Below are 72,089 nucleotides of genomic sequence, written 5' to 3'. Positions count from 1 at the left end.
ATGAAAAAAACTAGAAAGTGAACAAATTAAAAATCCTCAGATGAAGACTAAATTAGAGAACCTAAAAATCAAAGGAGAAATTAATAAAATTGAAAGTCAAAGAACTATTGATTTAATACATAAGACTAGAAGCTGGTACTTTGAAAAAAAACAAATAAAATAAACAAAGTACTGGTCAATCTAATTTAAAAAAGGAAAGAAGAAAACCAAATTGATAGTATCCAAGATGAAAAGGGAGACCTCCTCTAATGAAGAGGAAATTAAAGCAATCATTAAAAATTATTTTCCCCAATTATATGGCAATAAATATGGCAATCTAGGTGGTATGGATGAATATTTTTAAAAATATAAATTGCCTAGACTAACAGAGGAAGAAATTGACTATCTAAAAAACCCCATATCAGAAAGAGAAATTGAACAAGCCATCAAAGAACTCCCTAAAAAAAAATCCCCAGGGCCTGATGGATTCACAAATGACTTCTATCAAACATTCAAAGAACAACTAATCCCAATATTATACAAACTATTTGACAGAATAAGCCAAGAAGGAATTGTATCAAATTCCTTTTACAACACAAATATGGTACTGATTCCAAAGGCAGCCAGGTCAAAAACAGAGAAAGAAAATTACAGACCAATCTCCTTGATGAATATAGATGCAAAAATCCAGCAAGTGATCAGGAGGGTTATTCACTATGATCAGGTAGGATTCATAACAGGAATGCAAGGACGGTTCAATATTAGGAAAACCATCCACATAATTGACCAGATTAACAAGCAAACCAGCAAAAATCACATGATTATCTCAAAAGACAATGAAAAAGCCTTTGACAAAATACAATGCTCATTCCTATTGAAAACACTAGAAAGCATAGGAATAGAACAGCCTTTCCTAAAAAGAATAAACAGCATATATCTAAAACCATCAGAAAATATCATCTGCAATGGGAACAAACTAGAAGCCTTCCCAATAAGATCAGGAGTGAAACAAGGATGCCCACTATCCTCTATTATTTAACATTGTACTAGAAACACTAGCAGTAGTAATTAGAGAAGAAAAAAAAAATTAAAGGTATTAAAATTGACAATGAAGAGACCAAGCTATCACTCTTTGTGGATGATATGATGGTCGGCTTAAAGAATCCTAGAGAATCAACCAAAAAGCTAGTCAAAATAATCAACAATTTTAACAAAGTAGCAGGATACAAAATGAACCCACATAGGTCATAAGCATTTCTATATATCTCCAACACATCTCAGCAACAAGAATTACAAAGAGAAATTCCATTAAAAATCACCCTAGACAATATAAAATACTTAGGAATCTATCTGCCAAGACAAACACAGGAGCTATATGAACACAACTACAAAACACTCTCCACACAATTAAAACTGGATCTAAACAATTGGAAAAACATCAACTGCTCATGGGTAGGATGAGCTAACATGATAAAAATGACAATCCTACCCAAATCGATTTACTTAATTAGGGCCATACCCATTGAACTACCAAAAATTTTTTTTACTGAATTAGAAAAAAGCTGTAACAAAGTTCATTTGAAGAACAAAAGATCAAGGATATCCAGGGAAATCATGAAAAAAAATGTGAAGGAAGGTGGCCTTGCAGTCCCAGATCTCAAACTATACTCTAAAGCAGTGGTCATCAAAACAATTTGGTACTGGCTAGGAGACAGAAAGGAGGATCAGTGGAATAGACTTAGGGTAAGTGACCTCAGCAAGAAAGTATATCATAAGCCCAAAGATCCCAGCTTTTGGGATCAAAACTCACTATCTGATGAAAATTGCTGGGAAAATTGGAAGACAGTATGGGAGAGATTAGGTTTGGATCAACATCTCATATCCTACACCAAGATAAACTCAGAATGGGTGAATGACTTGAATATAAAGAAGGAAACTATAAGCAAATTAGGTGAACACAGAATAGTATACATGTCAGATCTTTGGGAAAGAAATGATTTAAAATCAAGCAAAAGCTAGGAAAAAATCACAAAATATAAAATAAATTATTTTGATTACATCAAATTAAAAAGATTTTGTACAAACTAAACCAATGCAACCAAAATTAGAAGAGAAGCAACAAATTGGAAAACAATCTTCATAACAAAAACCTGTAACAAAGGTCTAATTACTCAAATTTATAAAGAGCTAAATCAATTGTACAAAAAATCAAGCCATTCTCCAATTGATGGGCAAGGGACATGAATAGGCAATTTTCAGTCAAAGAAATCAAAGCTATTAATAAGGACATGAAAAAGTGCTCTAAATCTTTTATAATCAGAGAGATGCAAATCAAAACAACTCTGAAGTATCACCTCTCACCTAGCAGATTGTCTAACATGACAGCAAAGGAAAGCAATGAATGCTGGATGGGATGTGGCAAAATTGGAACATTACCTCATTGCTGGTGGAGTTGTGAATTTATCCAACCATTCTGGAGGGCAATTTGGAACTACGCCCAAAGGGCGATAAAAGACTGTCTGCCCCAGGATCCAGCCATAACGCTGTTGGGCTTGTACCCCAAAGAGATAATAAGGAAAAAGACATGTACAAGAATATTCATAGCTGTGCTCTTTGTGGTGGCCAAAAATTGGAAAATGAGGGGATGCCCTTCAATTGGGGAATGGCTGAACAAAGTGTGGTATATGTTGGTGATGGACTACTATTGTGCTAAAAGAAATAATAAAGTAGAGGAATTCCATGGGGACTGGAACAACCTCCAGGAAGTGATGCAGAGTGAGAGGAGCAGAACCAGGAGAACATTGTACACAGAGACTGATACACTGTGGTACAATCAAATATAATGGACTTCTCCATTAGTGGCAATGCAGTGATCCTGAACATCCTGGAGGGATCTGCAAGAAAAAACACTATCCACATTCAGAGGAAAAACTGTGGTAACAGAAACACAGAAGAAAAACAGCTGCTTGATTACGTGGGTCAAGGGGATATCATTGAGGATGGAGACTCTAAAATTAACATCCTAGTGCAAACATCAACAACATGGAAATAGGTTCTGATCAAGGACACAAGTAATACCCAATGAAATTGTTTGTTGGCTATGGGAGGGGAAGGAGGAGGGCAGGGAGGGAAATAATATGATTCTTGTAACCAAGGAATAATGTTCTAAATTGACTAAATAAATTCATTCAAAAATAAATCTGCATTGCCCTTTTTCAATCATAAACTTTCATATAAATTAGATCTTTTTTAGATCTCCATGTTATTAGCAGAATTTAAATAGATTTGCTATATATTTTTTAAATCAGAAAGTCTCTCAACTAACAGCAAAAATAGGAATTTTGATGAGGACAGTGATCGTTATTAATAGATGATAAGTATAATTTAAGAAGACAGTGAAACAATTTCAATATGAATTAAAAATAAGAATTACATAAGAAATCAATACAGATAATTGTGGATGAATTTTTAGAAAGATATGCCCAGAAGATAGAATGAGTGCAGATGGCAGAGGATCAATTCCTCAATCAGTAAATATTAATTAAGAGCCTCCAACTTTTAGGTTCTAGAGATTCAAAAACCAAAAGTGGGGGTGGGGCAAATCCTTACCTCAAGGAGCTTAATATTCTTTGTTGGGGAATGATATGTCTACATAGAAATAGAGAGAGAAGGGAGAACATTATTAATAGTTGGCATCAAGAAAGTCTTTGTAGAAAGGGTAGTGCTTAAGCTGAGGCTTAAAGAAATCATTTTATGAAGCCAAGGTAAGGTGGAAATAAATGCATTCTGGATTTAAGAGTCTTTTTGGCGAAGCTTGGACTGGCCAGAGGGTGCACAGGGGTCTTTAAAGGTGCCCCAAGTCCATGAGATCGAGAACTCCTCATGAGTTGCATTTCTTCCCACACCCAGTCTTCTGAGACTTTAGCTCACAGTGTAATACCAGAGGCCTGAGTTCAAATGTCTCTAACTAAAGACGAGAGAAGTGAAGTTGAAAGAGATAGGGAGACAGAGACGAAGACTTCCTGGAGCCCCTGTAATCACTGGAACCTTTCCTTGACCTTGGCTTTCAGTCTGACAAGAAGAACCCAGCCTAGAGCAGCTGAATTCTGGCTCCCTGAGACTACAAAAGCCATGGTGAATCCACTCTCCTCTCTAGTTTTGATGTTTGGGGGGCGCAGTGTTCATGATCTAGAATCTGCTATTCGTTTCACCTTGATTATTTGTATTTTTAACAATGATTTGCTCAAGATAAGAATTTAAGTGTGCTCTGAGTTTGTGATGGGGTTGGGGGGGGGGTGTGGAAGATGAACTACATTACAATCGCTTGGACACACCCCACTGATTGGCAGTCAGCAGACTGTCTGGGGTCTCAGCCTTTCATGAATCATCTTTGCAGTTTGTATTTTTCAGCTTTTTTTGGCTCTATAGAGAAAGGAATCTGCCTGAAACCTTCATCCTAGATGCAAATTCTGATGAGCGGATCTCATTATCTTCAAGCTGACAGGTCGTTCCAGAGGCCTTTGGCGCTTCCTCCACCCTCTACAGAGAGAAAGAAGAGGGGTTAGTAGAGACCTCAAGACTATGCCAAGCCCAGCGGCTTTGCCAGCAAGTGGAGAAAGGTGTTGTCAATCCTTCCATTTTCCCTTTCCAGAATGGGTTGGGAAGTTCTTGTCCAGCCATACTGCTCTCCAGTGACCTCTGCTGGGCAATACAGGAATAGGCAATAGCCCGGGAAAATAAAGGCTAGCAGAGATTGAGTACCAAACGTGAAGAACAGAAAAGGAATGAAGGAAGGAGAGCAATACATGATGAAACTTACGAGAGTGTGGAGCCAGGGTGGGAAGGACCTTCCAATCCAAACCAAAGGATTCATTTTCACCCTGGCAGCAAGGAACCACTGGAATTTACTGAGCAGGGGAGTGAGAGGGTCAAATTGGTACTTGAAGAAGAATATGTTCGGCAACTATTGCAATCGTCTCAGTTAGAAGTGATGAGAGTTTATAAGACTTGAAGGATGTGGATAAAATTGTGACAGAATACTATAAAAATAGTTCTGGGAGACCCAAAGCTTAGAATGATTAAGACTGAATAAGAAATTTCATTTTCAACTCTATTAGGAGAATGAAAAAGCTGAAAGAAGGTATAGGAGTGCTGTTTGGGGTAGATATGATCATGATCGTTGACAATAGAGAAAAAAGCAGTCATTGTCAATCGTGTGTGTGTGTGTGTGTGTGTGTGTGTGTGTGTGTGTGTGTGTGTTTTCTTTGCCAAGGAGAATGACTTTTGCACTAGAAATGACAGAACAACAATGGCAACAATGGTTGATAAGGAACTGACATCCAAGGAAAGTGAAGAGACCATTGTCCTTGATGAATTCAAGTCATTCAGTCCAGAGTCCTGCATCCTTAGTTACAGAAAGAATTGGCATAAGTGACTGCTAAACTGATCTCATGATCTTAGTTTGAAAGATCAGTGAAAATGGAAGATGTATCAAAGGACTGGAGAAGGGCATATGTGGGCTTAATTGAGAAAGAGAGAGACAGAGGAGACAGAGACAGAAAGACAGAGAGAGAGAAGGAGAGAGCAGAGACTGGCTGCAACATCTGACCTGGAATCCTAGCTCCATGACTTGAACTCCCAGGTCTGATGGGGGATCACCACTGGCACCCAAAACTGAAGACAAAAGAAACAAAACAAGATAAAGACTTCTATCTTGTTTCCTGGAGCTAGGGTAAAAGAAAGGGAAGGTCAGAGAATGTCCCCACTCATTCATGGAGCTCACTCTGTGAGTAAATTGTGATCTTCATCCTCTCGATGCATCAGGACCAGGCATGCAGGAAGGAACACTACCCAGAAAAGAGACTATTTCAGTCTCACCAGTTTTAAGACAACTAGTTAAATGATACTACCTCCACCCATGAGGTAGGCGACTCAGAGTTCTTACATGTTAGGTAATCTGGGAATGCTCCAAAGGCTTCTTAAGGTGTCACTATGACAGGTGATCTTACTACACTCCAAAGGCCTTGTTACATTAGCAAATATTTAGAAAATGAAATTGTGAGCTAAGATGACTGTATATATCCTATACATATTTCTATATGTTCTTTTTTTCTCTTTTGAAATAATGTAAGCTCTTTGAGGACAAGGACTCATTCATTTTGCTTTGTAACCCAGTTCCTAGCACTGACACATAGTAGGTGCTTAATAAGTGCTTCTCAATGTGTTAAGATTACTAAGGAAAATTCTATAAATATGATTTATTCCTATTTAGCAAATCACCTGATAAATCTCCATAATATTTTTGTAGAAAAAATGGAGGCATTTGGACTAGATGGCTATTCATTTGTAAGGATTCAAAACTGGTTCAATAGTCAGAATAGTAATATTTAAATATTACCTAAGCAGGAGTTCTCTGTTATTTAATTTTTTCCAGTAATTTCTTGAATAAAGGAATAGATAAATGTGAATCTTAAAACTTCTCAGACTCTACCTTGAAACATTTGGTTAAGGCTATTCCCCATTTAAACAATGAAGGTACTTGGTCAGGAATGTATTGAGAACTTTACATTACTCCACCCATACTTAGGCATACTTTAGGGGACGATAAAGTTGTAAACTCCTTACTGAACAATGAAAAAGTACTTAACTCATACTTATAGTGAAGCAAAAGCCCTTAAGCTGGGTCTATTTTTAGATCTAATACAAAAGGGTGCTAAGTACCTATAAAGGTAAAATTAATCACTAAAAGGGCAACCTTAGCAAGGAGATGTGAACTACTCAGAAGTTTTAGTCTACCCAGAGAAGGTGATAACAAGATGTGAATTAAGAATGGTCAGTCCTTTGGAAAACATCTTCTGTGATTGGTAGATGTGAAAATTTAGGGGAGGTGACATAGGAGAAAGTTCTCTTTAAAAGGAGGTCAGAGGCCTCTGGACTTAGGAAGCTGAAGTCTCTCGGTGGCTGAACTTAGTTGAGCCCAGGCACTGAACTGCTGGGTCTCTGAACACTAGAGTTTTGCTTGGGACAATTTTGTGGTGAGTGGTTAAAGACTGACTTAGTTTTCTCTCTTAAAGAGAAAGGCCTAGGCCATTGGCCTAGGCCCTAGCCTTTCCTACTATTTCCTCTGCCTCTCTCTCTCTCTCTCTCTCCCTTTCTTTAAATTCCTTCATTTGTATTAATTAAAATCTCCATAAAACCCAGCTGACTTGGGTATTTCATATTTGGGAATTTTCCCCAAATTTTATTTCCCAAATTCCCACTTTATTTTTTATTTAAATCAAGACACTAAAAATTATCTTTATGTTTTTGGCAATTCAAAGTCTTGAACCCATATTTTTGCGGTCACAGTTTATGGCAACCACTCTTTTGTCTGTAACATAAAATGCTTATAATACATGCATATAATACAGAGCAAGGACATGGTGGGGAAGGATATGGAATGATTCAGTTGAAAAAGTACTGAACTAGGGAATGTTGAACTTGTAGTTAACAAGACCTGAGATTGAATGCTGGATCTGTCTGTGTAACCTTGGACAAGTTATTTAACCTTTCTGGGCCTATTTCTTCCTATTCAAAATGAGGGGGTTGTACCAGATGACTGCTAATGTCCCTTCCAACCCTATCCTAAGGTCCTACAAATAAAAGAGTCAGGTTTTGAAAGGTTACAGCATTTGTATTAATCTAATAATAGCAAATTCAGTAGGGACCAAAAAAATAGGATAACATATGCATTAAAAAATAAATTTCAGTGACACAAAATGGTAGAAGTATGGTAAGGCAGAAGATGTTATGAAAAAGGTGTGGAGGATTTAGTGGAGAGCAAGCTTAATATGGATCGACACCATGATAGAGCAGCCAAAAGCGGTAATGTGATCTTCACCTGTACTGAGAGACACACTCTGACAGTCTGCTTTGTCTTTCTATCAAGCTCTAGGAAGACTCTCAATAGGAAGTCTTCCTCTTCTTCAGGACCAGTCAGAGGTAGGGCTGCTCCCAGATATCGGAAAATCACTTCTGAAGACCCGTTAAAATCAATTTAAGATTATTAGATAATTAAACTCTCCAAAGGTTACTGATACACGTTGTAACCAGTTTGATGGAGTCCATCCATCTCTGTGTGACAACAAAGGCAAAAAAGAAAAAGAACAAAAGGTTGTCTATGGGCTTGTACAATGATACAATCATAGGGGAGGTAAAAATAAAGACAATATAACAGACTATTTCAATTTTTATAACTTATGAAGAGGTTAACAGTAAATTACATACATCTTGTATTTAGAATAGTGTTACAGAGACTTCATTCTAGGGAGGGGAATAAATTGAAACAGTAACATCAATAAGGTGGTCTAAAAAGGCTTAAAATTCACCTTCAGACTCTTTGAGGTTTGTTCCCCTCCCAAGTATCATTACTCATCCAAATTTCTTTGTCTACACCTCTGGGATCCCCCATACTGAGGGGGGTTCCCACACTGAGTACAGATGTTTGGGTGTGAGTTATGATTTGCCTCATTTGAATTACTATTCCTCCTACCATTATCAGTATTCCTGAAGCTTCTGTTCCTACATTTCTCTTCTTACAATTCATAATTACAAGGCTCACTTTTCCACAAATATAACATATTAGTAGTTCTTTTGTGGAATCTTGTAAGGGAGCTATGATCTCTCCTTGCTTTGCCTTTCCAAATATTTTCATTAATTCTTTTATTTCCTTCCTCAATGTCTCCACTAAAGTAGTGTTCTTTTCATTCTTCTCTCCCTGTTCAGCAGTTAATTCCTTTATTTCCTTCCTTAATGTTTCTATTAAATCAGTGTTCTCCTCCTTTTCCTTATGTCCCTCAAAAGCATAAGCTACCACTCTTTTCAATTCTTTGAGGTCCATATTGGGCCAATTTGGACAGCTAGTCATAAAATAATTCTTAACTACCTTACAGCTTTTTTTCAAATTGTATCCTGATTTGTCTAATATCCCTTTCTCCATCAAGATGTATTTTCCTCTATGTACCTTCCTCCCAGCTCAATAAGCTCAATAAACTGAGAGGGATTTTCATTATCTTCTTATTTTAGATTTTCAAATTTAGTCCACGTGCTAGGCCTATTAGAACAGGCTCTCATTAATTCTAGTAATACATTTCTAGCCTGGCATAGTTTTAAGTAATCTTGCTCTGAATTTGGGTTCCATTTGGGATCTTCAGTTGGCCAACAAGGTGTTCCCTCTCCCTGGGCCTGATTAACAAGAGAAAGAATCTTATTTCTTTCCCTTTCCATTAGCAGGGTCTGGAGCAAATCTTCCACATCAATCCATGTGGGATTATGTGTGGAAAATGCTTTCAACCTTATTTATGAGCAGTATAGGCTCAGTTTCAAAAGAGGGAAATTTTTCTTTGAGTCTCTCAATGTCCTATGGAGAGAAAGGTGTATGATGTCTAAAGTTTACTAAATCTCCACGTCTATTATAAATAGGAACATCTCTGAGAGGAAAAAGGCCTTTATTCAAATCATCTGTGATAACGGCTGCTTGGCCTGTTTTCTGAATTTCAATGAAGTGGGTTGCAGTGAGGCTAGTAGGAGAAGGGGGGTAGTGGGTGAATGGAGAGGGAAGGGCTGGTCAGGGGGTGGGGAGGCAGGGCAAAAAGATTGTGGGTGGGGTTAAGGGTGGGGAGGAGTGGAATGTGGTGGGGTTAGGGGAGATGTGGGGTTAGGGGAGATGGGGTTAGGGGAGATGAGCGGGCACTGGGTTATGAGAAGGAGGAAACTCTTGAGGGTATGAGTAGTGGGGTGGTAATTGAGGGTAAGGAGGTAGATTGGGAGGAAAGGGGATGGGAGGAGTAGGGGATGAGTGAGGTCTGACAGGGAGAGGTGCCAAATGGTCCAAGTCTTGGTTTGGGTTAGAAGAAGGAGAAACCTTTTCACAGTCCAGGTGGAGTGATAGAGTGTGTTTCTTGCTAGATCTAATCAAGGGTTCAGAAGGAGGAACTGAAGGAATTAAGCCAGAATGATCTGGTTCCAAACAAAGAATGGTTTCCTCACTGGAGGGAATGGTTAATTTATCAACATGAGATTACCACAAGAGCCAGTACCTATAATCTTTGGAATATTTATTTTTAATGACTAACTTCAAATTGTTTAAGATCTTGAAGTCAAAGGATCCATACACTGGCCAGGTAAAAGGTTTTTCCATCCAGGGTTTACAAAGGTTTTTAGCTTCCTTTTTTTTCCCATCATCTAATTCTCCTTAGGAAGATTAGGATCACCCCCAAGAAGTAAGAAGTTTGTGCAGGAGTGAATCTGGAGGAATATTTCCTGATTTCCCTTGATTTGTTGCAGTATTTCCCATAGTGTCTATTCAGTCTGTCTTAATCTGCCTATTTAAGCTAATCTGAATGTTGCTAAATGGTCAGTTTATACAATGAAAAGTTCCTAAAACATAAAAAAATGGAGATACAAATTTCTTCAATGTTATTGTGGAAGGCAATGTGTAAAAATTAAATTTAGTCTCTACTGATAAAAATATTAAATTTTATGAAGGTTTATTAAAGATTATTAGAAATCAAGGATACAAAATAATAAACCATGTGTCTAGGGATGATTAGCCCATTCACATTTTATTCACTACATCTTGCCATCTTTGAGTAGAGGAAAAGAGAGGTCGTGTGTGAGCATAGAAGAGGAAGAGAGAGGCCAAACTAGGCCTTACAGCCAGTTTAAATACAAATTGTGATCTCGCCCAGGTGGGGACTCAGGTGAGATTATAAGGAATTCTGGGAAGTACAAAGGACTTCTGGGGATTGAAGTCTTGGGTTCAAATCTCCATTTTACAAATGAGAGTGGGGTTAAATAAGAAGCTAATATAAGGAACTAAGTAATTGTTGCACAGCAATAGTACCAATAATGAATATGTATTTATTAGAATTATTGCTCTTGTTATTAATAGTAATTAATAGTAGTCAATAATCATAAACAAGTATCAATTAGCAAAAATGATTAATAATTAATAATTGTTGTTAGTTACTTATTGGTTTATTGAAATTTTATTATTGTTATTGATAATATTATTAATACTATTATGTTCTAAAACTATTCCTTAATACTGAATTTAATTAATTTGATCTAATTTTGACTTTGTTCAATATTAGACATATTGTTTCAATTCAATATTATTAATATTTAACTATTAATAATTCTTTTATTTTAATGTATTCAGTTTAATGTTATTAGATCACTTGGAGCAGCAGGGAAGGTATTTTCTTTTAAATTTCCTGCAGTTTTACTTCACAACAGTAGGTGGCACTACAACTGTGTAGAGTGCAAGACGCTTGAGAGTAGGCCTGACCTAAACAGACATGAGAGAGATAAAGAGAAAAACAAAACAAAAACACAAACCAAAGAAACTGTGGCTTTTGATGAGCTTGGAGGAAGCAGTCAGTCTAAAAGAATGTTTAAGGGGAGAAGGGAGAGAGAAAAGATAAACAAAAGAAACGCTTCCTTGGAGTTCAGTCCTTTCCCCTCCCCCAGAGGTCAGCCAGTGGCCAGGTGTTTTCAAAGGTGTGAATGCTGAGGAGGGAGCTCCTCTCTGCCAGTAGGATTTTCAAGCCAGGATCTCCGGTCTTCTGAGCTAGGGAATTCCCGAACCACCCCCTAGTGGAATCAGGATGTAAAAGCATGAGACTGTAATCCCCAAATCCTCAGCCTCTGCTCAGCCCCTCACCATCCACGCTGTGCTGAGTTGAATGCAACACGAACTGGGATCCTGCGTCAGTTTCCGCAGGTTTTGTGGGCTGGGTAATGTCAGTTTCTGGGCTGGGTCCCATCTGCTGCAGAAAGCCTCCTCCATCCCTATCCAAGCCAAAAGAAATGGGGGTAAGGGGGGACACCACGGAGGAAGGAAGTTCTCTCACCAATCCAATCCAGAGTGGCCGGCTTGGAAAAAACCAAACAGGCGCTTCAGTGTCTGGCTGAGGTGTGTTCTGTATATGAAAGCAGATGAGCTAAAACTCTCTACACTATCCTAAGCACTAAGTCTCAGAAGGAAATTAAGGATCCATTTTAAACCAAAGTGGTTTGCCAACTGTTATAATTAAAATTAATGTATCTACCAGTTATTATTTTTCATAAAGTTTATTAATAGAAAAGGTAGATAAGCATAGAGTTAAATCTCATCCTTACTCTAAGTTCTCAGACCACGTGTCTCTATTCTATCGGCATCTTTTCTCTCTCCCTCACCTGTCTACTCTCTCCCAGAGTCAGTCTCAAAAGCCCCAAAAGGACCCAGGTGGGCCCTGCCTCCTTTCTTTTATTGATAACTGTGGTATGTCAGGAATGTTGATCAACCAGTTGGCCCTCCAGGAGGGGGAGGGAATAAAATCCACTCATCACAGTTATTATCCCCACAAAATTGTTTAGAAATTTCCTAAAGTGTTCTAAATTTTCAAAAATTTCCAAAATTACCATTTTATTAAATTTCAAAGTTAGAAAATGATGACACATCCTACACAAAAAATTTGGTTCAATTTAAGTGGTTATCTTTATTTTTAAAAAATTACAAAAAGCAAAAATTAACATCTATTATGGCAGCTTAAAACTAAACTTTAAGATACTAAATCTTAGTCAAATAATGCCTACAGTGTTGATGGTCTGACCATGCCTAAAAGGCAATTTGAGTAAACTGGAATTGACAGCAAAATGTAAAAATTGAAGAGTATGTTATGTAAAAAAGAAGGGGAAGCTTTCTCCTTCTTTTTTATAATGAAAGGTGTTGGATGGTTTGTCTCCCTGGTAGGATATAACACCAGTGAAGAAGTTGAGTGGACCAAAGTGGGGAGGGAATATGAGGGTTGAGGTAAAGCCTGTTGATGGAGGGAAGATGGCAAGATCTCTCCCTCCCTAGGGTGAACTGGAGCAGGGGGTTGAGGTAACCTCCAAAGAGAGAAGGATGACCTTCTCTCTCTCCTTTCTCAAGGGATATCAGACAGACTAGTTATATATAAGAGCAAAAGCTGAGGGAAAAGATGTCAGTTTCTCCTGTCAGCAACTTTTGAGGAAGGTTGTTTTTTTTTTAATTAAAACCCTTACTTTCCATCTTGTATTGGCTCCAAGGCAGAAGAGTGGTAAGGACTAGGCAATGGGGGTCAAGGGACTTGCCCAGGGTCACACAGCTGGGAAGTGTCTGAGGCCAGATTTGAACCTAGGACGTCCCATCTCTAGGGCTGGTTCTCAATCCACTGAGCCACCCAGCTGCCCGAGGAAGGTTTTTAATCTACCTTCGTCAATGGAGAAAGTGTGGCAGATCTGGTCTGATCTCTCCCCAGACAGGGAATGGACTCAAGCTTTGAGCCCTGTTCCCAATTACCCGGCATCCTTCCCATTGAAGTGACGAGCCAAACCCAAATCTGCCATAACTAGATGTTTATTGGAAGGGAAGAGGTGGAAACAAGGTTAAAGGACAATGGGAGGAGGTTGCCCTGTCAAACTAACCCACGGCAGCTGGAATCAAGGGGCCGGACGGAGCCCAAACCCACAAATGCCTCAGCCCTTCCCCAACGGACTGCTCTCTTAATGATCACTAAGCTATTACATCTGAAACCTAAAACGAAATCAGTTCAGTGAAGATTAGGTGAGACCAAGAAGAAGCCAGAGGGCTGGGCTCAGGTTTGGGGTGAGTCCTTTCCAGCTCCCCCTCAGGAACAGAGACCTTGATGGCAGGTGGAGGAAACAGTCAAATGGATTTCTTGGGGGAGCATACAGCTTCAGGGGCTAAAGGCAGGAAATCTGGGTCCTCTCATGGCTTTGGGGGATCCCTCAGTCGCTCAGAACTGAACTTCACAGCTCTCAGTCCTGAATCAGAAGACCTCCAGCTCTCCAGAATCTCCTTCAGCCAACGGTGCTCTTCCCACAATCCTTTGCTGTCCAAACTGTCCCCCCAGCTCCTGTCCATCAACTATAGAATTCCGAAGGTCTCCCTTTCCAATCTCTACAGTTAAGAAAAAAAGAAGTTCAAATATGATTAATCTGTTATTATGAAATGCCATTGAAGATTCACATGCATTAAAATGCAATTTGTCAAAGGGTAATCATATGTAAAAAGGAAGTATATATGCAGCTACACTGTAAAGAAATTTATTTTTCACCTGAATTGGATAAGACTAGATGTCAAATGCGATATGCAAACAGAGTAATGCATTTGATTAGAAAACTTTGAACAGCCCAGAAATCAAATAGGATTGTTGATGATGGACAGGTAAGTGTAATTACCTCTCCTCTGTTTGTTATAGGGGTGAAGAGGAGACAAGGAGTGAAAAATCCAGTGCAAAATACACCCAACAAATGTTGTATCAGAAAATAATGGGTGAAATTTAATCAATTGCGTAAAAATATTTTGAGGTACCATTTGGAAGTTCTGAAGTTTTAAATCAATATCCATCGACAATAATTCAAATCAAAGTTAAAACGTGCAAATTTCACAGGTACAATAATCTGAACAGCCAAAGAGGATTAGAAAAATAAGGTTGCTAGTAAGAAAAAGATGTTTTTCCTTATTTCCAAAGCAATCGTCACCTACTAGGATGTGAAGCCAAAATAAATCACTTTTTAAATAGTACTGCAAAAGGCTTAAAACTTCCTCTAAACCTCCTGACCCCTTCCTCACAGTCAGTTTAAAGCCTACAGTATTAATTAGCAGCTTCATTGGATTCTCGACAAAATTGTTATATACTGAGTGTTACCAAAACATGAACTTTATTTTATAAAAACTGAAAATATAAATAAAATAAAAAAGCAACTTGTTAGAGTTTGATCATGTTTACCTGCAATGATATACGATTTGTAGTGTAAGTGAAAAGTTTAAGGAAAATTGCTTATGACAATGTACCAAAAATATTCTGTTATGTATTAGGACAATGTTGACTCTCTTCCAAATTGCTGACCAGCCCCTGGAACAGCCATCATTAATCAAGATAACGTTAGTGGAACTTTGCTCCCAGAAAAATTGTTTACCCTTTTTCTGTATAATTGGGCCCGGCTGGTTGGGTGGACTGGGAGAATTAAAAAGCCTTGCCAGGGCAGGGTCAACGTCCTGGAGGGCCCACTCCCCTCGTGGTCCGATGATTTCCCCATCATGGATGCAGAAGCAGAGAGGAGGAGAGCTTTATCTGAATTAGCAACTAGACATTGTGTTCTTTTTCTCTAAGGACTAGAATAGATGCAGACCCAAAAGTTTCATCTGGTATTTGAGCATTACAATTTTCTTTCAGATAATCATTGTTTCTACGGTTATCTTTATTTATTTCATTTATCTTTAACCCACTCATAACTAGATCTTCATAAGGGCTCGATTTGGGTCAGTGTATTTTCTTTCTTCTTCCTCAACTAATTTTTATTGCGTTATAGTCTATAAATCTTTACTATTGATGGCTTTTTAAATATCTCTGTGCCCTAATATATGGTCAATTTTTATAATGTTCTCTGCAGTGCTAAGATATTCCTTAACTGTGCCTTAGACAATGTCTTTTTATTATGTTTTCACATTATTTTTAGAATATTTTTCCATGGTTACATGATTCATGTTCTCTCCCTCCCCTCATTCCTCCCCCTCCGAGCTGACAAGCAATTCCACTGGTTAATATTAATTATATCCTGAATTGAAAGCCAGTCCTAGAGATGGGAGGTCCTAGGTTCAAATCTGGCCTCAGACACTTCCCAGCTGTGTGACCCTGGGCAAGTCACTTAACCCCCATTGCCTAGCCCTTACCACTCTTCTGCCTTGGAGCCAATACACAGTATTGACTCCAAGACAGAAAGTAAGGGTTAAAAAAAATATATTAATTATATCCTTTAAAAGACTTTTAAGTCAAGAAACTTGGACTGAAATCCCAGCTTTGCAATTTGATAACTGAAACTTTGAGCCAATAATTTAATTATCTGAATTGTTGAGTTCTCATGTGTAAAATGGGAAAAATTAGTTTGACCTCCTTTACGGAGTTGTAGCTAGTGTTTCTGCAAACTACTTTGTAATCTTCAAACACAAACGCCAGCTACTTCATTATGATGATGATGACGAATTCGCTAAGAAGTGATTAGATGGGGTGTCGGCTACTTAGATCATCCTGGAGAGCTACTTTCAAATTCTATTCTTTTTTTCATTAAATAATTAAGAATATTTTTCCATGGTTACGTGATTCATGTTCTTTCCCTCCCCACTCTCTTAGCTGATGAGCAATTCCACTGGGTTATACATATGTCATTGTTCAAACCCCACTTCCATATTAATATTTGCAATAGAATGATCATTGAAAGCCCAAAATCCCCAATTATATATTCATCAAACCATGTGATCAATCATGTTTTTCTTCTACATCAAACTCTATTTTTTTTAAAGCCCTCATCTTCCAGCTTGGAGACAATACTATGTATTGGCTTCAAGGCAGAAGAGTGGTAAAGGCTAGGCAATAGGGGTGAAGGGACTTGCCCAGGGTCACACAGCTGGGAAGTGTCTGAGGCCAGATTTGAACCCAGGACCTCTAGGCCTGGCTCTCCATCCACTGAGCTACCCAGCTGCCCCTATCAAACTCTATTCTTAAAAAACATGCTCAAGAGCATGAGATTTCACAGCCTACCTTTGTAATTTGTTCTAATGACTCATAATTCTTAGAACCTGCAAGTTCCTAATCATTCCTATTGATTTTGCCTATTCTGTATTTCTCTTCTCTCCTATTCCTTTATCCCTGTATATTATCATTTCATTTCTTTATTCCCCATCATTACTTTTTAAAATAATATCCCTTATTAGCCATATTTTAAAAAATCCAAATAGGTATTTCCTGTGTGCTGATTAAAATTTACAATGATTGATACTTTATCAGTCACAAAAATAGAGAGCATAATTCCTTCATGTCTTTTGTATTCTCTGTATTTTTTCCATAATACCTATAAATCCTCTATAGAAGATTCACCCAATGAACAGAAGGCCTTCCTCTCCTTTGTGTTTTTTTCATTTCAGAATACCAGAGTGTCTTTGGAGCCGTCCATCTCTGCTCAGACTCAGTCAGATGAGTGGCCCATCTCCTTCTTCAGTCATACATTCCTCAATAATAGATTTGGCATCACTTGTTGAATACTATTGCTACTGGTAAATATGCGGCAGTCTACTTACACTTACTATACATCCATTTATGGATCTTTTCATTACCTTTTAGATTATTTTTCATTTTAATTCTCTTTAAATATGATGTTTCTTAAGAAAACTATATGAGGATTGTCCTACTGCTACGCCATGGTTTGATAACTGATTGACCCACCTATGTAACAGGAAGTCCCCATATTCTAGTCAACTAATGAGTGCAGTGCATAGAACACAAAGCACAATCAGAAAGACTTGAGTTCAAATCTGACCTCAGACACTAGCTGTGTGACCCTAGTCAAGTCACTTCATGTCTGTTTACATCAGCTTCCTCAACCAAAAAATTGAGATAGTACTTACCTCCCTATGCTGAAGAGAAGGATTTCCATAACTGACAAGGCTGACTTTGCATTTGAACGTGGTTCTGATAGTATGAGTTAGGAGGGGAGACATCAAGGTGGACTGGAGAGGTCAGAAAAGACTTGTTATTTTTACACAAGACCCAGAGGTATGACAAAATCACTCAGTTAATTGGAATAGCCATGTGACATCATTCCACTTCACCCAATGGCTTTCCATGACTTTTAACATGGAGTCAAAAGCCTGTGGTTGAGATTGAATGATTAAATATGTTGCTTACTTTAAATAAGAAAGTGACTTGATTAAGTAACTCTCAACCACACTCCTACATTCTCCCCCCTTTTCCTCCTTTTCTCTCCCCTCAGTTTTGACCTTTGCTGTCCTTAGCCAATGCACAAGCCCATACCTGGGATAGCTCCCCATTTTGTTCCTTAAGGAACATTTCATTTCTTTTTTGAATGCCTTCCCCAGTTATTTATAGCAAAGAGTCTCTGGAAAAGTTTCAAATCTGATCATCACATTCATCCTTACTTCCAAATCTATAGGATTCGACAAACCAATGCCATGTTCTACTGCCTGTCTTGTTGATTAAATAAATGGCTTTCACCAACACAAAAACAATAAAGAGAACATCTGGAAATGGGATAGTTCATAAATGTACAAGTTTTTATTTGTACTTTGTTTTTTAAGACCCTTATTTTCCATCTCAAAATAAATACTACGTATTGGTTCTGAGCAAAAGAGTAGTAAGGGCTAGGCAATGGGAGTTAAATGACTTGCCTAAGGTCACACAGCTAAGAAGTGTCTGAGGCCAGATTTGAACCTATGACTTCCCATTTCTGGAGCTGACTCTCAATCCACTGAGCCACCCAGCTTCCCCTTTTATTTGTACTTTTAAGCATTCCTAGACAGCTTGCCTTATTTGAGACATAACCCCAGACAGTTTGTCGGAGATTGTTTTTGTATTGCAGGTCCATGGGATAAATTTTTTCTGATAAGTTGGAAATGCCAAGGAATCAACCGCTCAGTGCTTAGTCCCTTTACTTGACAGTCTCACCCTTGTGAAAGGCTTATTTGATCTTGTTTTCTTGTCATTGAGTCTATTTGTCCTATTGTTGGGTAAGTTTGGAATTTCAGCATGAATGTCCTTGAAATGGTAGGGAGAAATTTTATGTGTTCTTTGGAAGAAAGTCAGAAGAAATTTGGCTGGATTTCAAAGAAGATTGCATATAGAAAAAGCACACCAAGAAAATTTGGGGGGCACCTTGTATAGAATGGAAACTAAAGCAATTTTCCAGACCTTATTTGGAAAGCCTTGTGTATTGTGGGTTGAGGGATCATGGAATGACTGTTTGATTCCTCATCTGAAGATGAGGGAGTGATCTAGTCAACTATATGTCTAATTCCTTTAAGAAGAAGAACAAATGATTTGGAAATCTCTGTAGGGATTAGGCTTTCTTTTTGAAATGAGGGAATTGTTCCTTTTTTCCTTTTTTGAGTTATTCAATGATTAAATCTCACTTTGTTGGGGTACAGGGAAAAGAGGGAGAAGTTAAATTTCCCAGCTCCTTTGGGATCTAGAGCCATTTATAATCAAGTCAATCTGTTTTCTCACTTGGTGGTAAGGGTGGGGTGACTGCCCATCTATCCCAGGTTCCTTTGGGGAAAGTTCACATAGAAGTTCTGTGGTTAGGAAGTGTAATGAAATGAGAGAGAGGAGAAAAGTGGAGACTTCCCTTCTCAAAGTGGGGTTCAGGGGAGAAAGCAGATGTAATGGAGAAAAGGTTTAGGAATGATAAAGGGAACAGGATCTAGGAAAGGACAGCTGATATTTAGGGTTGGTTCAGAGAGAGGAGAGGGGGTGTGAAGATTTTCCCCCTTCTGTCTTCCCTCCTTAGCTATGGATGCTCTCCCACATTTGCTCTTGTCCTCTTGTTCCCCCTCCACTACAAGAGACCAAAGGGTCTCCCCTGGTTCTGTTCACTCACACTTGATTCACAGCTTGGGGAAAAGATAACTATTTTAATGTCAACTCAATCAGGATAATACAAAAGAATAACTGGCAGGGAAAGAATGGGAAAGGATGGTAGAGAAAAGGGGGTCCCTGTCTCTAAATCTATCTAAAACCCTTTCCCTCCCTCCTCGAGTTTGGGGGGAACTCAGGCTTTGGCAGCCAAAACCCCCTGAGAGATAGTCAGATTGACTGACCCTGGGTTGGACCCTTTGGCCACAGTTCAGACCCAGGACAACAGGAGCTGAGGTAAAGTCTGACAGAGATTAGAAATGGCTTTTCTCAGGTTTTTCTTCTCTGAGTCTCTTCAATTGGAAAGTGTTGAGGGGAAGGATTTCCAGTCACAAGCAGGAAAAAGGGGGTAACCCTCAGGAGAAAGTCTTTTTCAACCTTCTCTCTTTGGCTTCTCCAGACTCAGAGAGCAACTGCTCTTCCAGCCAGAATCTTCTGCTCCTCAAGATATCCCTCCTCCTGGGGCCCCTCCCCTCTTGAGGTGATCAGATCCACACACTCTTCAGCCTGGCACTCTTCTTATGTGCCAGCCTCTGTCACAGAAGGTGACCTTTTTTCTTTTCATTATTGATTTTGGTTTGGGGAAAGCCATTTTTAATACCCAAGCAGGCCTATGCTGAGTACTAAACAAGCAATGATCTTTGGTAAACTTTGTGAAATATTTTTTACTGTTGAATCTGTATAATTTAGTATATGGAAACTATTCTCACCTGTTAGGGAGGATAATTTTTTATATTGTATCACAATGACTATTTTGAAACTCTTATATTGCACTGAGGTAGGAAATGAAAAGACAATAAACCTAGAGTTTCTGGGAATCTAAAGAATTATTCTGAATTAGGGAAATGGTCAATGTATTCAAAATACATTCGAAATGATTTGGCAAGGACAGGGAAAAAAAGTTAATCAGGAAGACGGCAATAAGAAGTTGGTGAAGGGGTGCAATATACTTAGTTGATATGGTTCCAGTGCGGAAGAGGCTGGGAAACTTTCTTTCAGAAAGTTATGAAGACATATAATGAAAGGCTAACTCCCAACTTGGGGCATGTGCAGACATTCTGTAATTGGTTCTGATCTGCTAACCATAAGATGAAGAGAATCTTTTTAAAAATAATTACGGAACTGGAACTGGGAAACATTCAAGAAACACTCAATCATCCAAAGCAAGTCTCTTGGTCTGGCACTTTTGGGACTATCTGTAATAAGATAAGGTGAATGAGTTGCTGTCATCTTTGGGCAACAGAAAACCCTTTGGCTCTCACCCAGAACCAGTATGAAGCTAAGAATTCATAGCTATGAGCTACTTCAGTCTCTTTTGTGTTTAGTCTTTCCTACCTTTCAGTAAAGGAGAATTAGAGATGGCTACAATATTGGGAACTTCAAAAGATCAGGAAAGCAAGCTACCAGAAATCTAAGCACTGGAACCAATTCTATGAATTTGTAAAAATCCAGAGAGTGAAGAGCAAAGTCCTGAGAGATCTGTTCAACCCAATCTAGCAGTAGGAGAGATGCAGATTCATTCATCCATCAACTATGTGGCATATAAAAGTGAATCTGGTGAGGGCAAATGCCATGTAAAAACTGTATTAAGTCTGAGCTCACTCTCCTCAGGGATTAAGGTGGTATAATAGAGGGTATGACCCAAAGTTTTGGGGGAAATGTAATTTGTTTTTGTTATATCTTCATAGAATCCTTTTGTAAAAGCCAATTGACGCTAATTGGTTAAATGAAACTGGGGTGTTAATTACTGATGGTGAGTAATGGGTAGAGCACAGAAGAATGGAGGGATCCACGTTCCCATTCATGGCTCCCTCTATCGGATCAATTTCTCATCCCTGTGGACCCCTCCTCTCCCTTTTCGCCCTTCTCCCAGGGAGTTAGTCTCTGGAAAGAACTAGCTTGTATCAAGAAACTTTGCTTCTATTCATGAAGGTAAATGGAATTTGCCTGTTTGTTTCTCTAACTTATTAAGGCTGTGGCTTTTACAAGTATCCATTTGGAGCTCATCTTGATATAATAATATAAAACTGACCTAAACCGTATTTCTTCCAGGTTGCTTTCCAGTTTTGCCAACAGTTTTTACCTGTTAGTAGCTAGGGTCTCTGGTTTTTCAAATGATAGGCTATTAGGTTTATGTGTTCCTACATGTTGTATACCTAATCTGTTCTACTAATTGACTTCTCTGTTTTTTAACCAGTATCAATTTGTTATGATAATTACTACTTTGTCATATAGGAGATCTGATATCTCTAGGTCCCCTTCCTTCTCTCTTTTTCCTATCATTTCTCTTAAGATTTTTGACCTTGTAATAATGAAAATAAATGTAATATGTAATCATTAAAATGCTACATGTAATATTTAGAATTCCCTTCACATAACTTCAAGATTAATTTTAGTCTTCCAGATGAATTGGATTTTTTTGTTCGAGATCTATAAACCAGTGGTAGTTGATGGGTACAGCACTAAAAAAGTAAATTAATTTAGGTAGTCCTCTTGTTTCCTTTTATTGGCTTGGCCTATCCATGAACAATCAAGAATTCTCAATTTATTTAGGTCTGTCTTTTCTGTAAAGAACATTTTGTAGTTGTATTCGGATAGTTCCATATTTATAGGCTGCAGTCATTTTGAGAGGAATATTTATTCATATCTGGTGGTTTTATTGGTAATATACAGAAATTCAAATGATTTATGTGGATTTATTTCATATCTTGTTGTTTTGCTGAAGTAATTATTTGAATCAAACTTGTAGTTTGTAGAGTTAAGTAAACCATCATATCATCTGCATCACTTCCTCTTTAGTTCAATTTCTCATTTCTCATCTTATTGCCAGATCTAGCATTTATAGCACTATATTAAATAGTAGTGGTGTTATAGGTGGATTTGGGGGAAGGGAAAGGTTTGAGGAAGGGATCACACAATTTTATAAACAGTTTATTAAATAAAAGGGAAGGTAAGAGCAAGGAATGGAAATATATCTTAGAATTACCCACCCATATATTAATGAAGATTTCCTAATCTAACTAAATCTGACTGCTAAAAGGGTAATAACTTTGAGGGAGATTTGGTAAGGGGAAGCCAATCCAGGGCCCTAGGGAATTTCTCACACACAGGAGTCCTCCTTGGGTCCAGCCAGCAGCTCAGAAGGATGACAGCAATTTCCTGTAGAAAATCTACTTTTCTAGGCAGGTTTCAGCAACTAGAAGCAGGAAGTAAATCCAAACAGCCAAAAGGAAGGAAATTCCTCTGGTCTATCTTGTGAGCAGGAAAGATGCAGCTTCTCCCTTCAATGGAGTCCAGTCACAACTGACACACCAATTGATTTCCCCAGTATCAGTCTCTATTATCAGCTCCTGCTCCTGAGAGAGTTCTAAGTGGAATCTTGACCTTGTAACCTCTCATGCATCTAGCTTTGCAAAATCTCCTTACAACCATGGTAATAATGAACATTCTGCTTTTTCCCTGATAGTATTAAAAAGACTTCTACCTGTAAAGGATAATTTTAGCGTTGTGACCTAAACTATATTAACTATTTGGTCGCCATGGATATCCCAAATATAAAAAAAAAAATACCCAAGTCAGCTGGAAATTTATGGTGATTTAATTAATATAGTGGAAAGAAATTAAGAAGAAGGAAGAAGAAAAGGGTGCAGGATTTCTCCCACCTGGCTTGTGCCAGGAGGAAGACCAAAGGCTCTAGGAAGGTAAGGGTTTGGAGAGTGAAGGAGGAAGGAATCAGCCTGAACTCCAAGAGGGCTCAGCAAAGATGCCTGAACCTGAATCAGTTCAAGGGCAAACTCAAAGTTCAAGGCCAAAACCCAGACAAATAGCTGCCACCACGCCAAGATATCAGAATGCTTAGCACACTGTCAGCCAGAGCTGCCTCTCCAGGGAAAGAGATAGCCGACAGGAAGCCCCGTGGAAAAAATCTAGATGACTCTACCTCCCTTTCCTGCATCTCCTCCACACCAATCCTAGCCCAAGCTTGACTTAGGACAACCCAGGGGTCTGTCAGCTGTTTCTGATTTGTTAATTTCTCTATCAAAGGCCATTCTCTGCTCAATCTTCAAGCATATTTACAGACATTCCCGACTTTGTATACAAAGTAGGGAGGAGTAATGCAAAGTTCCGAAAACATCCCTGATGTTGTTAGAATAAGCATCTTCATTGTTACAAAGCAGGAGATAGCTCAATCCAATCTTCAAATACCATTTCTCTATTCTATACAATGGTAATTTGTTTTGAGACAAAGTCTACTTATATAGAAAGGCCCATTTAGTTCTGTTTCATAACTTCTTTAATAGAATATAATCATATGGTTTTTATTGTTCTTGTTTTTAATACAGTCTATTATGTTTATGGTTCTCTTTATACCAGATTAATTATGCTTTCTTGACATAGTTAAAACTTTATCATAGTACATTATTTTTTATGTTGCTATAGCATTTTTGCTAATATATTATTTAAAATTTTGCACAAATATTCATGGTGAATATTGGTCTATGGTTTTTTATACTTTTTGAACTATTCCTGAAAATCAAGAACACATATGAAACAAAAAGAATTTTGCATGATCCATCCTTTTACTTTTATTTGCAAACAATTTATGTAATAGTAGAATTAACTGTTCTTTTAGTATTTGATCGCATTCACTTGTAAATATTTCTGCTTTTGATTTTTAAAATTCTGTAATTAATTTATGACTTGATCAATTTATTTTTACAAGACTATGTTATTTAGGATATTTTTCCATGGTTATATGATTCATGATTTTCCCCATCCCTCTTCCCCTCTCAGAACTGACAAGCAATTCCCCTGAGTTATACATATATCATTGTTCAAAACCTATTTCCATATTATTCATATCTGCAACGGAGTGATCTTTTAGAGCCAAAACCCCAATCACATCCCTATTGAACCACATGATTGATCATATGTTTTACTTCTGCATTTCTACTCCCACAGTTCTTTCTCTGAATGTGGATAGTGTTTTGTTTTTTTTTTTTCATTAAGTCCCTCCGGATTTTCCTGGATCATTGCATTGCTACTAGTAGAAAAGTATGTTACATTTGATTGTGCCACAATATTTCAATTTCTGTGTACAATGTTCTCCTGGTTCTGCTTATTTTATTTTGCATCAATTCCTGGAGGTTTTTCCACTTCATATAGCAATCCTCCAGTTCATTATTCCTTTTAGTACAATAGTATTCCATCACCATCAGATACCACAACTTGTTCAGCCATTCCCCTATCAATAGACACCCCCTCGTTTTCCAATTTTTTTGCCACCACAAAGAGCTTGGCTATAAATATTTTTATGTCAGTATTTTTCCTTATTATTTCTTTGGAGTACAAACCTATTAGTGGTATGACTAAATCAAAGGATATATATTCTTTTAAAGCCCTTTGGGCATAATTCCAAATTGCCTTCCCAGAATAGTTGGATCACTTCACAATTCTACCAGCAATGCATTAACATATCGATTTTGCCACATCCCCTCCAACATTTATTAATTTCCTTTGCTGCCATATTGGTCAATCTGCTAAATGTGAGATAGCACCTTGGAGTTGTTTTGATTTGCATTTCTCTAATCAAGAGGGATTTAAAACACTTTTTAGGGGCAGCTGGGTAGCTCAGTGGATTGAGAGCCAGGCCTAGAGATGGGAGGTCCTAGTTTCAAATGTGGTCTCTGACACTTACCAACTGTGTGACCCTGAGCAAGTCACTTAACCCCCACTGCCTAGCCCTTACCATTCTTCTGCCTTGGAACCAACACACAGTATTGATTCCAAGACAAAAGGTACAGATTTAAAACATTTTTTTAAAAAACCACTTTTTAATGTGCTCATTGATAGTTTTGATTTCTTCATGTGAAAACTGGCTATTCATATCCCTTGACCATTTGTCAATTGGGGAATGGCTTGATTTTTTTTTTTTTTGTAAATTTGACTTAGTTCCTTATATATTTGGGAAATTAAACCTTTGGGAGAGTTTTGTTATAATTTTTCCCTCAGTTTGTTGCTTTCCTTCTAATTGTGGTTGCATTGGTTTTGTTTGTACAAAACCTTTTTAATTTGATATCATCAAAATCATTCATTTTACACTTTGCAATGTTCTCTATTTCTTACTTGGTCTTAAATTCCTTCCTTTCTCACAGATCTGACAGGTATACTATTCTATGTTCACCTAATTTATTTATTATTTTACTCTCTATATTTAAGTCATTTATCCATTTTGAATTTATTGTGGTATTGGGTATAAGATGTTGACCTAAACCTGGTTCCCATACTGTTTTCCAATTTTCCCAGCAGTTTTTGTCAATTAGTGAGTTCTTATTTGAAAACCTGGGATCTTTGGGTTTATTGAACACTATCTTTCTGAAGTCATTTATCCCTAGTCTGTTCCACTGATCTACCCTTCTGTCTCTTAACCAGTACCAGATTGTTTTGATGGCTACTGCTTTATAGTCCAGTTTAAGATCTGGTACTGAATTTGTTTTTCATCCATTCCCTGGATATTCTTGACCTTTTGTTCTTCCAAATGAACTTTGTTATAATTTTTTCTAATCCTATAAAAACATCTCTTGGTAGTTTGATAGGTTTGGTACTGAATAAGTAAATCAATTTGGATAGGATTATCATTTTTATAATATTAGCTTATCCTACCCATGTTTTTCCAATTGTTTAGATCTAGTTTTGTGTGAAAAATGTTTTGTAGTTGTGTTCATATAATTCCTGTCAATTTTTTAATTTGATGCTTTTTCTATGATTTTCTTTTTTACTAATTCCTTAAGTTGAAACTATTTAGTCTCCAAATAATTTCAGTCCTTTTCCAGTGGCCTTTAGTTAAAACAATTTTATTGCAATGCAGCAAATTGATTTTGTGTTTATTATTTCTGCTCTTCTGTATTTGCTGTGAGGTTTCTATAATCTAATGACATGGTCAGTTTTGGTAAATATGCCTTCCAGTCCTCAGAAACATGTATACATTTTCCTCATCCCATTAAATGATCATCATCATTTTATAATCATATCTTACTTTTCTAAAATTCAATGTAGGCTTTTCTCAATAGATTTTTCTAGTTCTAAAACTGATATATGAAACATGTTTAACAATTTCGTTGACTTTCTTTTTTAACATTTTAGATATTATGTCATTCTGAACATATGTATGTTAAGTATGGGAATTAGTTCATTATCTATTATTTATTTCAGCACATTTTAGTTTCCAATTAATGCTCATAATTAGGTACATTTTTGTTGTTGCCTTTTTCTAGGATCATAATTTGCTACTCCTGTGGTTTAAAATTTTCACCTGAATCATAATCGTTTTTTGCTTTGACCTTTTAACTCAGTGTGCATCTTAATGCTTGAAGTTTTGTTCCTTGAAAATATATTTTTGTAGTTTGTCAGTTGTTTCTGATTTGTCACTTGCCAGCACAAGTAGGTCATAGACCTTCCTCCCCCACACTTAATCCTTAAGTGGGGGTGTAGACATTCCTGGTTGCTAAAATTCTAAAGACCAAGCAGGGTGGAGCAAATCAAAAATTCACATATAAAAACCTAATTTCAAATTATTATATTTAGCATCATCTCCCCCTTATAGAATGTAAATGCTTTATCTTTGTATAGGCTCTTCTGATTGCTTAGTCAAATTCACCTTTTTATATTTCTTTTTATTCCTACGTTTGTATTTCAAAGTTTCTGTTCAGTTTTATTTTTATCAGTAATTTTTTAAATAGTAGAGCAAAGAAAGCATTATTTATTTTAGAAATGGGCAGAATCATAGTCATTGTTTAATCACAGAATCACAGATTTCAGAGCATGAAGGGAACCCAGTAGCCATGTAGTACAACTTCTATTTCCTCAAAAAAATTCTCACTAGAGCATTTAAATGGCTATTTCACCTTTACTTGAATACCATTCGTGGGCAGAAAAGCCCTGCCTTTTGAATTTGGGGGCAGCCCTGACGTCAGTATAGTTCTTTCTTCCAATACCTATGTCAGGTAGTGTAACATAGCTGGTGCTTAATAATTGCTTGTTGGCCTACTGATAGCTAACTTCAATGGTTTTTTAAAAATATTTTTCCATGTTTCCATGAGTAATTTTTCTTTCCCTCTCTTCTCCCCTCCCCCCTCCCAGAGCCAACAAGCAATTCCACTGGGTTCTACAAATCTTACCACTTGATACCCATTTCCATGTTTTTTTGCTATAGAGTGATCTTTTACAGCCTAAACCCCTAATCTCATATTCACGTATATGAGTAATAAGAACTGTCATGGCTCTTCTTTTGCATTTCTATTCCCAGAGTTCTTTCTCTCAATATGGTTAGCATTCTTTTCCATGAGCCCTTCAGGGATGACCTGGCAGGAATGTTTAGAAGGCCTCGATTTCATTAAAAGGGTTTTGCTCCTATCGAATTATATTGCGTTTGCTGGAGAGTTATTCTCAGTTGTCATCTTCTATCACCTGCCTTTTGAAATTCCGTATTTAAATTCCTTTCGTTTATGATGGTAGCTGCTAAATTCTGTATCATCCTGACTATGGTTCCTGACCTTTGAATCTTTCTTTCATCTAGATACTGTGAGTCTTTTTTATGTGACCTGTAAACTCTGCGTCTTGGCTATTTGGTTCCCTAAGAGCTTTCAGTTGGGCCTTTTATTTCTATGAGTGATTAAGAGATCCTTTCTCCTTTTCCCTTGGCTCTCTGGCTCTCACGTGCCTGGCCAGTTTTCTTTCCTGACTTCTTAAAATATGAGAGTCAGAACTTTTTGTCATGGCTCTCAAGTAGGTCAAGATGCTTGCGCCATTTCTCCTTCTTTTTTCAGGTTCTTGAGTTGTTTGTTTTATGTAGTCATTAACTTCTGTTTAGTTCATTGTCATGTTTCAGGGAGTCTATTTTCCGAGATTTCTCCAGACTTACTTCTTTTCCACTTTTTTCCCTCTAAGGCAATGTAGAACAAAATGATATCATTTTAACTTTAAAATGTTTTGATTCACTTGAGTAATTCGAGTTGACTTTCTGGAGGTGGATTTTTCTTTGATGATTTGCTTAGAGATGTTTTGAAGTTGCTCTCTTCGGGATTTGTTCTTTAAGTATCTCTAAGTCCACCGAAGAGCTTTCTTTCGGGTGCCTTTCTTCTCCTTCTTCATTCTTCCAGTCTATATGGTAGAAGCAGGCTCTGTGGACTCTGGAAGAGAATCAGTGTCCCCCGGTTCATGCCTGTATTACCTCCCATCCTGCTTTCTCTGGTTACCGAGTGGCATGTTCTTCCAAGATTTCCGGGATAGGCAGCTCAGAGCCCTACAATGTTCAGCATCCTCTAAGCGGTCTGGCTTGCGGCACTGCCAAAGCAGTAGATGTTTGATGTGAACTTTGTCACTTCGGACCATGGTTTGAATCTGAGACACAGAAATGCCAGCTTGACCCTGGGTGGAGCTCCGGTAGACAGTTGCTAAACCCAGCTCCCATCCACTAGCTAGAAGACTGCAGGCTGAAAGGGCCAGAGCTGTGCTCTAGCTCCTACTCAGTCCAGAATCTCTTCCCAGTCACTGGTCCATGGTCTGAATGATGCTACCCTGGATCAGCAACAGAATGTAGGCCCTCTCCTGGTCTGGGGCTCCAGGGTGAACCTCCAGCCTTGCTATGGGGAAAGGGTGGCAGTGCTGCAGTGACAGCTCAGTTGTAAATTTCCTGCCCTGCGAACTGAATGATGGATTTGAGATCAGAAAAAAAAGTCTATAAAACTTGCCCTTCTCGGGGTTTTTCCTTGGGTTTCCCGTACACTACTCAAGTCTCTCGTTCTTTCTCCATCTTTGCTGGGGCCAAGAGGATGCAGTGCTTCCTCCTCCTTTTTCATTTCTGGCCTGCTTAAAATCCCCATATCGACGCAGTTACTTTAGAATATCTTGCTCTATGACTTCTCTTGTATACGTCCCCTTCTTAATCCTGGTTCTTGCCACTTCTTACCCTTATTGTTAAAATAGACTTTAATTGGGATCCCTGACTCTCCTCACTTCATCTTTACTCCACTGCCAAGAACTACCTAAAATATAGGCCTGACTGACTCCCTACCCCACCTCTCATTCAAAAAACTGCAGTACCTCCCAGGCATTCATAGGATCTGGTGGCCCAATGGACAGAATGCTGGACCTGGAGTTATGACAACCTGAGTTCAAATCTAGCCTCAGACACCAGCCATGTGACCCTGGGCAAGTCACTTAATCCTGTTTGCTTCAATTTCCTCATCTATAAAATTTGCTAGAGAAGGAAATCCTAAATCACTATTTGCCAGGAAAAGCCCAAACAGGGGCATGAGGATTTGGACATGAATAAATAATAAATGTGCCAGGCACTGCTAAGTGTTTTAAATGTATTACCTCATTTGTTCTTCCCAACATTCAAGGTCAGGCAGCCAACAAGTTTTTGAAGGCTGGTTTGAACTCAGATCTTCTTGACCAGTGATCCAGTACCGTAGAGATAAATTGATCTTCCAGATAAATTCTTATCTTTGTGTTTTTGCACTGGCTCTCCTCCATTCTTGAAACGTTCTCCTTCCTTACCTATGTACAATTAGTTTCCTCCAGCTTTCTTCAGATTTCAGTTCAAATTCTGCCTTCTGCAGGAAGCCTTTCTTACTCCCCTAGCGGCTAGGACGGTCACCTCTGGAGGATCTTTCATTAAGGGCAGGGAATGTTTTTACTTTTCTTTGTATCCCCACATCTTAGCACAGTGCCTGGTATACAGCAAGCATGCAATACATGCTTTTGACTCCCTGGATATAAAAAATAAATATATGTATTTAATACAGTGGAGACTGCAGAGTGAAGCGAGCAGACCCAGAACATTGTACACAGCAACAGCAATATCGTATGATCAGCAATGCAACGAACCGAGACAACTGGGAAGAATTTATGACGACAAATGCAATCCACCTGCAGAGAAAGGCCAGGGCCTGCACACAGATCAAAGCATGCTGCTTTCCACTTTATTTCCTTGTGTGTCTGCTCTTATGCTGAGTTTGGGCTTTCTCTCACAACATAACCAGGAAGTAGGGAGGGAAAGGATGGAGGGAGGCAATTTGAATCTTGAACATGTTAAAAATTCTTATTACCTCGAATTGGGAAAATAGTAAATTAAAAATACTTTTTAAAAAAGCTTTTTAAAATCTAGGCAAGCTGTATTAGAAACATTCTCTTCATCTAGCTGTTTAGTAATATTGTCAAAAAAAGAAACAAAGTTTTATAAACAAAACCTAAGGAGGCATGCTGCCGTGGGGAGAAGTGAGGCAGTAGAGAGCCAGGGAAAAGCACTGAAATCAGAAGTCCTAGATCTTGACTTGGCAGCTGACTAGACAAATGACCTTGGGCGATTCACTCACTTCTACAGACATCAGTTTTCTTACCTCAGGCAAAAAAAGTGTTGACACAAGTGCTAAGACTTTAATTATGAAATTTCATTTTGTATTAGACTCTCTCTGTCTCTCTCTCTCTCTCTGTCTCTTTCTGTCTCTCTCTCTCCTTCCCTCCCTCTCTCCCTCTCTCTCTCTCTGTCTCTCTCCTTCTCTCCTTCCCTTCCTCCCTCTCCCTCTCTCCCTCCCTTTCCCTCTCTCTCTGTGTCTCTGTCTCTCTGACATGGATGAGAAATCTTTTTTTTCCCCCATTTTTCACTTCCATATTCTGTCAGTGTGACATTTTTTAGGAACTTATTTCTACAAAATTTTCTGCTCTAGCTCTTTCCCGGACACTAGTTTTAGAACTCCCACTTGACTGATTAAGGCATAAAAGCAAGCTCTGGGGCCCTTGGTGCTGAGTTGACCTCCTCATCCCCACTCTCTCAGTGCTTTATGTGCCTTTGACTTCTTCCTAGATGTCTTCCTGGCCTAGAATTTCTGCCTTTTGTTCTCCATGTTTTTGTTGAGTTTTTTCCTTTTTCCTTTAGTCCTGCCCATGTTAGGAGCACTCTCCAGTAAGATTTAAGAATTGGTCAGTCAGAAAGGAGGAAAAAGGACCTAAGATTGCTGCCTTTGCTCTCCACGTTGTTTTTGTTTCCCTTTTCCCATGACAGGGCTGTCCAGTAAAAGCCCTAGAAGCATTTAAGTGGTGGCAGGTCCTCTAGAAGATCCTTTGGGCCTTGCCACCAAGGGGTGGGACGAAATAAGGTCCCTGATTTCCTAGTTTGTTTCCCAGACATAGGTTCTTACTCACAAACAACTCCCACATAGTTCTTCAGCCCCACTTTCCTTAGTGCTTTCTCTGGTCCCGGCCTGCAACCTGATGGGTCTAATTTCTCCGCTACAACTCCAGGTGGAGAGGCATAAAACAGTCCGTCTCAAACTGGCCACCTTAGGGGTCTGAAATCACAGGAAGTTGCCCGACTCTGACAATGCCCTGAGATTTGTTTCATGTCGGAGCTGAAGGGGTTAAAGGGGTTCCGTGCAGAGAAGCTATTGTAGCCTGGCTATTTTAGAATAAAGTCAGCTTCTTCCTTTGTTCAGTGTTCAGTGGACTGAACTAAGAGGGTGCTGGCCAAAGAGTACCTTGGCTGGAACAGAAGCACTGGATGATTACTGGATTGTTCAAAAAGATTATGGGGGCCGCTGGGTGACTCAGTGGATACAGACTGGGCAGAGGAGGTCCCGGCTTCCAGTTTGACCTCAGACACTTCCTAGCGGTTGGCAATGGCGGGTCACTAACCACTCTTCTGATTCGGAGCCCCTATGGATTCTAACAGCAAAGGTAAGGCTAATATTACATTAACCGTTAAAGTCTGTATTACAAGCATAAGACCTTCAAGGAGGGAGTGGGGGGAACACAAAGGAAATGGAGGTATTGGGCTTTGTTTGTTTTTACTGCCCAGCCCAGAGTCAAGAGGACTTGGATTCAAATGGGACCTAACACTTCCCAACTCGGAGCCTACACAAGTCACCTAAATCCCATTTGCCCATTCCTTGCCCTACGGTCTTGGAGTTTTTACTAGGACAGGAAATAAGGATTAAAAGAAAATTCCCTTTCCAATCCATCATCTACACACGTGCCAACCGGGGAATTCTACAACAGTTCTGCGTGCCTACCGGCCACTCAAAAATCTTGAATGGCTCCTTCCTTTCCCTAGAAATGGCACTTTCAAGCCCTCCGTTTGGCATTTAGAACCCTATACAAGTCGGCTGTCCTCAATTTTCTAGTCTTATTTCGGAGGATGGGCCCGTCCCCTGCCCTTCTCTTCCCAGCCACAGTGGCTCTTTGTCTCGTTACCTGAAGGAGACATGGCGTCCCTGGCGTCCCTGGCGTCCCCGGCCCCCTGCTTCTGTTTGAGTCCTGCCAGTCTAATGTGAGGTTTCTTTCAAAGCTCAGCCCTGGGGCCACTTGCTATAGGATGCTTTTCCGGGCCCAGTACTAGCCACCTCCCTTTCTAAGCTACTTTGCATTCTTTTCTCTCGTTTTCTTTACTCGTGGACGTGCTGCTACCACTCCGGGCTGGTTTGCCTCCTATCCGCCTGCTCCTTCGGTCTCAGGCCGCCTTCTTCTCTTCTGCCTCCAGCCTCCTTCATTCGGCGATCCCCTCCGTTCCGTCCCAGATTTAGTTACGGTCTCCAAGCTGAGGATTCTCCGATCTCCATTTCTGGCCCCGATAGGTCTGCTGCTCTCTATCTAAATGCCTCTCAGCTATCCTGAACCAGAGGTCCAATAGCCAGGTCTCGGCAACTCGGCAGGTCCAAAAGAGACGCCTTCACGTGACTCCTCCCTCCCCCTCCTTCCTTCCTTATTCTGTAGAGGGCAAAAGCATCCTCACTCCCAAGCTCCCAACACGGGAGGCTTTCTGCATTCTTCGCTCGCTGTCTCTCCCGCCCGCCTGGCACATACATAGAACAGGCTTGATACATGTTTCTCGAATAAGGGAACCTCCCCCACAGCCCGTAAAATGGGCAGGTGATGGTTCCTTCTGCCTTTACCCCCGAACCCTGACCCAAAAGAATCCATAAACACGTGCCGAATCATGGGAACTCGGAGATAGTCATCACCACCATTCGTCTGCGGGACACGTTGTCATGGAGCGTTTCCCTCCTATACATTGTTGCTTTCACCACTAGAGACAGTCACTGGTTAAACTTTAGTCCAAAGCAGAATGGCAGGAGCTGTGGGTGCGCGCGCGCGCCCACACGTCTCCTGAAGGAAGAAGGGAGGGGAAAGGAACAGATTTGTGGCTCCAAGGACTTGGGCTATCACGAAGTTGAAGCGCCTTTGTGGGCGAGAAACTGCCCCAGACAGGTTAAATCAGTTGCCCGCCATGGGATGGCGCAGGGCCTAGGTGCGTGCTTCTGGCCGCCCCGAGGGACAGGAGAAGGCGATAGAGCCGCCCCCGCGGTCCCCTGAGGATCGCCGCCTGGGAGGGCCGAGAGTTCTCCACAGCCTAGATGGAAGCAGAACAAGTTTCAGAATAAAGGGGGCTGACAGGAGGACGGAGAGACGAGAAGGGAAAGGGGGGAAACGAGCTTGCGGGAGGAAGCCGAGAGAAGGCAGAGAAGGCGACCAAGAATCAGAAGAAAAGAAGCCGGAGGGAGCGAGGAGGAGGCGGAAGCGCGGAGCTCCTCCCCCCCCTCCTCCAGTTCTCCCTCCCTCCCAGAAGATCGTAGGAGTTGGTGACGATCGAGTTCCTTCCTCCCACAGACTCTGAGCTCGGCTCCCAGCACACTGGGGGCTGGGCTGCCATTTCAGGTCCGACACCGAGAGGCTGACGGACCCCTTCCCTTCCGTTTCTAAGCCGCCTGCCCAGCCTCTGCTTTTCCTCCTCCTCTTCCCGGCTGGTTCTCTGCCCGATCCCGGATTGTGCTGTGTGGTGGCTCCTTAGCTCCTGGGGAAGCCCCAGTTCTGAGGCAGGGGTGCCCAGGCTTGGTGGCCCTCGGCCTGCGCCAGGACCTCTCGGCCGCAGCCAGGTGAGTGACGCTCTCCGCCACTAATCCCTGCCCGGGGCCAGGGTCCCATACTCCTCTTCCCCCCAGCTGGGAGGACCTGAACCCCCGGGAGAGAAGGGGCAAGCGGGAAGGGGCGCTGGAGCCGGGGGGGGGGGGGGGGGGGGGAGGGACAGCCCGTGGCCGGGACCTAATCGGTAACCGCTGGACTCTGGGAAAAGCTTTGAGGTACGCCAGTTGCGCGCGGCGGCCTGTGGGTCCCTGACTCCCCACCCCGACCCCCTCGCCGTCCGACCCCGGAGCTGCGATGTGTTGGGCGACGAATGTCCAAGGCAAACGGGGCCCAGCACCCCACTTTACTGGAACGGAAGTTAGGTAATAGTGGTCGGGGGATGTTGAGACCAAGCAGGCAGCGAGAGAAAAGCTTTTCAAGGCCGAAAATCGCCCGACTCCCGAGCCCATAAGGAAGCGCCACTTCCAGCTGTGCCCGTGAGGGAATGGCCCAGGCCCTTACCCTTAAGCCTGCGTTTCCCCCCAACGCCCTCCCCCTCCCCTCCCCCACTGCTGCATTTTCTGGTGTGGTGGAGTAAATTCGTCCCATTGGCCTCCCTCTAGGCTGCAGAGGCCCCCGAAAAGTAATGAAATGAGGGGGACCGAAATGGGGGACACTTCAAGTCATGCTATGGCCAGAACGGTCAAAGAATGGCTCTTCCCCTCCCGACTCCGCGCCTAGAATGCGCTCCCTCCCTGGCCCGACTCTCCTGGGCTTTTTGGCTTCTTGGTTTCCTTGTTACAAAAGCCTTCCCTGCTTTGTCCCCGCCTTGTGCCTTCACGTAGGGGCTAATCTTGCATCTACGGTGTATGCTCGAGTGTGTACGGCGCTTCGGCCATTAGAGTGCGCGCTCCCTGAGGGCAGGGACTGCGGCGTCCCCCGTACGTGGCCTGGCGCCTGCTGATCGGCTGATCGGGAAGGGGAGGTCACGCGACAGGTGACGGTCCCGGTGTTTGCCGTGGTTTTTCGGTTGTGTTTTCGTGAGGGCCGCCCTGCGCTGTTCCATAGCGTCCGTGTGGCTAGATTCCGATCCGCCCCGCCGGAGAGAGCCGGTAACCTGGCGGAGAATCCCTGATCTCAGGAGCCTGGCTATCGTGGGCTGCCGTGGAGTGATTTTAGGCCCGGGGGAACGAATGGGCTCCACACGGTGCCGGGCGTACAAAGGAACCGGGTTTTTAGGTGGCGAGGAAGGTGTTGTGGACGCTTTTTCTCGGGGTTTCCCCCGGAAATGCAATACTTGGGTAAAAGCCGAGAGGGGGCTAAATGTAAGCGTTTAATGATTTAGCGAGTAATGAGCTCATTCGTTCTTTTCTTGGGCCCCTCCCTCCTCGGTCCCTGCCGATTTCGAGCACCGGGGATAGGAATAGAGCGAGTAAGGCTGCCCTGCTCTGACATCTGACCCTCCGATTGTTTGGAAGTGGGCTGGACCCAGGAGCGCTGCTCCGACTATGACGTCACCGCATGAAAAATGCTTCCCGGATCAGGGAGGGGCACCGCGCCAGGTTTTGGTTCCCCAGATTTTATTTCGTTTTTGATAGACTAAACAAATAGAACTTTCCATCCACAGACGGCGTGCCCGAGCACTTCTCCCGCCCCCCCCCCCCCCGGGCCTTTACCGTTCATAGAAGTGGCCTTTCCTGGCTTCCTTGGGTCCGGGTCCCTGCCCGCCCCGGGTTAATCGGTGTCTCGGCCTAGTTCCACCCACACGCCCGGAGAACAGGCTGCCTGGGGAGGGAAGCTTAGACCGGGGAAAAGGTCGATTGCCTGGGCTGGCCGTGCACGGAAAAGGAAGTTGGGCCATCGGAAAGCCTCCCCACCATTCCAGGGACGCTGCTCTTGTTTGCTAGCTGCGTTCCGTACCCAAGAACCGTTTGTTAGGCTACACTCGCAGGCGCGGGGTCAAAGCGCCAGGCTTGGCTTTTCTTGAGGCTGGACGAACGTCGGCCCCATGAACCGAGAGCTTTTGATGGTGGGCTGGGCCAGATCTCCAGGGAAGAGCGCTTCCCCATTGGGCTTGCCTCCAAACGCTTCCGCGGCCATCCTTCCTCCAGCCCAAAGCGCACCAGTGTGCGGGGCACCGCGGAACGCAGACAGGTCACACACTGTCTGATACTAATCCAGTAGAGCAAATGCCACAATCACTTTACGTTTAAAATGAGAAGTCCACTTGGGAGGAAGGAAGCTATTTAGTCCTTGAAACCCTCACCTTCCCGTCTTGGAAGTCATACTGTGTATTGGCTCCAAGGCAGAAGAGTGGGAAGGGCTAGGCCATGGGGGTGAAGTGACTTGCCCAGGGTCACACAGCTGGGAAGTGTCTGGTTCTGACTCCCAATCCACTGAGCTACCCAGCTGCCCCCTGGAAGCTATTTATTCGAATTCACCAGTAGATCCTGGTTAATGTCACTAGATTTGAATTGAGGTGATTTTCATTTCAGCCCTGGCACTGTTTACTATTTTGAATGGCCTTTATTCTTTTTGTGAATATTCTCCTTACTTGTAGAATGTGGAGTCTGGATTAGATTCCTTCCAATGCTAACATTTATGAGTTCATCAGCCTCCCCCCTTTGGGGGGGTTGGGGTGAGAGGATTATTAAATCCATTTAATTCGAGGTTTTTCTCAGCTTTATGCACTGACATAGAATGAATCTGGAGGTGTATTTTCTGGCTTTTAGCACAAGTACTAGGAGAAAAAGCTGCCCACCACTCCTACACAACGAGCTATAATCACTAACTACAAAATAGAATTCTTTGTTGTCTAGCTCTTAATGAATTTTGTGAAACCTGAAGAATCCCTGTTCTAGGAAATCAGTTCAGGCAGACCTAATCAAGTTACTTATTTTACTCAACCATACGTTGTGAAGCTATAACAGATAGCAAGTATCGTCAAAGAAACCAATTTTTGTTGCCATCTTGATAACTGCTGGAAATCGTTACATTTTAAAGCAGGGGAACAAACACGCAATTCTGCATAGGATTAACATTTATTTTTACTGATGAAATTTGAAACAATAATATATGCCTTAAGCTTATGTGAAATGAATGACTCGCCATGAAAATCAAAGATCTTTATCTGTAGAACCCAACATGTTTCCATTTTACTTTGTTACAATAAAAACTTCAGTTCAAGAGATTTATCATCTTGATCTGTCACATTTTTAGAATACAGATAACACATCAGTTTCATTTCTAGAGATTTCCACAAATGGCTTCCTTTCTTCAAAGTGGACGGCTTATTTCTAACTTTACTATATAATATACTGTGTCATCTACTACATTGCCATATGAAATATTTGGAATAAAAGCCTAACTAGAAAAACATCCTACCCTGAAATTTAACACAGACTAACATTCAAAAGTGTCATTATTGAAAAGAAAACACACCACCCAAGTTCTCTCCACCCACTCAAAATAACCCTGTTCATGCCATTCACAACTCCTAGGCCATCATTCCGGTGCCTTTGCTCAAGTACTAGTAACTGAATTGAGTATCGCTTAAAAACAGGAAAATTAGTAAATTGGGAGGCGTTCAAATGGCATGCTATTATCGACTTTAAAGTTCATGGAAAAGTCAAAGCCACAGCATCTCCATTTGATTGATTTCCTCTCCACTGGAGCCAGGTGACATTGGGCCTCTCCCTTTGGTTCTAACCTGCAACCTACAGGAGTGTGGGTGGAACGAATCAGGGCAGACAGGTTCAGACACTGATTAACTCGGGCCCAAGTTTTGCCCAGCTTTTTTGGGCAGTGACCTGGACTTGAGGTTCCAGGTAAAGCAAGTAGACAGCTATTAGTCCTGTTGAAGGAAAGCAAACTTTTGTGACTTTTAGAGCCTGGGGGTGGTGGAAGGGGCCGAGGGAGAAACTGGCATCTGGCATGTTTATGGAAAGTTATATTCCTCCAGTTCATACAGCTAACTAGTGGGAATACAAGGAAATGCTTGTCATTCAAAATAGCTGCCTTAATATCCTCTTCATGAATTTTTCCTGCTTAATTACATGTAGCAGAAGAACATTTGTACAAAATAAATGACAAAATCTCTTAAATGTGGAGATAGTTAATACAATAGGCTATATTTTGCTTGTACTGTGTATCAGTTCCATGGCGGAAAGATGCCCCAAAGTCAAATTCGATTGCTTTAACTGTGGCCAGTGGGTTATTTTGATGATTGAAACCTGGAAGTTCCAGATACTACAATGGATAGTGTCCAGAGAAGAGCCACCCTTGATTACTTGTCATATGTCAGGCCTGTTTTTAGCCTGATGAGAGAAAAGAAAACAAAAAGATTCAAGGGAGACATGGTTGCTCTGTTGAGGCATTTGAAGGGGAAGTTTGGAAAAACTACTGGACTTGATTGAATGTCAGGAAAAACAAACCTTCCCAACAGTTTAAGCTTTCCAGATTTGCAGTAATAGGTTTCCCCACCTTGGAGGCCTTCTACAAGAGATCACATAACCACTTATTAGATATGTTATGGGGAGGGGAGGGGTAGAACCCTTTCACGTGTCAGATAAACTAGATGCTGACTGAGATCTCTTCCAACTTCCAGATTCTATGATTCTGTGAACTAAAATTTTTGGTAACTTGGCACATCTTGTAGTTAGTTCTCCATTGCCCACATGTAGTGAAGCATATGTATGTAGTTTGATTATAATGTTGTTTTTGAACAAAAGTTGAGAAATAAGTTTCAAAAGCCTTTTTTAAAGCATAACAATGAGAATATGCTACATGTAGGTCTAGATATGCAGATGGATTTGAATGAATCTTACTTCTGAGGTCCATGGCCATGTGAACTTGGGCAAGTCATTTAATTTCTGAGACTTAATTTTCTCATCTGTAAAATGGGAATAATAATACCTTTGGTATCTATTTCACAATTTTGTGGTCAGGCTCAAATGAGATAATGCACTACAGCACGTTGCAAATCTTAAAGTAGTGTATAATTGCCATGTAGCCCTCAGGAATATACTAACGTCTGATGTGTTATAAGCAATTAGTGTTCTCCAACATAGTAGAAGCTCTATCTACCAAAACTCTGAAGTAGAAAGTGATAGAATATTACTTACGGTGGATTTCTACTGCTAACAATAATTCTTAGTGGTTGGAAATCAACCACTTTTGTAAATCTCTTTGTAATTTTTACTATTTGATTTTATTCATAACTTTGTGACATGCTGTGGGCAAAACATGGTACTAAATGCTAAGACACATTTTCATACTTCTGGATTCGGCACAGATACTCCTTCCATTTGTGTGTAGCAAAGTGATGCAGTTTGACGTCTGTTAGGTGGAAAGTGAAGAGTGTTAGCTCCTCCTTCCCCGTTTGAATGTGGCTATATTTGGCCCTGTCCAGCTATTTCTCTGAATCTCCTCCCATTAGGACCTTTCCTCTAGTTCGGGTTCTCTTCTGTCATTTGACGTACGTCTGTGGGAAAACAATTAAAAGTGGAGCATGACTCAACAATGCCTAGAAAGAAATCTCTCATACTCTACTACACATAATGAAATAAATATACAACCAAGACCAGGATCAATCCCTTTCCTAGCCTGCAATGATGGTATATCGTAACTGTCTGCTTTACCGGAATCAGATAGCCACAGTGTTTCTCTTTTTAGTTGTTGATTAACCTCATGGTAATGATCGTGTCAGTGACTCTTCCTCCATTTCCTCACAAATCCAAAAGTGAAAACCTGACTTTGAATTACTTGCACTGAAGTGCTAATCCTTGGTGTCATAGTTCTACCTTTAGCTTCCTCACTTCTTCCTGTCCGATTCTGTGGTGCCTTCTCACCTTAAGGGCAGGTGGGGAGCAGAGGATAAAAATTGTCCCTTTAAGATATACAGTGTACCTTCCACCCATGGATCCTACCAATCCCCAAAGACCATGGCTTAGAGAGGCAAACTATATTTAGTGTCTTTAGGAAAGCTACAAATGTACACAAATCTACAAAATTAGTAAAATTTACTATCTATAAAAGATGACCTTGATAGTTCAGAGGAGAGAGATTATTTATAACTGGAGCGATCAGGATATACGTCTTGGAGAGGTAGTAGAAATGTTTGGTGGAATCATTTTGCTAAAATTTTCTGTGAGTTACTATAACCAAAGTAAAGATTGGTTGAAATAGTAAAGTTCCTGGCTGTGATCTTAGGCATTGGAACCGTGGGGGATTTGATTCTTTAATTTAAGAAATGCGTGGTCTAGAGCTGAAACTCTTGGGTAGAGGTAGATCAATCATTTAATCAGCAGATAATTTATTAAGCACCTACAATGTGCCCAGCCAAGAGACTGCAGCATGTAACATCATAGAGGTGTTGTGTGTTTTAGGGGCTCTTAGAGGGAAGATCAGTGATAATACTTCGGTCAGAGTCTACCAAGATACTTAGTTCATGCTTTGTGCAGTAAATACAAAATGTGGGTGGTAAGAACTAGATCTGTGATTGAATTGGTTTGAGGAACTCCACAGTGAGAAAACTTCATCTACCAATGCAGACGGTGATCTTGGAGAGCTGCTTAGAGCAGAGATGTCAAACACTCAGCAAGCAACACAGTCATGCAGGCTGGAACCAGATTTAAATGTTTTGGGGAAGTATTTAACAAAGTAAAAATACAGTGGAACATAGATAATGTTAACCATTAGGTGAATATGCAGTTTCTGGGACCCAAGATTTAGTGGTCTGTGTTTCTGTTTAAGTTTGTCATCCCTGGCCACAGAGAGGTTAAATGATTTGCCTTGGGACCATAAGAGAAACCCCATCGATGAACAACACCCATTTTCAGCAGGAAGTAGTTCAATGAAGAATGACGCCCATTTCCCTTTGGATTTATGGCCCCCCTGTCCTCCATCTTCTACCCTCATTTCTTTTCCTTTCTTTTTTTTAATATATAAAGCAAAAAACAGGAGTAAGTCGTGATAGCCTAGTCCCCTTTCCTCCATTTCTCTGTTAGCTTCCCACCCCCATTTCTAACTTTGCACCTGCTGGGACTCCAGAACAAAGCAGTTTTTCTACTTGATAGGGAACTGTTACTCCTCGTGCTATGATCCATGATGGATTAATGTTCTAGACCTATATTGTCTGTACAGTGTTAGGAGTTCCTACAATCGTGGGAACCAGCTGACTCCCTCCCCAAAACAGAAAATGAGACAGATCCCTGATTACCTAAGCCCTGCACCATTGACTTTCCCAAACCCATAAAACTCTGTCTCCCCCTGCCCAAATGAGGCCCTTTGCTTTGGGTCTCTCCTTTCTTGTCCTTGCAGCAGCATCTAATAAACCTTGCTGAATTGCCCACCTCTGGTCTCATATTGCCTCTTGTGTCAGACTCCCATCAGTCAGGACTGGCATATGCAATATAAAATATATGCCAAGTAAATACAAAGTCATTTGGGAGGTAGCAGAAGCATTAGCAATGGAGGGGATCAGGAAAGCCTTCATGTGAGAGATGAATCTGAAGGAAGCCTGGATAAGAAGGAGTGGAAGGAAGGCAGAGATAGAGCCCTCCCTCGTCTCGTTTAAAGTAAAGGAGGCCAATTAGAATGGCGTATGAGAACTAGCAAGACGGCAAAGACTAGATGGCACCGTAAAGCAGTTATGTGTAATATCTATCTATCTATATGGAAAGGTAGGCTGGAACCAGACTGTGACGGGTTTCAAATATCAAACAAGTTTTTAGTTAACCCTCAAAGCAATAAACCAGGTAGTAAGTAACACAGTCAGACCTTCCAATTAGCAATATTATGGTGACAGCTGTGTGACAGATGGGATGGAGAGAGGAGAAACTTGTGGCAGGGAAACCAAATGGTTTAGAAGACCATCGTAATAGGCCAGGCCAAAAGGGATGAAGATCTGAACTAGATCGGTGGCCTTGTGAGTGCTAGCATGGAGACAGGTACGAGCGATACCATGGAAGGTGAACCATACAGAATTTGTAGAGACAGGGAAGAAGAGAGGCTATATTAGCCTAGAGAAATAGGATGGCGATGCCCTGGTCAAACATCGAGAAGTTCAGAAGAGGAGTGAGTCTAGGAAAACACCATGAGTTCTGTTTCCACATGCTGAGTTTGAAGTATCTGTGGATCCTTGGTTTGGGATCTGTTTGTTTGGTCATTATCGAAGCCTTTACTTTCTCTCCAAGTCACAACTCTTAAGACAGAAGGGCAAAGGCTAAGCAAATGAGATTAAGTGACTTGCCTAGGGTCACACAACTAGAGATTGTTTGAGATCTAGGCTTGGGGCTCAATCCCAGGAGTCACCTAGCTACCCCTGGATTATTCATTTGGAAATAACTGACTGAGGACTGGAACTCGGAAGAGATTTGTGAAGATAAATATATTTAGACACCATCTTCCCAGAGGCAGTAATTGAACCTAAAAACTGCTGAGATCTCTAGGACAAGAGGAAGAAGAGAAGAAGGCCTAAAATAGAACCTTGTGTAGATTTTAAAAGATTAGATTTGAATTTGGAAGACCCAGATTTAATTCCTGGCTTTCTCCATTACTGGCCACTTCATCTTTCTGAACTTCACTTCATGAAGGCTGTCAGGATCAAATGGTGTGTGTGTGTGTGTGTGTATGGATATAGATACGTCTACAAACTATATACTAGGGCTATGTAAACTAAAGAATTATTATCATTGTGCTTCCTTCCCACATTCCTTCCTTGATCTTGGCCCAAGGAAAACCGCACCTCCCACTTCTAGTTGGCCTCCAGAAGCTATAGCCAACAAAACTTTTATGAATCACTTTACAAGCACTATAAAGCTAGAGTAGAAGCCACAGCTCTGTCTAGAAGAAAGTTCAATGACTGATTTGATCTTCACCTGAAGTCATAATTCCAACCGACCAAAGCCAGCAGTTTAAAAACGTGTTTATCTTTGAATCCATTTCCTCATAACTGAATAGAGATTTTGCATTCTGACCTTCAGCATATTTAGTACAGCCGGAATAGCTTAGTCTGCCTTTCCTTATCTCTACCTACTGAAATCTTTTTGCCACTTTTATCTATCCTCCTCTCTAAATCGAATCTCCTCCTAAGTACATCCCCTAAAATGTCTTTCTAGCTTTCTCCATCGCCTCTTCTTTGAGACATTTTGTACTTCCAGTAATTAATGTGATGTCTTACATTCATTGACGGTCCTGAATTGAATTTACCCATACCTCTCAGGCCACTTATTCAATCTGAGTAAAGTAAGCATATCTGAGATTAGAAGAGAGAACCAGAATGATCCTGAAAGTGGTCCTGAGAGTCTTGAAACCTTCCTTTTGCAACTTCCCTCCAAATAATTGAGAGGGCAGAAACTCCCTTCACTTAGTGCCCAGGAGCAGAGCACATTTCCAAAATGTCTTTACTTAGATGTACTAAATACATTTGAAATTGCCTTTATTAAAAAAGCACCAAACTAAATAGACTATTTCTTTGTCACATATAGTGAGAAATGCATTCCTCTTAAGCTGCATTAGGAAAAAAACAAATATAAGTGAAAACTTTTAGTATTTTTGAATTATGTTCTGAATAGAGCAGAGTACTATTAATATAATAATTTTAAAGTGCTTATTATATAATGTTTGTTAAATGAATGTTGAACTAAAATTTTTTACAGTTCTAGAATTGTGTTTGTGTGACCAAATTGTAAGTTGTTTTTTAAGTTAAAACATCTTTTTTCCCCAGGATGAACGACTTTGGAATTAAGAACATGGACCAAGTAGCCCCTGTGTCTAACTATTACCGAGGAACACTTAAGGTGAGTGGCGATTTTTGAGGGCGAGGAAACCAAACCGAGATCAGAGGATTCTTTTCCCCTAGTTAAACTTTTCTCACCTCTCCCCACCATTGACAACAAAAGCAAAACCCTTGTAAGAAATATACATAGTGAAGTAAAACATTCCCTCATTGGTCATATCTAAAAGTAAATTTAATTCTGTACGTTAATTCATTCTCTGATGGTTCACTGGAATGGTAGTTGGTTATTGCACTAAGAGAAGTTCTTACGTCTTTCAGAATTGTTTGTCTTTACTATGTGTAAATTGTCTTACTGGTATTGTTTACTTTATTCCTCATCAATTCATATAAGGCTTCCCTGGTTTCTCTGCAACCATCTCTTTCTTTGGGTCATGTTATAACAGTCAATTAGAGAATTGCTGAACAAATCACGGAATCAATGTAAAAGAATATTATATATATATATATATATATATATATATATATATAATTTCTACTTCTTTGACACTATAAAAAACTATTACAAATATTCCTCTTTCTGCTGGTATAGCTGGATTAAAACGTACACAGTTTAGTGACTTTTTAGGCCAAATTCCAAGTTGCTTTCTAGAATGGCTGGACCAATTCATAGTTCTACCCACATTATCTTAAATACGCCTGTTTTTTCTGCAGTCCCTCCAGCATGTGTTATTTTCATTTATCATCTTTGCCAATCTGATGGCCTTGAGGTAGAATCAACTGATTTTTTTCCCCTGTAGCTATTAATAGCAAGGATTTCTTCCTTTCAGAGCCACCTGTTCATATCTTTTGATTATCAATTACTAGAATTACTGAAAGAATTCTTTCCAATGAGTTTTGCTCTATCATCAAATGTTTGTGTTGTCTGCCATTGGCTACTTAACTCACCTAACTTCAAGAAAAGAATGTTTGGGTGTTAGCGTTATTTTTTTTAAACCCTTACCTTCTGTCTTAGAATCGATACTAAGTAGTGGTTCCAAGGCAGAAGAGCAGTAAGAGGTAGGCATTGGGAATTAACATCCCAGGCCAGAATTGATCTCTTATCTATGGACCTGGCTCTCAAGCCACTGAGCCTGCTCCCAGATTTTAGCATTATAATGAACATAAGGGACTAGTACTAGAAAATGGTCCTGAACTCTAAAGCTGATCTGCTATGTGGCTTATAAGAGAAACTAGACCATAATTAGTATGGAGCTCAAGCGTGTGCCAGTATCTCACATGCTCATCTTTGCTGGTGAATTAAATATATCTTGTATTTTGGGGGGAGAAAGGGGGAAAAATATTAAAATGAAAAGAGCCTGCTCTGTCTGAAGCATTTGAACATATTTTCTAGTTCATTTGAGCTTGTTTCTAATTTAGTTTATCTTCATCTGTCTTTGTTGTAAAAATAAAGCAAGTCAGATACTGCTTAGGTGATATTTTTAAGCACTAAGGAGATGTAAATGAAAACAATTCTCATTTTAAAATGAGAAACTGATTTTTGGAGATTATGATGCAAATTAATTTCAAGTAAATTTTTTATTTATGGGCTTCAGATTTAGAATTTGAAGGGATAATCAAGATCACCATGTCTAATCCCTTCTTGTTACAGTTAAGGAAATGGATCCTCAGAGAGATGTAACCAAATTCACATGATAATAAGCATTAGAGACAGGATTTGAAGTCAGGCCCTTGTCTCTAAAATATACAACTTGTTCCCTTGTACCAAGCTTCCTCCTCAGATTCCTTTGGGTTTTCCCCATTCTTTGAAAACTAACTTGAGCCCAGTTGATAAATGGGCAAAAAATTCTGAGCTATCATCTCACTCCTATCCAATGGACTGAAATGACAAAAAGGCAAGATGACAAATGTTGGAGGGGATGTAGAAGAATGGGGACACTAATGATCCAACCATTTTGGAGAACAATTTGGAATTAGGCCCATAGTCTATAAAACTGAATATGTCCTTAGATCCTACAAACTGTTTCTCAAGGAGATCAGGGGAAAAGGAAAAGAACTCGTATGTTCCAAAATATTTCTAGCACCGCTCTTTGTGGTGGCAAAGAATGAGAAATTGAGGGCATGTCCATCAACTGTGGAATGGCTTAACAAATTGTGGTATGCGATTATGATGGAGTACTACTGCTCTACAAGAAACAATGAGCAGAGTAATTTTTTTACAACTGGGAAAGTGAGGAGACGTCTATCAGTTGAGGAATGGTTGAAAATTTTGGGTATAGATTGATGATGAAATACTATTGTGATATACCACAATAACCAGATTCTGATTTCAGAAAAAGCTGCAAAGACTTACATGAACAAATGCAAAGCGAAATGAGCAGAAATTAGGAGAACACTGTACACAGTAACAGTAGTAATGTATTGACAATCAGCTTTGCAAGACTTGGTTACTCTCAGTAATACAATGATCCAAGACAGTTCTGAAGGACTTATGACAAAGAATTTTTATCTACCTCCAGAAGAAAAATACAACAACTTGGAATCAGAATGCAGATTAAATCATACTAATTTTCACATTAGTTTGTTTTTATTTGGGGGTTTTGGTTTTATTGAGTATTCTCTTGCAATAGTCACCAATATGGAAGTATGTTTATAACAAGTAGAACCAAAAGGACATTATATATAGCTTAAGATTTAATATTTGAGGAATAACTTAAGAATGAATTAAGAGAATGAAATGAAAAATAAAAACACTAAAGACATAATCTATATATTTTGCCAGATGATGCCTTCTGTGGTGTGTGAGGGAAGGGCGAGGCTGGAAAAAAATTTTCTTGAAAGAGAACTAACCTAAGTACTAATATTAGTAACTTACTACTCTTTATTTTTTCCAAATCTTTATAATAAAATAGTGAGTAGATAGCTTATGACGGTCTGCTAAGTACTTTACATATATCTATATCCTCACAACAATTGTATAATATAAATGCTATTAATGTCCCCATTTTATAGATAAAGAACTTTAGCCTACCTAAAGTCACACAGCTGAAATGAGATTTTAACCATAACAAATCTAGCCTTCTTTTTATTGGCAGAGCTGCCTCCTTTTGGAAATTTTCACATAGTTAACCTGGTTGAGAATTAAGCTGAGAATTAACATTTTTAATTTGCTGTTTTAGGTTATTTTCCCCTGAAGTTAATTATAGTTAGTTTTCCCAGTTCTTTTCGTTGGGTTTCAACTTTTATTCTGTCGTATCTTTTAATTTTTGCATACAGATATAACCATAGTGCATCTTTCTTTTAGGTGACTCAACAGATGGGCCTTATTTATACATTGCATAAGATTTCCAATTTATATAGAAAAAAATGTGGCCTTCCAAGTATTTTTTCCCCGTAAACAAGTTAAATTAGAGCATTATCTCTTACAGAAGAAAGACATATTATTATTTCTGGTATAATAATTGTATTAGTATTCAAAGATTATTACTATTTTCTTTTTTAATAAACCAAAAGGTTCTTATTTAACATAAAGAGCCAGTTTGGACATTAACATATTTTTAAAGTGATCTTATATCAAAGAAAATTGCATTAATTAATTTTAAGTATTGACAAAATCCCAACAACATAACTAGATGCTCAGTTATTTGTTTAAAATATTGACTTTCGATTTAATTAAGCAGAGCATAAAGCTTTGTACAACATGTATTTGGCCATTGCCTTTGGAGTTTCTATTTTAATGGACAGATACAAAATGTACAAAATCAATGTGGTACGAGGGAAATTGAGGAAAGAGAGAGCTGTAGCAACTAGTGAGATTCTAAAAACTTCAAATGAGGGAATGCCTTCTAGCCATGGGGGTGGGGAGGAATAAATGAGGGCAGGAGATCAGCTAAACTATTGGATTTAAAGAACAGTTTAATTAGAATGTGAAGTTTATAAAGGGAGATAATATGACAGAAGGCTAAAAAAAAAATAGATAGGAGCCAGATCATGGAGGGCTTTAAATGCCAAAGCTAAGGAGTTAGTATTTTACTCGGTGGCAATGGGAAGCAATTGAAGCTTTTTAAGCAGTGATAAGATCAGATTTGTTCTTTAGCAGATTAAAAAAACAACACCTTGTCTTCAAATCCATTCTAAGAGATGAGCAGCAAGGACTAAGAAGTGACTGAAATGATGGGGCCCTCAAAAGAAATGACAACGTTGAATGTAGGTTGGTCGAGTTTGAGGGACAAGATCCATCCTATCCTTGTTGACTTTAGAACATCCAGGAAGAAGTATTCATAAGCTCGTTGGGGCACAAAATGAATTCATATTGCTTAATATTTTGTTATGTGTCATGGGAAGTAATTGGGGAAATTTTAATTGTAATCCTTAAAGAAGCATATAGAGTTGTTGTTGCTAGATGTAGCAGATTCCAGAGACCAGAAATATACATAAAGAAAACACGTTTTAGGTATTTTGGTAATTTAAGAATGCTTAGAATCTTATGCGTACTTGCTAACTTAAGTAATTTTTTTCTGACTATCTCTAGCGCCTGAACTAACTCTTCTTCACTTTTGATTCTATTATAACCAGTAATTAAGTCTTTGACTTTAAAGACTTTAAATTTCTCATTATAAACTTGATAATCATCAAAATGCTATATTATTAGAGAAAAAATCTAGAATGAGGCTATTCTAAATTCACTTATTTATATTTCTCTTAAAATGTAGTATCTGTTTTCAACCTCTAAAATAATGGATTGTATCCAAAGACCGCTTAATGTTTGGTGATTACTGCTAATTGATTGCCACAGAATTTCTATCAGCCATTCTGTTGATTTGTGAATTTGATGATTTTGTGAGGCGTGACTACTATTAGTTTCAAGGTTTAAAAGTAAATTAAAATTGTATTTTAATTATTTTTATCATTTGCTTTTGCAGCGTCAACCAGCTTTTGATAACTTTGAATGCACCGATTCACTATTTGAAGGATTTTTCCCTTTACTAAATGAGGAACAGACACTTCAAGAGGTACCAACAGGCTTGGATTCCGTTTCTAATGGTAATTAGAATTCACAAATCCATATGTAATCAAATATAGACGCGCACTTAACTGTCTCCTTAGGTAGTTCAGCTTGGTGAAAATACTGTCACATAGACACACCATGAAGGTTTCATTGATTTTTATGTTATCATCATAAAGCTTACAGTATTTGATGTATTGATGCGGATATACTTAAGCAATATTTCCGTCACTCAGCTAGCAGACGAAGCTGACTAAAGGAAACTTCTCCGTCATGTAATGACGCTTCTGATCCATCGTCATTTGAAGTTTTTATTTGTTTTGGGGGGATAATAATAGATTTTAATTGATTTGTCTGCAGTCTAAAGGCTTTTGACCCCAAGTGAGCAGTTGCTTTTGCGTGTGTGATTTTTATTTTTGCTGAAATACAACTATTCAGCCATTTTTGCTGGAAGTTTCAGAGTCTCCCCAGCCCTTTCTTTTTAAAATTTAAAATATTTTTTCCACGTTTACATGATTCTTTTTTTCCCTCCCCTCTTCCAGAGCCACCAAGCAATTCCACTGGGTTGTCCTTTAAAGCCTAAACCCCAAATAAGACACCTGTGTGTACCTGGGATAAGTGATGTTGCATTTCTGCTCCCACAGTTCTTTGTGTCACTGTGGGCAGCCTTCTTCCCCATAAGTCCCTCAGGAGTGGCCTGGCTTGTTGCCTGGCTACTAGTAGCAGAGTCCCTTGCACTGGATTGTTGCACAGACTTGTACGTTCTGTGAACGGTGTTCTCCTGGTGCTGTGAGCACTTACTTTGAGAGGCAGCTCACATGGTCTAGTGGAAAGACCCCCAAAGCCCCTGTAGCCTTGGGTGCTCGAATGCCTGCCTGAATCCCTTCGCCCCTCGGGGCCATGCTAAGGTGCCATCTGACTTATCTGTGGCTTGGGGGCTCCTTCCTGGCCAGCTGGTACAACTTCATCTCTAGGGATACTGTCTGTGCTCTGAGAAGAGAGGAGGAGTCAGATCTGGGCCCCCAGCTCTATATAAAGGCTCATGGGAGTAGAGCCTGGGCATGAGGACGGAGAGGCTGCCCCAGCAAAAGAACAAGTCCACACGGACATTCTTAGGAGCTTCTGCTGTGATTTCACTTCGACATTAAACACCACACAGAAGACCCAGGTTACTGAAAGGCAGCCTCCAGCTCTTCATGTGAGCTCATGCCTAAATAGCTAGGTGGCACAATGGATAGAGTGTTGGGTCTAAAATCAGGAAGGCCTGAGTTCAAATGCAGCCTCAGACACTTAATAGCTCTGTGACCCTGGACAAGTCACTTAACCTCATTCGTTTCAGTTCTTTCATCTATAAAATGAGCTGAAGAAGGAAACTGCAAACCACTCCATTATCTTTGCCAAGAAAACTCCAAATGGGTTCACAGAGATTTGGGCATGACTGAAAATGACTACACAACAACAAATTGTTCTTGCCTATCTTTATCCATATGGATTTCTGCAGTTGCTCCATCTTGATTTTTCTTTAACAAAAAACAAACTAAAATAAAATTGGAAATTCTCTTGCCAAGCTAAGTAGTTATTGTTATGTTGGTGGGCAGTGAGAAACAATGATATTTTGACATACTTATTGTAGATTAACAATGAAACCCAGAAAATTATATTTATTGTTGGGATCAAGGAAAATAAGTAAGAAGGCAAGAAAATCCAGATAATTCACTTAGAGATCTTTGAAAAATAAAAATTACTAAAATGTTTATACACAATGGCAATAATCTCTTTTTTTTTCCCTTTATAACTCTTGCCTTCTATCTTAGAATAAGTGCTGTGTATTGGTTCTAAGGCAGAAGAGGGGTAAGGGCTAGGCAATGGGGGTCAAGTGACTTGCCCAGGGTCACACAGCTGGGAAGTGTCTGAGGCCAGATTTGAAACCAGGACCTCCCATCTCTAGGTCTGGCTCTCCATCCACTGAGCCACCCAGCTGCTCCCTTAATTTCTATTTTTAAAACTCATTTGGGAGGGCTTTTTCACTGCTGAAATAGTTAAATGGAACTTAATGTTAGGTTTGCAGTTTCTTTAGAACCATTTTTTTTAATTACATATGGATATTTGCCTATATAAACCGGGCCCAATGGGATTGGCTTGATAGAAAGACAAATAAAATAGGTTGCAGCACTATAAATTCATCTCCTTGTAGAGAAGTGGGAAGAGGGAAGGAATAAGCATTTTATACAGCATCTGCTATGTGCCACGGAACTTTTTACAGATATTATCTCATTTAATCCTCACAGCAAGCCTGTGAAGCAGTGCTATTGTCATCCCCGTGTTATAGCTGAGGAAATGGAGGAAAAAGAACTGTCCCAGAGTGCAAGGACTTCATGCCAGTCAAAACTGTGCCTTATTAGATTCTCTGAAAATACCAACCAATCCGTTTTTGCTTTCCTCGTTGTCTCCCTGGTGCCTGACACACAGATGACCTTTCACTCAAGGCTTATTGATAGATTGACGTCACCACGCAAGGCCCAAACAAGGGTTCTCTGGTTGGGGTCATTTGTCTCTTTTTTAAGTGTTTGGATATAATCTATATTTGCCACCAAATACTTTTCCATTAGAGGCTCATGTTTAAGTGTAACGGCGTTGTCTGCTTTCTAGAGTCTGCCAGCTGTGAATTGCCCTTGCTAACTCCGTGCAGTAAAGCTGTCATGAGTCAAGCTTTGAAGGCCACTTTCAGTGGTTTTACGAAGGAGCAGCGTCGCCTTGGCATTCCCAACAGTGAGTAGCTGCTTTCTTGGCCACCTGTCCGTGGGCACAATAACCAGCCAGTCCGTCTTAGCCGAGCGTCGTTGAATCAAGAAGTGATCTGTACTGACACATGTGGATAATATGAAGCGGGTGGGGGAAATCCTGCATCTCCCGTACGCTCTTCCACTCCTACAATCGTCCCCACAATGTTCCTAGAACACTTCAAGAAGGTCCCCATTTTACAGATGAGATTCGGTGACGTGCCCACATCCACACGGGGGTAGTAAGTGTGGAAGCCAGAAGTTGAGCCTGACTTAATCCTCGTATTTTTTCTGTCTCTCCCATTGGATTTCCCCCCTCAATGCAGATCCCTGGCTCTGGACAGAGGAGCAGGTGTGCCAGTGGCTTTTTTGGGCTACCAATGAATTCAGTCTGATGGATGTAAACTTCCAAAAATTTATTATGAATGGTCAAGTCTTGTGCAATCTTGGCAAGGAGCGATTTCTGGAGCTGGCCCCCGACTTTGTGGGAGACATCCTTTGGGAGCACCTGGAGCAGATGATCAAAGGTACCAAAGACTGGCGTGGCTTATCTCCAGTTAAGCTCTTACTTCTGGGGAGGGATGAAGGGAGATGCTGAACTCACATTCCGGTGCCTGGTTGGGAGAACTGGGCGCGTCTTCTTGTATTTGAAAGAGATTAACTTATTTGAAATTATGCCAAGAAAACATCTAAACAAAGTTGGGAAAAAGACGACCTCAGATCTATGGGAAATTTTGTAGCAACATTTTTATAGTGTTTATAGTAACCATAACAAGCATAATCAGTTGTTACCAAAAGTAATCGTTTGGGGAATGACTGAAGTAAGTTGAGGCATAGGAATGTATGGAATGTTACTAAGTTGTAGCAGGGAAAATGATCGATACAGAGATGTCTGAATTGAGACAAGATGAAGCAAAACAACTTAGAAGAAAAGTTTAAAACAGATTTCAGCAACGTAAACGAAACCGACTGAAAGGAAGTGCTCTGGATTTACAAAGAAGAGATTGGAGAAGATGCCTCCTTCCCTTCTTTACCAGAAGGGGTGGGAAGGGGGTACTCCAGGGGTTGAATATTAGAGGCCATGTGAAATTGGTTGGCTTTGTTGAATTGTTTCCTCACACCCTCCCCCTTTGTTTATTCTTGGTTGTAAAAAATGGCTCAGGGGAGGACTAAACTCTTTAAGAAAGCCATCTACAATCTGTGCCTTTATGGCTTCCTTTCCTACTCTTTTCTAAACCCTCCACCTATTCATCCATTGGAAACTAATCTCTTCAAAGCTATCTATGGTGTTTTAATTGCCAAATGCAATGACCTTTCTCAGTCCTCATCCTTCTTGACCCCTAGGGAGGAATTGGGTTATTCTGATTTTACATACATGTACACATTTACATGTAGGTATATATTTTTATTATTTATATGCTACCCACTATGTGCCATGCACTGTGCTATGGACTTTACAAATATTAACTCATCCACCGCCCCCCTGGCCTCCCCCCACTGTGAAAGATAGGTGCTGTTATTTCCATTTTACAGTTGAGGCCAACATACGTAAAGGGAATTGGCCAAGATCACAAAGCCAGTGTGTCCAAGACCAAATTTGAATTCAGATCTTCTTAACTCCAAATTCAACACTATCCACTGTGCTGCCCAGCTGCATCACTGATCTTTCTGGACTTCTGACTAGAAAGCGGTCTGTTTCCTTCCTGTGTTGGCAGACCTATGGCAGGTGTGCCGGAACATGCCCTAGGGGGTTGCTCCCCTCCCCCTATCCACAGGCACCTGAGGACATTCCTCACTTCCCCTCTTCCTCTCTTTGCTGTCTGGGATGAGGGAGAAGCTCACATGTGGTGTGAGGGGTGCCGTTTGGACACAGTGTCTGAAAGGTTTGCCATCACTGCCGTAACCGTCAGTACCCTGCAAGGCTGTTTCCTGGGTCCTTCTCTTTCCTACTTGGGAATCATATTCGACTCCTTGGAATGAGACGTCGTCTCTAGATGGTTTCTCACCTCTCCCTTTGCCAGCTAGTCATCCAATGTCTTGAACTGGACAGCCTTTGGGTGCTTCAAACGTCTGAAACAACTTGTTCTGCCCCTTAATAACCCCCCCCCCCAACTTTTATTACTGTTGGGGAAACACCATCCTCCAAGTCCCTGAGGTGAACAGGCAGCGTCCTGAGCATCTCCCTTCACCTGCCCTCATGTGTTCAGTGTGCTGCTAAGTCTTGTTATCTCTTCTTTTACCTCTCACAAGCCATCATCCCCTTGTTCCAGGCGGATCCTCTGTCTTCCTGTTCAGTAACCTCCAATGGCCGCTTGTTACCTCCAGGCTCAAATATAACACTCACAAGCAGGGTTTTTGGTTTGTTTCGTTTTTAGATCCTCCCCTTCCTTCTTAGAATCAATCTGTGTATTGGTTCTAAGAGAGAAGAGCAGTAAGGGCTGGGCAATGGGGGTCAAGTGACTTGCCCAGGGTCACACAGCCAGGAAGTATCTGAGGTCAGATTTGAACCCAGGACCTCCTATCTCTAGACCTGGCTCTCCATCCACTGAGCCACCCAGCTGTCCCCTGACATTCAGTTTTAAACTTGACTATGATCTACAACACTAACCTTCTTACTTCAGGCACTCCATCTTTTGCCTCTTTGCCTTCCCTGGCTGGCTCTCTTCCCTATCTCATGCTCTCCCTCTCACCTTTGCTTCTTGTTTCTGGTTTCCTTAAAAACACATCTAAAGCCTCCCGTTCGCTCAGAAAACTCTCCAGCCCCCACCCCCACGGCTAGTATCTTCCCTTGAATTTTCACTGTATCCGGTGAGTATCTGCCTTCCTCATTAGAGCATGGAGGGCCAGGGCTGCATTTTTGCCTTTCTGGGCATCCCCAGTCATTGAACACAGAGTGTGACAGATGCTTCTTGTTGGCCATGTGACGCTGTCCTGGGACTGCTTTGTGCAGACGAGTTTGAATGGATCCATAAGCAGAGTGTGTGCTGCTCTCGACGTGGCGTGCTGAGTAGATGCACTCGAGACACTCTTTTAGATGAAAGCTCTCATGTCGCCATGAAGCATTTTTAAACGCCTCTCATGAGCCAGACGCTCTTGTAAAAACTGAGGATACTGGAGGGGTTGGAGTGGGTGACCGCCAAAAATTATAATTAACCCCCAAGTCACAAGAAGGTCAATAGCTAGAAAAAGACAGAAAGCCGGGGAAGGATTCCCAGCCTACTAATCCAGAGCCTAACAACTCAGTGTCTAGCTCCAAATCTCAGCCTCAGAACCCCACCGCCACCACCACCCCCACCAAGAAAGATTTCTTGTAGTAGATGAGATGGATGTTGGCCGAAATTTGGAGGTGGCCAAGAGGAAGAGATGAGAAAAGGGAGAGGATTTCAGCTCTGGAACACCGGCAGTGAAGAGAAACGAATTCAAGAGATGAACTCATGAAGTCTTGTGGGAGAAAGTGTCACGTGGTCACACAGAGGGTGGGAGGAAACTAGAGAGGTAGCAACTTGGTTATTCGTGGCTCTATAAGCCAAACGGGATTTTCTATTCGATGCTGCCAGTAGTTGGGAATCGCTGTTTGTTCTTGACTAGGAGAGTAACATGCATTAGGAAGATCAACTTGACAGATGAGTGGAAGACAGCTAGAATAAGGAGAGGTCTGAGGCAGAGAGATCAGCCCTATTGATCGCTATTATAGTGGTCTGTTGGAAGAGTCCAAGAGTAGCTGATGTTAGCCTATACCTTTGTGAGAGGGGCAGCTCACTTTTTTACTTTAACCACATGAATTTTCAGTTTGCACATCCTTCCTTACTCCAGAGTGTTCAGTTGAATATACAATCTCAAACTTCTTAAATATATATCCAAAGATTTTACTTTTTTATATCAAACAGTTTAGAAAACGAATTTTTTGCAAGCCTGACATTGCATTGATTTTTGTTATTTTCAGTATTTGTGTATGCGTGTGGGTTGGTAAACATAGTGTATATATCTGCGTATATAGTGAATACATACATGCACACATTTTTGTGCCCTACCAAATATGTACTTAAATTTACACTTATGGATTTTCTTACTGATTTTTCAGAGAATCAGGAAAAAACAGAAGATCTCTATGCAGAAAACTCCCATCTCACTTCAATGCCTCATTGGATCAACAGTAATTCCTTAGGTTAGTCCAGATGCTTTTATGTTTAACAATATCACTCTGTTATGTACCTTTTTTTAGCAATCTAAGATTCCACAATATGAGATCTTATCTGGGCAATTACCATAGCAGGAAATGCCTTTGGTCTTAATCACAAATTTAAAACCCAGCCAAAAACAAGGAATCACAGTCGGCAGGCCCAGTATATGTTCAGAAATTGATCTTTAAATATGCTCCAAGCGTTGACATCTGAAAAGGCTGAGTTTCTGAGGTCTTTCTTTTTCGGTTTATACCCATTTCTCTTGATTAGTAAAACCTAACTTTGTAAAAGAGAGTAGATACTCTTGACAATCTGATCTTAGATGAAGACATCTTCAAGTCAACGATTCAACCCTCTTTATTTTCAGTCGGTCAAAAGTCTTAACTTTCCAAAATACACCATCTAGATGACAGCTGGCTATTCCCCCCCATATCCATACCCAATCTATAGGAATGACCATTTTACATCCTCCCCTGGTGGTCTTTCCTGGTATTTCGTAACTTAACAGTTAAGAAAGTCTTGAGAGTACCAGTATAGTTGCCGTCCATTCCAGAAGACCTGAAATCACACAGCAGCTACACTGAGGTGAACTGGCTGATTACATCATTCTTGTGGAAGAGAGAAATTGGAAAGCCTGAAGAAAGCAGAAGCAGAGGCTGATGACCTGTCAGTCAAACGAAGGTTCTGTTTGGGATGTTACCGAGAGGAGCAGTTGGAAGGAAAGGAGCAGACCAACTGAAGGGTTTTAACCTGGAAGACAGACAGGAGGAGGTGTGGTGACTTTGAAGGCAGAAGAGAGAAGGACAGAAGTCCAACTATCTCTCTGACTTGCTCTGTTGATGCTAGTGACTGAAATCCAGACCTATCAGCCATTTCTCTCACCTGAACCATATTCCAACAACTCACTGTAGTATTAGGGACATCCCCAACCCTCTTACCTCCATTCTTTATCCTTTCCTGCCTTCCTGAAATAAACGCTTACTTAAGGTAAAAGAAGAGAAAGAGTGTTTTCGTGAGACACCAACTCACCCTGAGTGATAGAGGAGGAAGAGGGAGGAAATGGGAGGAGGGCAGGGCAGACAAGAGAAAGAAGATAACTGCCTGATCAATCAATATAGTCCCTTATTATGATCTATTCCAAATTGGCGCCCAGTTTTGACTGAACTTCACAATCCCTAAAACAGCAGCAAAGAGGTTCAAACAAGTGATCTGTGGGGTAGTTGTTATAGGCTATTGGATTTAAAACATTTTATACAGCAAAATGACTAACATGATAGTAGATTCAGTGGAATACATAGGTAATACCACTCACTATGTTCATACTCCAGTGGCCATTCCTAAAAGAAACCATTCTCTGGCAAATTTTGACGTAGATACAGACACTGACCTACCTTAGGAACATTTATGGATTTGTGATTCCCAAACATGCAGCACAGATCATGGTAGTGGATACAGACCTAGAGACTCTTGTTAAGAACCTGTTTGAAGAATTTATGAAGGCAAAGGGGCTAGATCAGATAAAGGAGAAGGGAAATCCTCCAGAAAGTTGGCTTTCTCCCCCAGTAACAGTATCACCCATCCAGAATAAATGGCACTTAAATTCTAGATCTGGAGAAAACTATTCAGCAAAAACAACCAGCAAAATCTATTTTGGATTAAGGGTTCAGTTTGAAGCGAAACGTCTGGGGACATCCTTTCTTCATCTGTGGAACTACCTCAAAAATTCATTGTTGTGACTAGATGGTGGCTCTCTAGGATAGAGAATGGATGACAAATTGAAGGATATTTGTGTTGGGGTTTTGAAAGGTAAAGAAAGTCAGTCTTGTCATTTGCTGTGTTAATACTTTTCACTAATATGTTACAGGCAGTAGTGTGGATCCGCTGCCATATGGAATGCAGACACAGAGTTGTTCCAAGACAGCCCTCTTGGATAGTTTGTGTCAGTCATCTCCAGGACCGAACATTCTCAATTCTGAGCAGGAATTTCCATTATATTCCAAATCCCGACTTGACACAATAAGTGTGAACTACCGCTCAGTGAATCCAGACTTCCAGGGGAACAATTTGAATTTACTCATCAATGATTCCGGTAAGATTTGAGCTTTGTTTTTGTGTAAATCTGTTTGAGTTTGGAGTTTAGGAAAGCCCTTGACCCAAGTTGGTTTTTCTTAATAAACATGTTTTGTGGTGAGCCACTAGATTGGGAATCCAGCAAATTCTTGTTTGTTTTCTACATTGCTTTGTGCTCTCACTGCCAGGCACTATGAGTGAGTTCCTCCTGATTCAACTTGTGTAATTCATAGAGCTGAAGAATACCCCGCTGAGTCGATCCTTCTCAACCACCTCATTTTAAGCTACATATCAGTAGGGTTAGCGTTTCAATTCAAACCCTAAAGAAAGCGGGTACATGAACTAAGGAGCTTGATCCGTTCTTCCACAAGAACCACAATATGTTTGTTGGTGTCTTTCAAAAGGTAAGCCAGGAAAAGCTGATTCTGCTGAGAACGGCAAGGACAGTTTTGAAGGTTCCGATTCTCTGCTCCAGTCATGGAATAGCCAGTCATCTTTATTGGATGTGCAGCGTGTGCCTTCGTTTGAAAGCTATGAAGAGGACTGCAGCCAGTCCCTGTGCCTGAGTAAGCCTACCATGTCTTTCAAGGATTACATTCAAGAAAGAAGTGACCCAGTAGAACAAGGCAAACCAGTTATACCAGCTGCCATTCTTGCTGGTTTTACAGGCAAGTGCTGTAACCTCCTACTGCTTGTTGGCCTTATTTGTTTGCCCTTCTAATTCCTTGCATGGCTCTATTTCCATGTTTATAAAAGAGGTTTCACTTCATTGAAGTACATTAGTATTTACATTCCATAGTTTATATGTGACTAATTGCCGAATGAAAATCTTGCAGAAATTTTAGCTAAATGGGAGGATAAAAAATTAAAAGAGTATTCCATGTGGGTCAATTGGAAAGGTATTGGGGAATTCTTAGGTGCCTGGAATTCTTTTTCATTGACTCACCCACTCAAAGAATTTCAAAGGAAGCAAGCTGGCTTAGGGAGGCAACAAGGCCAGTGTCAAATAAAAGAAGCCTTATTGAATTAAGAGTGGCCTAAACCAGTTTTAAAGTTCTATTTCAGAGCTGGGACAAGTTTTAAAGCTGCTTTTTTATGTATTAAAATGTTTCTAATGTTCTACAGAATATAGGTGCCATTTCCTTATTTTGCATATTTTCACATATTGGTTTTATATAATGAAAGGCACAAATAACGACCAGAGGTTTATATTTTTTATCGTTCCACTCTGTAGATTAAAATAGTATCTTGTCACCAAACTAATCTAATCTTTCATCTAAAAGAGAGGGGTGTGTGTATTATAAAATTAGGTTATTTTATAATATATTTTAAAACAATGTTTCCAAGGTGCAATAGCTGTGTTACAGGTTAGCTGCATCCTCGACTTTTTATTCTGTACGGTTATGTTTTCAGATTCCATAACATTACGCGGAATCCACGTAATAATAATTTATGTCAGGATGGGGTAACATTGTATTTTAGGAACTACATCACCTAGAAAGCTGTCCCATTGTTTCTCTTTTTGGAAGGGCTGAAGAAGTTTTCATCTTGAGTTATAGTCTTGTACCTTTTTTTCCCTCAGAAATATCAATCCCAATGATTGAGAAAAGGAATATTTTGGAATACAGTGAGCTAGAAAAGTATTATTCTAAGATGAGTATATAAATAGAAACGCAAGACAATTCTTGCTATCAAGAACCCCTCTTCTCATTGAGGAGACAGTATATGCTGAAGGATTCGGCTGCAGTGTAGATGGAAAAACCTAGTTGGCCAATGACTGAGCAGAGGAATCTTTAAGGTAAAATTGCAGGTCACATAGCAAAGGAAAGAGGTGGAAGGCAGGGCAAACCAAAAGAATAGAAAAGCAAATGTTCTTTTCCAGAAATGGAGAATTCTAAGGAAAAAACAAATTTTGAGGGTTTTAGGCCTAGCCAGTTAAAAATATATATTTTTTTAATTTTGAGTTCCAAATTCTCACCCTTCCTCAATTCCTCCCCACAACCCATTGAGAAAGGGTAAGAAATCTGATATCAGTTTTACCTGTGCAGTCATGCAAAACATTTTCATGTTAGCCATGTTGAAAAATAAAAAAAAAGAAAAATTAATGAAACAAGTATGCTACGATCTGCAAAGTTCTTCAGCTCTCTCTGAAGGTGGATAGTATTTTTCATGTGGCCGTTGGAATTGTCTTAAGTAATTTTCTTGATTGGAGTAGCTAAGTCTTTCACAGTTGACCATCAAACAATAAGTGTTCATTACAATCATATGCCACAACTCATTCAGCCATTCCTCAGTAGATGGGTATCCCCTCTGTTTCTAGTTCTTTGCCACCACAAAAAAGCTGCTATAAACATTTTTGTTCATGTCATTTTACTTTGATCTCCTTGGGATACTGACCTTGGAGTGGTATTGCTCTGGATCAAAGGAGGGTATGCACAGTTTTATAGCTCTTTGGACATCATTCCAGATTGTTCTCCTGAATGATTAGGCCAATTCCCAACTCCACCAATAGGCTCAGCCATTTAAAAGATTTGGTGATTTTACATTAGAATCCATTGAAGCTATTTGGACAAAAACAGTGCACCGCTTAGCTCAGTTTCCCTAATTAATAATTGTACCTTCATGGAAAGATGCCAGCCTTGTATAGGTTGGGGTCATCAAAGTTTTTGTAGTTAATTGTGTGTCACTCCATTGCCTACTACTTAACTCTTTAACCATTTTTAATGTTATGTAGGGCAATCCAGGATTCTATCTATAGATTTCCTTATTAATAAAATTTCAGTAGAGCTTCCAAGCTCAAGTTTATTAAAGATTATTTAATAAATTAGAGGTCTCTAAACCTAGAAAAGACTCATAAGCAGTTGCTAATAACTTTCTGTCAAAATTCCTAATCTCCTAGCATTAAATAAATTTTAAATTTAGTGAATATGCACTTTTAACATTCTATTCAATAATGAAACATAATTATTTACATTTCACTTTTGAAAAGATTGGAGCTAGTAGATTGTACGTACAGTCATCATTGTAACTGATTTCTTTGTTTAAAAATCATAGCCTCACCATTTAACTCAAGATACAAAGTCAAATCTCTTCTCAAAAAAGGTCTTCTTCGGATTCAGAAGCTGAACATTTCACCCTCTTTCTCCAGCCAGAAACAGACAACTAAAACTAGTCTTTTTATTTTTTTGAATTGAAAAATCTTTATTTAATTAATTAATTTGGGGTGTTTTTCCATGATTCGTGTTCTTTCCCTCCCCTCCCCCAGCTGACATGCAATTCCAGCGGGTTTTACTTGTGTCATTAATCAAGACCTATTCTGGTATTGATCATTGCACCCGAGTGATCAGAAAACTAGTCTTTTGGGCTTGTTTCCAAACTGACAGCTAAAAACTGCCGTTTCCATATTTGGCTCTTCAGGTGAGAGTAGCGCTCCCTGTCATCTCTGTAGGAAAGCCTAGTAAAGGGGGCCTGTTGGTATTCTCTCTCGCTTATGGTTTCATTCCTCCCCAGGAAGTGGACCTATTCAGCTCTGGCAGTTTCTTCTGGAATTACTAACAGACAAGTCGTGTCAGGCGTTTATTAGTTGGACTGGAGACGGCTGGGAGTTCAAGCTGGCCGACCCAGACGAAGTACGTATGCTTTAGTGGTGTCGAGTGGCAAGGGCGCTTCTGGCCTGGCATTGCGGGGCTAGTGAAGTCAATGATCCAATGGAAAATAAGGGCGGCTCTGTGGAGGAGCTCTTGGAGTAGCTTCTTCTTGGGATTTCTGCCCTTCAGGGAAGGAGCACAAAAAGATTGTTATCTCTAAAGAGCACCAAACCGTCCCGACCTGCCCCTTGGTCAGAACATTCGGCAGGCATTAAGCTACGGCTGGGTCGGCCTGCCTGATGTTTGAGCCACGGCAGCCTTCTTGGCTCTGACTCCCAAAGGAGAAAACTGACAGGCTCCATTTTCGAGCCATTTGAAGGGGTTTGGTCATGCCTGGTGGGCGCCACGCCCACCATTCAGGGCTGGGTCACGCCTGGTGGGTGCCACGCCCACCGTTCAGGGCTGGGTCACGCCTCGAGGGTACCACGCCCACCGTTCAGAGCTGGGTCTCCTTGGGGATACTGACCCGCCCTGTTCCGGGCCCCCCCTCAGACAGTCTTAGACGCTGCCGTGCTGCAGTTCAGGCCCAACGTGCAGCTCTGACTGTCTGTAGGGGCCGCCGAACTCGGAAGAGTCTTCTAAGCCTCCCTTTTCCTGTCCTTTTCCCCAAGGTGGCTCGCCGCTGGGGGAGGAGGAAGAACAAGCCCAAAATGAACTACGAGAAGCTGAGCCGCGGCCTCCGCTACTACTACGACAAGAACATCATCCACAAGACGTCCGGCAAGCGGTACGTGTACCGCTTCGTGTGCGACCTGCAGAACCTCCTGGGCTACGCGGCGGAAGAGCTCCACAGCATGCTGGGGGTGCAGCCGGACACGGAGGACTGAGCGCTGGCGGCCCCCCTCCGGGCCTGGCCGCACTCCCCACAGACTGGGGTGGGACACCCACCCTGCCTGGCTGCTCAGCGTGGGGCGCCAGAAGGACCTTTCAAAGGACGCGTTCGCCAGCCCGGCGATGGAGGGGGAAGCGAGGCCTTGTTTAGCAGCGGCAGCATCTCGCTGAGCCACGGCGCAGCCCACAGATGAGACACGGCAGCGTCTGGGGTTAAAGCCCCGCAGATGGGATTCTGCTTTCTAAGGCCAACATGCTGGGAAGCCTCGAGCACGTGGCTTCTGCCTTGGAGAAGCAGGTGTGGCAAATGCAAAGCGTTTACTTCCCGAGGAAAGGCAAGAGAAGGCCATTTCAGAGGAGAGCGCTTGGATGCTGCTGGGACCTGTGGCTCTTCTGAAAGCCTCTACAGTGCTATTTAACAGAAATTATATATTGTAATTTAATTATTAAGTGTGCTTGAAATAGGAACCAGGAAGGACACTGACCTACCCGTTGTTTTATCTTCCCTTTTCATAGTACCTGCAACCTTAGAAAACTATTTAATCTGCCAAAGACAGGCAGAGGAAATTTGTGAAATGTGTATTAGACAGACATAATATATTCCTACATGGGAAAGGGTATAGAAGGTGGTCGTTATTATTATTATTATTATCTGCCGTGTCTATTATTTGGCAGATACTTTGTATATTTGGGCATTTTTACAAGAAACTAATGATTGTACGGGGCATAACTGACCTTTTTGTGATTTCTATTCCAATGTTGAAGTGACTGGCCAAGAAGCAGTACTTTTCCTCATGAATGCCGTTTTCCACTTCTGTGCATGTCTTTCAATCAGTTTAATTCAAGACTTCCTTTGAGTTTAATTATGCTCGTCCTATCTTCCTTGCCTCAACCATGGCCTCTCCGGTGTGGTTCTCTTTGCCCGATTAATGTTGTTTGATTAAAATAGGAACTCTATTTTTGGAAATCTGTAACTCCTTTTCAGAGATCAGGAGGGATTTGTGTAGCAGCTATTTTTACTGCAAAAAAAAATCACTGGAAAATACAATTTGTAAGAAAGTTTTATTTTTATCTTAGCTTCATGTAAAGTTAAATGTATTATAATATACAGAGCAAGAAGTTCCGGAAAACCCAATCTTTATTAAAGCCTCTTGAACATAAAGGACCATGCGGCATGTCAGATTTTTGTTCCTCTTTAAACTATGCCAAGGATCTTGTACCCTCAAATGTACTTGAGTGTCCGCAGGATGCGTCCTTTCTAGTGCCTGCAGAGAATTAAACTGCCAAAAGAAAAGACTCCAGTTAAGGAGAGTGTATTAGCAGTGGCTAAAATCGTCGTTTGTCTTCTAGGCACAGAAGGAGACGGCAATATTGGTTTCAAAAGAGCAATTTGTAGTCCTTTTCAAATTCTGTTTTAATGGCACTTACCCATGTGGGCTAACCATCGACATCAAATTTTTGGAGAGCAACATGTAATGGAAGAAAAGACAGACAGACCGTTCTTAGCATCTCTGTAAGGCTGTTTAGATACATAAACATCACAAATTAATCAAGCCAGAGTAGAAAAGTAAATATACTAAGATTCAGGGAAGTTGGGAGGGAATCTCGAGGACCAGACAAATTGATGCTACATTTTATCCATTTCAAATTACTTTGAAATGCTTCTCATTAACCTCAGGGGCAGACAAATATGCAAGAATGTCTTCCTTGACAGTCCATAAGGGCTAACTTCATGTTACCAGGTGCAAAACATCAAACTGAACTGACTGGCTTAGGAACAAAGTACAGCTCGCCATGTGCGTGGTCACTGCCAAAGATACCTGGCTATGTGTGTGTAACGAGGTCATGTGAAGGGAAATGGGTCAAAATCCTCCAAGATAAACATTCCACTTCACACTGACTCATGGGATACTTGACAAATCAGCCATCCTTCCCCTCCACCCACCCCCATTTATGCCTGCTAGTCACAATAGCAGGTTTACTTTGATAATAGCCACCCTTTCCCATTATTTTACATTGAATAGGGGAAGAGAAGAACCTGAAATCCCTGGTCATCGTCCACTGCTACTCTTCAAACCTTAATGGTTTCAAGTGGAAGATGGAAAACATGCTGGACCAGGAATCGTGGGATCTGGCTTGCTCTCTCACCTCAGGTAGGTCCTTGGGCCTCAGCTTCCTGATCTCCCAAATGAGGGTTTCTTATCGTAAGAGAAAACTAAGGGGAACAGTAGTTTGCCTGAGTTTTGAGTATGTAGCTAGATTGTGTATCTAGATTATTATTAGCAGTGATGGGGAAAAGGCTAGACCTTTAATGTCACATTGGGAATTTTACATTTTAAAGGCAGTGGGTCAGTATGACTGGCATTTATATGATGCTCTAAAGTTTACAAAATGCTTTATTAGTTTCTCATTTCATCTTCGCCACAGTCCTAGCAGGTGGGTGTTAGCATCTCTCTGAGGAAACAGGCAGACAAACTAACTTGCACAGAGTCACAGTTAATAAGCATGTGAAGCCGGTTTTGAACTTGGGTCTTCTTGTCTCCATCGCCCCACCTAGCTGCCAGTTATTACAGCTATTAAGAAGAGGACTGCAAGACAAGGTTGTGTATTAGTAACTGGCACTAAAGAGTTTTCAAAATGCTTCTCGTTCATCATCTTATTTGTCTCACGTCAACCTCTGAAGAACAATTGGCCCCAGTTGTCCCATTTTATAGATGAAAAAACCGATGGAGTTTAAGGGTCTTAAGTTGAATGTGAACCCAGGTGCTGATTCCAAATTACTCCCTATCCTTAAATTGTCTGTATTGCTTCCATGAAAGTGTAACCAAACCTCAATGCAAATACAATTTAAGTCCTATTGACGATTTTCTTTCATAATCCAGGTGTGTGATACTTTTCTATATAGTCTGCATTGGAATCCTTTGGGTGCTAAAAGTACTTTTCATGAATTGGGTAAGGAATAAACCTTTGATTTGAATCTTTGGATTTAGAAGGCAATCCACATAGACCAGAGACATGAGGCATGCAGGAACCCCGGCATCAAAATTCATTCTTTCCCCACATAGTTTTCCAGAGAGCTTTAAAATTGGCAAACAAGTTTACCCATAAGCTCATTTGGCGGTATCACTCTCCCTATTTCACAGATGACAAAACAGATTCAGAAGGCTCAGGTAATCCTGCTGTGGTCACACTGCTAATAAGAATCAGAGGGGGTATGTCAATTCAGGTCTTTCCTGCCCAACACTTCCTCTCATTAAAGTTCAGGGAAGGAAACCATTTTTCTTGATTTATTCTAGAAAGTGTGATTGGGAAAGGTAAGCTGCAATTGGAGAAATGGGAAGTTCATCTATCCCTATTTTTAACTACTTCCTGGATGGGAAGTATGTCAGAACTGGAAAGGACTTTGAGATCATCTAGCCTGGCCTCTTTATTTTGCAGATGGAGAATTGAAATACCAGGGATAAGGTAATTTATCCATCTTCACAGCCAGAACTAGAACCAAGACTTGCCCAAGCAAGTCTAGAACTCAAGCCTTAAGACTCATGGAAGTGTTTTTTTCCCCCACTATCCTATGTTTCCTTCTCTTTTCAGCTATTTTGGAGATAACATTTCTTGTTTTCAAAGGTACAAAGGATGAATGACATTCCTTAATTTATTCTTATCACCATGAGTTCTTTGGGTCATCCCTAATCTATTTAGCTGATAGGAGCCTCTAGCAGCATTTGAAAGGTACAATCAAGGGCTCAATACTGTAGATAATATGATAATTTTGGACTGGTGAATTAGGGTAGACAAAGACAAAAAACCCTCCCCAAATGCAAATGTCTCTTCTCTCCAAGATGGTGTTGTATGTCAATAATAAAGCTCACTAGAAAACAGTGCCCACTTGTTCTGGATAGTGCCAGGTTAAATGCTGTGGGGATGTAGGGTTAACCTCAAGCCTGTGTAAGTAAAGTGACATATAGTTTCTAGAGCTTTCTAGCTCCTCCCCCAACAAAACAGACCCAAACAGATCAAAGAAACTTCTGTAAAATGGCGAGAGATGGAATTGTGTACAAAACCATGCTGTCTAGAAGGGTAACAGTCCAAGGAGACAATCGGGAGGACAAGGCTATTGAAATAGTTCATTAAGAGCTAATTAAGTAATCTGGTTAATTAAGAATAGATTGTTAGTCGAAAGTAAGGTTCCAGCACAGGGAGTTCAAATTTACCTGCAGAGCCCTTAAGGGAATGAAGAATTCTTGGGCAGTCAGAGGGATGGAATTCCAGAGAACCTCAAAGAAAAGAGCAGTTGGGATTTTACAGGGTGCTCTCGGTCTATCACTTCGCTGTGGGAGGTGGACACTCAGAGAGGAGGAGTGCGATTTTCCCTGTGATCCCTCTGGGAAAAGTTTGGAAACTAGATCTGGAAAGTTAACAGCTTGGAGAGAGGAAAGTTTGTTTGTGAGAGAGTTGCCGGCAGACAGAGAAGCAGAGGACAGGTGGAGCTCATCTCCCCAGACAAGGAAGCTTCAAGTTCAGATGGTGGCTGCCATGGAACCCTTCCTGAGTGGATGCCCTGCTGTGCGGACACCCTCCTGTAAGAGAAGAAAAGCTCTCACTTTACAGATGGAGGAAAGATGGCTGGAGATGTGTATTATAAGGAAACTATGTTATTTAAAATACATTTTAGAATAGATTAGTAAGGTAAATTTATGTTAATAGGTAAGAAAGGGAGAAAGGTTAACCATGGTTTACCAAGGAAGAAGAAAATCTCTTGCGAGATAGTTTTGGGAATGGGTTTATAGACAGAACTTCTTAGATTAGGGTAATATATAAATACCTCAATTCGGTACTACTATTTTCCTTTTAATAGCTCGATAAATAAGAATAACTTTTATAACTGGCCTCCAGAAATTTCCTCAAGAGCTATGCCATTGATTCCTTCAGTGGGTCAATAGCTCTTCCCTTTGACACTCTCCTCTCCAATGACTGCAGAGAACATGGGCACATTCAGAGTAGTCGCTTTTATAAAGAGAATGTCATTTTGGTGCTGCTAAAGCTCACATCTCGAGGATCAACGTTGGGAAAATAAGAGGAATTATAAGGAAGAACCTTGAAAATAGCTAGCATTAGCATGTTGTGGATCTGCCCCCCATGAGACCACCCACAGAGGTGAAGGTGAAGATTTCATAGAATGCACTGCTGTTTGGGATGATGTGTTTTCATTTCATAAGAAAAATATTACTACAGACTTTGGAAGGGCTGGGACTTTGAAGACTAGGTGACATTTCAAGGGCTACATTAAAAATAAGCTTGGGGTGTATTAAGCAGTTATGGACACGTTGGCTTCCTGAAGCAGAGCGTGTCTTTAGTGTGTATGAACTGATTGGAACAGGATAGCTGCAGAATACTGCAGACAACAAACTGAGTCCTAACACCCGCCCACTTGAAGCATCGGTGTGTGTAGCCTATACAAAAACCTGCCAAAGAAAAAAGGCAAGAAGTTACAGTCAACTTCACTAAAGCACTTGTGCTTCAAGGGCAGGAATGACTCCCCAAATATTTGCTATTGGTGATTCTCCAATACTGGAAGAATGGAAAGATCAGTTGAGTCAAAAGCGCAACAGGACAGGCATTTTCTCACTACAAGAGGGGTATAAGGGATGTGCCTGAGGAGAAAGCTATCTAGAAAGGATTTCGTGTTTTGACTCCTCACCACTCTGGCAATGATCTAGAAAGATACTCTTTGTCTATGATGGGTAACCTCAGGAAGCATCTCAATGGCATTATCATGGAGTATAGTGGTCAATGTGTAAGCAGTGGTATCTGTTTCCAAAAATAGAGTTTAATTTTAATTGGAAGCAAGGAACCCTATGGGAAAGGGCAAAATTGGGGCATTGGGAATGACATAAACTAAAAAGTAGCTTTTTATATCAGAGTTATTAAGTAACTTGGATTAATTGGGGATTCTTGATCAGTAAGAGTAGGCTAGAGAAAGAGTGTTGAAGGGTTACCTTAAGAAGCCAGCTAGAATCTTCCTTAAGAGTATTCCCAAGAGGCTGGGGGGGGGGGGGGTCTGTGGAAAAATAACAGACACACTCTGTTGGAGGGTCTGAGACTCTCCAGGGTGGATGCTTGGATCTTTCCTCGGGAAAGCCTGGAAGAGTGGATGGCGGTTGGTTTTGGAAGACACGGAGATTTGGGAAAAGTGTGTGGAGATCATCTGTGAGGACCGACTGGCTGAGCTTTCTCTTTGACACTCCAGAGGAGGAGTTGGGAAGCTGGTAGTAGCTGGACTGATCCCTAGCTGGAAAAAGAAGGCGACAGTGACGTTCTAATGTTTAGAAGAAGATATAATTGCTAAGCATAGCTTAGTAAGATTCGATGTTAAATGTTTAGTGAAGAAGCTTAAGTCAGGCTAGAGAAATCAAGCAAGAAGCAGCCCCTCGTGAGACAGACTTGGGTATTGGGATCTAGTGGAGTATTCTTAGATTGGGGAGTTTATCTCGGTCCTCTAGTTTCCTTTCCTTTCCTTTCCCTGCTCCTTTCAACAATATAATAAGTAGGTTTTTTCATAAGTTGCCTCTAGCCAGTTTCCATCTACTAAACCTCCAAGGAGGCCCTGGAACTGCTTTAATGGGATCATAACCAATACCAGCTGATAGGCAACTGCCGACTCTAGATCAATGATTACTGCATCAATTTACCTTATTACAATATGAACTGATCAAAAGTTAAAAGTGGAAAACAATATCTCTCCAGAAAAGCGCTGCTCTTGAGCCAGCCACTTTACCGCTAGAACTCAAAAGAAACCCCAAAATGGTCATCTGCACTCCCATACGATTACTAATTTCTCGTAAAAATGACCAACGCAACAAGTAACAGCCATTATAAATATTTGTAATAGTGCAACAACAGCAGCCCTCTCCACCACTGTGTATGAAGTTCAGATTACATTTAGTCTTAATATTACCATGTGTAACCCCATTGGTTGGAGCTCCCTTTATGTGATGATGCTCATTTCTGTCCCAGTAGTCAACGGGAATGGAATACAGAACAGGAGAAAACAGACTTGTTTCTATAATGCTCTTCTCCTTCTTAGGCTAAGTTTAGACGAGGAGGATTATACTTGAAATATAAAATGAGCATTTGGGGCCACAAAGGCCTTATGTCCCTTTCACAGCTGGAATTTACATGGGCTTCTCCTTTTTGTGTGTAACTGCCATCACGAGCTTCCAAAGTCCTTCTCACATCTGAAAAGAAAAGGGTTGAACTAACGGCCAAGATGGCAACGTGCCCAGCTCCTCCCCAGCTCCCTCCTACCTGCTCAAGGTAAACCCTGATATTTGCACAAGAGCAGATAATAATAATGAAATCCAAAGAGAAACTGGAGAAAATGACTTCTTCCACTTCAGAACTGAACATTAGACTAGCCATAAACCTGCAGATTAATAGCAAAGCCAGCGCCAGTGCCAGGAGTCACAGTGCCATCAGGGACAGGCCAGACACATGGACCCTATAAGGCTCAGTGTCCAGAGGCAGCAAATATGGAGGGTTTCCCCCAAAAGACCTAGAGTGTTAAGATAACTCCAGGATCGGGACCTTGGAAGTATAGGGTAATGGCAGATGTAATGGCAACATTCAGACTGGGGTATCCCAGGCCTAGGTGCTCCAAGGTCCCCTATCACCCTGTCCTAAGATACCAGAGAAGGCCCTGAACCTCAGAAATCCAGAGATCCTAATCTGAGAAAGTGGGAGGAACACAGGGGACCCAGGATGAGAACAGGCAGAGCTGAGCACTCCAACACCCAAACCTCCAGCAGGGGAGAGAGTCTGCACCTGGCACAAAGCCTCAATTCAGGAACTAAAGCTTGAGAAACAAATGAATAAATAACCGATCAATTTTTTAAATACTGCAAATTGAAAGGTTGCTCAAAAGAAGAGAGTAATACTGTAACAGTTGGAAACAGGGAATCAAAAGGGAAAATAGACTTTACCAAAAGGACAACATGAATCCCTGGAAAAAATCAAGCAACAGATTAAAGATAAAATAAAAACTCTTGAAGAAAAATTAGAAGAATTAACTTAGGAGGGAAAGTGGTAGAAAAAGTTATGTACTCTCTGAAAACTAGATTAAGCCAAAGAGAAATCAATTACCTCAAGAGACAGCAAAAAAAATGAGAATGAAATAAAAATATAAAAATAGCTATCAATTAAGGTTTGTAATATGGTATCTCACTTAAGCTTCACAACAGCCATGTGAGGTAGGTACTATGATTACCAACATTTTACAGATGAAAGAAATCTGAGAAAGGTTAAGTGACTGTCCCAGGATCATACACCTGATAGATAAGTATCTGAGACAGTTTAAACTTGGGTCTTCCCAGCTACAATTCCAGAGCTCTATCTCCTATACTACCTGAATACTTATGTTGAAAGTGTGTGCGTGTGTGTGTGTGTGTGTGTGTGTGTGTGTGTGTGTGTAATCAAACAGAATTACCTGGAAAACAGAAAAGATCATTAAAGGATCATTGGACTTGGGGCAGCTAGGAGGTGCAGTGAATAGAGAATGTAGCCTGAAGATAGGAGGTTCTGGGTTTAAAATCTAGCTTTGGATACTTTCTAGCTGTGTAACCCTGGGCAAGCCACTTAACCTCAATTGCTTAGCCCTTACTGCTCTTTTGCCTTTGAACCAATACTTAGAATTGTGATAAAGGATTAAAAGGTTTGCAATTTGCAAAACTGTTGCAAAAAACTGAGAAATGCACACCTTGGGAATGATTGACAGTGGCATGTGACCAAAAGTCACATGGGAGTCTGAGCCCGAGGATCTGGGAAGATTCTATAGACCAACAGTTTGTCTTCTGAGAGTGCCTGATCTTGAATGACCTTGTCTGCTCTCCTTGAGACCAAAGGAGGAGTTTGCCTGTGTCCAACGGAGAAAGGAGTTTTTCTGGATTCTGGCTGTTGACAGCATCAGTCTGGATTTACTTGAACATCTAACAGCAAAAGATCCTGGCTTTTTTTGATTTGGACTCCTGTTGTAAGATTGGGATATTTGGGAATTTAAGGTTTTAGTTTAGTAACATAGTTAATATAGTTTAGTTAGTTTTAAAATAAGAATAAAAATAAGTATATCCCTAAACCCTTATACCTTTCCCTTCCCAAACAATAGAGCAGATTTATTTATATGTTTTCCTCTTGTTTCTCCCTTACCCTAAACCCTACCTTAACATAAGTATCAATACTAAGACAGAAGGTACGGGTTAAAAAAAAAAAAGAATCATTAGATTCTGGAAAACTATGATTAAAAAAAGGCCTAAACATTTCAAGAAATCAAAAATTAAGAAGAAACAGATTAGATTAGAACATAAGGCAAAATGAAGATGAAAATTCTCAATCGCCTTTAGAACATAAGGCAAAATGAAGATGAAAATTCTCAATCGCCTTTAGAACATAAGGCAAAATGAAGATGAAAATTCTCAAT

General features: G+C 40.5%; 1 protein-coding gene across 2 annotated transcripts; it reads left to right on the top strand.

Annotated features, from left to right (window-relative positions):
* The first annotated feature begins 34,282 nt into the window (after positions 1 to 34,282).
* ETS2 (ETS proto-oncogene 2, transcription factor) lies at positions 34,283 to 63,782 on the top strand. Of its 2 annotated transcripts, none has more exons than XM_007493094.3 (10): positions 34,283 to 34,402; positions 44,098 to 44,170; positions 49,029 to 49,149; positions 51,761 to 51,880; positions 52,218 to 52,418; positions 55,973 to 56,056; positions 57,937 to 58,161; positions 58,547 to 58,810; positions 61,653 to 61,771; positions 62,401 to 63,782. In XM_007493094.3, the coding sequence occupies exons 2-10, from the start codon at positions 44,099 to 44,101 to the stop codon at positions 62,614 to 62,616; spliced, it is 1,422 nt and encodes a 473-aa protein (XP_007493156.2). In that variant the 5' UTR covers positions 34,283 to 34,402; position 44,098; the 3' UTR covers positions 62,617 to 63,782. The 2 variants fall into 2 exon arrangements, with proteins under 2 accessions (XP_007493156.2, XP_056681948.1); XM_056825970.1 differs by lacking the exon at positions 34,283 to 34,402 and adding an exon at positions 34,586 to 34,606.
* Positions 63,783 to 72,089: the final 8,307 nt, after the last annotated feature.

Source organism: Monodelphis domestica, chromosome 4 (assembly GCF_027887165.1).
Source record: "Monodelphis domestica isolate mMonDom1 chromosome 4, mMonDom1.pri, whole genome shotgun sequence".
Classification (NCBI taxonomy): domain Eukaryota; kingdom Metazoa; phylum Chordata; class Mammalia; order Didelphimorphia; family Didelphidae; genus Monodelphis; species Monodelphis domestica.
Note: the sequence above shows the minus strand (reverse complement) of the source record. Positions and strands in the feature narration are given on the sequence as shown.

Excerpts from the sequence above, each read along its gene's own strand:
- ETS2 (XM_007493094.3), top strand. The coding sequence starts at position 44,099 with ATGAACGACTTTGGAATTAAGAACATGGACCAAGTAGCCCCTGTGTCT. Across the intron at positions 52,419-55,972 it reads CCTGGAGCAGATGATCAAAG|AGAATCAGGAAAAAACAGAA; the intron begins GTACCAAAGACT and ends CTGATTTTTCAG. Across the intron at positions 58,162-58,546 it reads TTTACTCATCAATGATTCCG|GTAAGCCAGGAAAAGCTGAT; the intron begins GTAAGATTTGAG and ends GTCTTTCAAAAG.